Source organism: Eucyclogobius newberryi, unplaced genomic scaffold, assembly GCF_026437365.1.
Source record: "Eucyclogobius newberryi isolate DKJ021-1_F unplaced genomic scaffold, fEucNew1.0.hap1 SCAF_11, whole genome shotgun sequence".
NCBI classification, from domain to species: Eukaryota; Metazoa; Chordata; class Actinopteri; order Gobiiformes; family Gobiidae; genus Eucyclogobius; species Eucyclogobius newberryi.
In genome coordinates this window covers 19210987-19280581 of record NW_027315735.1, presented here as the reverse complement: position 1 = coordinate 19280581, position 69595 = coordinate 19210987, and the positions used below count along the sequence as shown (strand labels likewise).

Sequence of the window (69595 nt, the reverse complement as noted above, 5' to 3'; positions counted from 1 at the left end):
CTAAAGTATATTGTGATGCACCGGTGTATCTCAATGAACAGATTACCCATCACAGAGCTATTAATGAGAGCAAATGTCAGAGTAAACATAAAAGCTTGGCTGGCAGAGGCTTCAATGATCCCTTTCACGAATGACACACCCCTCAACAACCCCAACGCTGAAATTAACCTTTTATGGCATTTGTTTGTTCTTCAGTTTGATTTTCTGAACCCAAAATTTGGATGCTTTCATGTGTCAAACTGGTTCTGAAACAACACATGAATTCACCAGGATACCTTCACCTTCAACAATGGAAATATGTCTGTGTAATCCCTCATTCGTCCAGGCGTGTTCCATAGTAGAAAACGCTTCAGTTGTAGTCATCTGGACTCAGTTTGGAAAAAATAGACGTTTCGACTCTCATCCAAGAGTCATTGTCAATAAAAGAATTTAGATCGAGAACTCCGATATTAATACTGTTCTGTGGTAAGACCCACCCATTGGGCGGAGCCTTCCTGAAGTAGAAAGAGTTGTTTGTTTCAACAGAAACTCCCCCCTTGTATCTACCGAGCTAGCCTATTCAGAATCTTAATGGGCTATTAGAATCCTCTTTGTCTTTGTGAGACCCTGGCTCAACCACCCTGAGTACCTGATTAGCATCTAAATGTCCTGGTCCTGGTCCTCTACCTTTCCAGGGGTTCAGTATTCCATTATAGATACCAGGAAGATTGAATCTGAGCCCTCCATTTCTGTTTAAAGAAGGTCTTTCTTTTTTAACAAAAATAGCTTCCTTGACTCCTCTTTCAAACCATCTTTTCTCCCTGCTTAAAACCTTCACCTCACCGTCTTCAAACGAGTGATTAGAGGCTTCAAGATGGAGATGCACGGCACTCTGAGGTCCTGAACTTGTATTTCTTCTGTGCTGATAAAGCCTCTTGTGTAGAGGCTGTTTTGTCTCACCTATGTACCGTTCTTTACAGCTTTCTTCACTGCATTGGATCGAATAAACTACATTGCTCTGTTTTTGAGTCGGCAACTTGTCCTTAGGGTGAACCAGTTTTTGTCTTAAAGTGTTTCCTGGTTTAAAATAAACAGGGACTTTGTGTTGTCTAAAAATTCTCTGCAGAGAGGCCAGACACATAAGGGATAGAAACACCCTTCCTTCTCTGTTCAGTTTCCCTTTTGTCCTGCTTCTTGGTTCTCTTCACTCTGTTGAGAGCCCAAGCGGGGTAACCACAGGCTGAGAGGGCATTTCGGACATGTTTTTCCTCTTTCTTCTTGCCCTCTGAGCTGGTGGGCACACCTTGAGCTCTGTGTTGTAAGGTTCTGATCACACCCAGCTTGTGCTGCAGTGGGTGGTTGGAACCAAAGAGCAGATACTGGTCCGTGTGTGTAGGTTTCCTATATACTTCTATTTGGAGTTTCCCGTCCTCTCCTCTGATCGTGGAACAATCAAGAAAAGGAGAATCGCTTGGCCTTTCTTGATTGTTCCACGATCAGAGGAGAGGACGGGAAACTCCAAATAGAAGTATATAGGAAACCTACACACACGGACCAGTATCTGCTCTTTGGTTCCAACCACCCACTACAGCACAAGCTGGATGTGATCAGAACCTTACAACACAGAGCTCAAGGTGTGCCCACCAGCTCAGAGGGCAAGAAGAAAGAGGAAAAACATGTCCGAAATGCCCTCTCAGCCTGTGGTTACCCCGCTTGGGCTCTCAACAGAGTGAAGAGAACCAAGAAGCAGGACAAAAGGGAAACTGAACAGAGAAGGAAGGGTGTTTCTATCCCTTATGTGTCTGGCCTGTCGGAAAAACTGCAGAGAATTTTTAGACAACACGAAGTCCCTGTTTATTTTAAACCAGGAAACACTTTAAGACAAAAACTGGTTCACCCTAAGGACAAGTTGCCGACTCAAAAACAGAGCAATGTAGTTTATTCGATCCAATGCAGTGAAGAAAGCTGTAAAGAACGTTACATAGGTGAGACGAAACAGCCTCTACACAAGAGGCTTTATCAGCACAGAAGAAATACAAGTTCAGGACCACAGAGTGCCGTGCATCTCCATCTTGAAGCCTCTAATCACTCGTTTGAAGACGGTGAGGTGAAGGTTTTAAGCAGGGAGAAAAGATGGTTTGAAAGAGGAGTCAAGGAAGCTATTTTTGTTAAAAAAGAAAGACCTTCTTTAAACAGAAATGGAGGGCTCAGATTCAATCTTCCTGGTATCTATAATGGAATACTGAACCCCTGGAAAGGTAGAGGACCAGGACCAGGACATTTAGATGCTAATCAGGTACTCAGGGTGGTTGAGCCAGGGTCTCACAAAGACAAAGAGGATTCTAATAGCCCATTAAAATTCTGAATAGGCTAGCTCGGTAGATACAAGGGGGGAGTTTCTGTTGAAACAAACAACTCTTTCTACTTCAGGAAGGCTCCTCCCAATGGGCGGGTCTTACCACAGAACAGTATTAATATCGGAGTTCTCGATCTAAATTCTTTTATTGACAATGACTCTTGGATGAGAGTCGAAACATCTATTTTTTCAAACTGAGTCCAGATGACTACAACTGAAGCTTTTTCTACCTTCAACAATGGAGCATTAAATAAAAATGAGCATTCACAGAGAACAATTTGATCTGTTAGTGTTAGTAAAAACAAAGAAAGAGTTAAAAAAATAAAAACTTAAATAAAAAAATCCAGTATATTATAATGCAAAATATAATACACCGAACTGGCCTCTAGAATGTGAGAGTGAAGAATAGTAATGTGTCAACAAATGCCTCCAAGTCTGCACCTCTGCAACTCTGCAAACAAATTATACAGAATTTAGATGAAAATAGTCACTAACCCGATATTTCTTTGAGCAGATCAAATATGACTTTGGTGGTCTCCTGTTCCCAGTTTGCTTGACCTTTAAGACAGGAGGACTCCTCTCCTCTCGGTAAAGTGCCTTGATCCTTTCCTTTAGCCTTGGTCAATCCATTAGACACTTTGAAATTATTTTTTTCCTTTTTATTTGACCATGCAAAGATGGAATACTGAGTTGAAGCCTCTGCAGCCTCTAGCTCTCCGTTTTGACTGCACTGAATTATGCCGTCCAATTTCCCCTGCTCCCCGTCATCTGTGCTTTTTGTTTGGGATAGCGACTCCTGTGATCTGGAGAGGCTCAATCCTTTGAACAGCATTTTAAAGTGAGAGGTAATAGGATTATCAGAGTCCTCAGTTCTCTCTGGACCAGAGGTGGGAGTAGACAGGGGCTCATTTTCTGCTTCATTCCCTTTTTGTTGCTCTTCAGGAGTGTCACAAGAGGAGATGACAAAAGTAGGCACGGAAGGGCAAGAAATATCGCTTTCAGATGAAATGCTTGGTCTGTCTGCAGGACACTTAAGCGGCATTGTGACCTCTTTGGGGAATTCATTTTGAGGGCTACCCGTCTGTGAAGAAAAGAAAACGCAGCTCAAAAGGAGAAATTATACAATATTGTACAATTCACTTGTATAAAAGGACAGAAATACCCCCAAATCTGTTATTATCATTTCACAAGATTAAGTCGTCAAATCAAGAGTGAAAAGAAGTACAAAAAAGTTTTACAGTCTTGAATTGTATATTCATTTAGTTGGCGTGCTCTGAATGCTGCTAAAGTACATTTATTTTTCCGCCCGACTTTGTGTCAAAATCATTATTGTGTATTTTATTGATGAGAAAACCAGCAGAGCAAATTTTGAGTGTGGATTGACAGTGCGTTTCCAGTGCATCAATTTACTGTCTGAAAAAGCAGTTCTAAAGCTATTAAAAAATAAAAATAATCCTGTATGTGAATAGATTGAATACCTACTTTATCTTTCAGTGGGTGAAAAATTGGGTAATGCATCTGTGATGTTATAAAAGAAATGGTCTGGGATTTCTCAGATCTAACGTTACGTTGACTTGACTTGATTTCTCGTTGATCAAGTCACGTTCCAAATGTCATATCCAATGTTCTCCCCAGGCTCATCTCCACCTGGCAAGTGAAGTGAAGTGCAGTGCAATCAAAGATTTCAGTGGTTCTTCTCTAGGGTAAAATCTTCTATTAGGCAAAATGGGCCTTTTGATTAAAAAGGATGGCACTGGTTTGTAGTACTCACACATCACTAAAGTGCAGGGAGAGATTTGATAAACACTTTTAGTGTGATTTTACCTCATCTTCTTCTTGCCCAGGTGTAAGGAAGTATGCCAAGCCACTGAGAAGACCCCACACTCCTCCATATTGGACCTCCTCATTAAGCAATTTATCAAGTGGACACAGAAACTGGAACACGGGTTGAGAGCGGCCAATTATTTCATCAGAAACGACCTCCTACAAAACAAAGATAGTATAGGGTGAAAAGGTGTATTATTTAACAGTATAAAAGCTGTATTCACCTGCAGAAAGTTCTCTGCAGATAGTCGAGTTTCTTCTTTAACTTCATCCATTTCTTGGTTTTCCTCTAGAATTAAGATGGTTGGTAGACTGTTTGAGTCCTGAAAATATATAAGCAAGCAATTATTTACATAAATTTTAAACTGAAAAGAAAAAAAATGCATTCACGTGTATTACATTTTCAATTACATCAGTGTTCTTACATTCTTATACACTGGCTCCTTAGGGATTATAATTTTAGAGCTGCTCATAAAAGAAATTAATTAAATTCTTTTTTTTTTTTTTTTTAAATGGAAAACAGAGAAAGGAAAAGCGTTTGGACAAGAAAAGGACTCTTAATTCTCTCATTTGTTAAATGAAAACTGTAGATGCTTTTGCCTCATGATACGCAGGGGAAATGTGAGCGAGCTCTTTAAAATGAAAAAAAGCTGTAAGCATTTTTCCAATTATTGCTTACACTTGATATAGCAACAGCACAAGGGTGGAGAACATATGGACTAACTCTGATTTCTAAGCCTCTGGCAAAAGCTCAATAAGAAATCCGTCTTGCCTCCCATTTAGTCTTATGGTGAATGCCAGCTCTTTCCCCCAGATATAATCTTTTTCCTCCATCCGCGCAGGTCCTTATCGACGCTACAATATTTCATTTTTCTGCCAGCATGTTGTAAAAACATTAATGAATAAATAAATTAATTATGTAAATTAAACAAAATGTAAAAGTCCACCATTTCAGTTGTAGTTCTGTCAATTGAAGCAGACTAAAACATTTTCATTTTATATGATAAATGTTACCAGAAATCCCTTGAAACAATGAACTAAAGAACATTCTAGACCCAGATGGTGTTATCGGCCCATGTTCAGCTCGCTCTAGCTGCAGTTTGCAGACAACTGACAGCTGCCCGATCACATCCAGGGAGACAGATAAAAGTTTTAATCAGCTGCCTGCCACTGTACTTCCATCACCAATGGCAGGAGGCTCTCAGGGACCCTCATTCCATTTCCCATTTACACAGAAGGTTTAATGAAGACATTTTACACAAGGAAAAGGTCTCGACTGTGGCCAGACTGGTGCTATTAAACAGCCACTAGTAAAGTAAAACATTCAGCTATTTAGGTAGTCTGTGCTTAATGGAGTTCTTTATAATGGGCACCATTTTTTTTTGTAAAGATGAAATTATTCCCTCCGAAAGTCAATTTCAAACTAAGGAGCTGGTCTGAGAAGCTAGACTTTATACTGCTCGGGGCCAACTTAGCATTCCCCTCAGGGAGGAGTTTCCCCTGAAATTCAAGATAACTGCAACTATCTCTGCATCACCTGCACCTGTTTTAGGTTGGAACAGATAGGCTCACATTGAAATACATCATAACCAGACTACTTACCTGCCATCTGTTGTGGAAGTGTATGATGTCAAGGTAAGACTTCCGGAGGTCCCATTGCAGGTTCTCCGGGCTGCCTTTTTCCTCTAAATGAACTGTGAAGAAGAGCTCTTCATTCTCAACGTCAGCCTATAATACACAAACTTCAGCATCAACCAAATATAAGGACAGCAGGAGGCATAAGACAAGCCTCCTGGAGAGAGTACTCTGGCACTGATCTGCAGAACTCACCTGAGGGATGCTGACAGCCCACTGGCCAACACGCCACATCTCATACGACAGTTTGAATTCCATCATATCTTCTTGGACACTTGACAAGTAGTTTTCCAGATCACTGTCCTCCTAAACGTGTTTGGTCACATCTGACATTGAATCCGTCTCATCTCACAAATTGTCATCTTACATCTGCTGGATGTACAAGTGTGTGCCTCACCTTGTCAGAGTCCTGCTGGCTGTGAACCGAGCCCTCACGGCTGCTGACCTCCTCCTCATTGGACACGTCACCCTGAATCGCCATGAGCCTCCTCACCAGTGCCTGCTCCATTTGCTTCATCTGCTTCTTCTTGTCTTTTTTTAACTTCATCTTGTCCACAAATCTGTTCCATCCTTTTTTTAACTTGTCTAAACAGGACATCACACGAATTACGACAAATAATGTTTTACAAAGCTATGTTTGTATATGTTCAACAGATAGACAGAATTAAATGTGTTATATTATCAATGCCGTAACAGTGGTCAGAGTCAGCAGTTTTTCTTTGAAAATGTTTCAAATTAAAAAGGTTTTGTCAAAGGGCAAGTATGAAGAGGTATAAAGTAAGAATGTTGATCATTAGCATGATAACCTCTTAATAATAAGAACAAGCACTTAATGAGCGCATTAGTCCAATTTCAACAAAATATACATACATTTATGCATGCATATATGCACAACAAAGAAAACAGTTATTTGGAAGCTGTAAACAAAAGGTGAAATAACAAATATCTTAAACACCAGATTAAAAATGTTATGCAGACAAACCTCTCTTTTTGCCTTTATTGCCGTTGCTGAACTCAAGTCCTGCTCCTTCCAGGCCCCTAGAAAACCCAAAAGCATGCGCCACACAATACCAGTCAGTTCCAATTTCAAACCCAGAAGCAGGCTGTTACAGTGGATGCTTTGAGGGAGTCAAATCAGTGGGATGCAGAAGCTGACAGCCACTCACACTTCACTGCCTTCTCCCTCGTGCTCCACATCGTAGTCCAGAGATGTCTGAGAGGTTTGCTCAGGGTCGAATCCACGCGGCTCATCCACTGAGCCTTTGGAGGAGGCACTATCCAACTGACTAACCACCAGATAGTTTAGGTTGTCTGGGTCAGACAGCCATGTCACCAGCAGACCCAGCCCTGAGGAAAACAAATGTTTGATTCATGAAGTGCCCTCTATCTAAATCCTTAACTGTTAAAACTAGGTGCATCCCAATGACATTTGTAGGGCTGCGGATCAATTAGCTGACTGAAAAGGGGCAAAATAGTAAGTCTCTCCATGCAGCTATTCTGACCCAAAGTGCACTCACATGAATACACCGGCATCACGGTTCATGACAAAGAACTAATTATATAGAAAAGTACAAGGAAATAGTATTTATAAGTATTTATATGTAAAATGGCGGATTAAAGTCACCCAAATCCCACTCCATGTCTTCCCTTTTAAGTGGTTGTCCCATATAAATCCTTGAAAACTAAATACATTAGTCTACTAGAATTCAGTTGCCTCTTAAATATTTGCATACAAAGGGAAGTGAAAAGCACGATAATATAAAACAGATAAGAAATAAGATGTTTTCATAAGAATTCCCTACGGTTTGCAATAGCCAGTGATCACACAGTTCAGCACGCATTTGAAAGCTGCCCTTGATTTTTCTCTGGCTTCTGGTTTGCACTGAAAACGTACGGTTCATACACTTTTGACCCAAGCTAGATGCATTATTCAAATCATTGGGGGCTGGAGATCTGCCAAAAGCTGTAGTGAGAGGATACTAAAACAAAGAAAAGAATGAGTGCCTTTCTGATGCCATCTATCAAAGGGACATTTACAGAACATTACATTTCCAAACAAAGACAAATGGAAAGATTGAAGTAGATAAAACACTTTGGACATTTTTAATAATAGATTGTTGCATCTATCATTGAGATATGTCTTTTTTAGGTGAATTTCAAAGTGATAGTAGCACACAATCCTGACCTAAGCTGTGTAATGGCATTGACAACAGGGGATTATGAAGTAAAAGTTGTCACAGAGTCTTAGCCTTTGTGTAAGCGTCGGTGTTGCAGCAGAAGGGGAAATGTAATGGCTTCTTACCCTTTAGAGCAACAATCTCATTTAAGGCACAATGGCTGACTTCTTGGTCCCAGAGGGTCTTGGGAAAAAGGTTACGAACGAGTGCATCAGAAACTTCACGTAGGACTGCAACCTCCTCAGCTCTGGAGCTGAACAAGAGTTCCCTTGAATGAAATAGAACAAGTATTATTTAGTATTTATTTTCAAATATGTCAACACATTGCATTTATTGTTTATTATGCAAGGGATTTCCATAAAGCCATTAACAGCAGGTCACTAAAGGTGAAAGTCTATAAAGTAATGGTGACTTATTGCAGTAACATTATTGAGAGCAAAGGCCAACAGGTCGAATAAGAAGAAAGCCTCACCTGTCACTCTGCTTGGCGTTGTGCAAGTGCTGGGTCAAAATGCGGACTGAGCCGACCACAGCCTGGCATAAATCAAAGTCTTTGGCTTGATCAATGACGCGATCAATTACAAACTCAAACTCTCTGCTAAGCACCTGGTGCAGGGGTTGGTCTTCACACTGCTCCGGGACAATGTACCAGGGCAGAACAAGCTGAGCGTAGGCACATTCAAACGCTGAAAAAGCAGCCAAAGTTAGTCATCAATCAGCTGTTCAACACAATTACAGAGAGAAAATCAACCAAAGAAGAATTGATGCCTTTAAAACAGTTTTGTAACAAAGAAAGGTGTGAATAAGACTTCCATCAGCTTTCATCACACATTAAAAGACTAAAAGAAATGGTCTTTTATGGCTCATGGTATGCAAAGTATGGACTCTGTAGCATACTTTATTCATTACCTCTACAACAATCACTCAGTGAATGGAAGAGGTTTAAATAAATATTCTGCTAGTTTATACTGTTGACGTTTAAACGAGACGAGACAACATTTTTACCTAAATTTATAATACATAAATGGGACAGTTCAGTTGACAACTAGCCTAATTAGCTTAATTTTGCATTTATTAATTTATTGTAATTGTATTAAATTATATATGATGTTATTATTGAACAGTTTTTTTTTTTTTTAATTATTTAGTTTCTCAAAAAGAGGTAAATCATCAGTGCTTAATGTTTTGTTTTTTTCTGGGCTAGATGCAAACACATGGAGGAAAATCTCACAAATCTCCCTCATTCTCATGTTTGCTCAATCTTGAGACAATCTTATCTCGCGAGATCTTGCCCCAACCCTGCCATTTCTTTGTTCATGTGCAACTCTATCATTGAAATTCATTTTGGGCATGATTTAGACACTCAATATTTTGAATGCAAATCAATTAGGAAAAAGTACATGAATGTAACAATCTGTAGGCACATGTTTGTATATTCCTGTGACTGTACAATATCTTTAGAGCTTAAAAGTATGTGAAGTTAACAAATACAGGACTGTTCTTACACATTAGAAGTACACACACGACTTCCAATGGTAAAAAGAAAGCGGTCACATATGATATCTCAAAACACAAGCCACCAATAGGATGAGTTTCTTCTTCCAAAAGTCCCTCCTATAGCACCATGTAATATGAGCCCTGGCCACAGCTGTGTCCATGCAAAACCCTTCTTTGTGTCAAGTAAAAACAACTAAGTAGTTTTTCGCTGAAGATGCACATTCACAACAAAATAAGGTCAAGACTTACACAATACAAGAAACACATTTACAGTCATTTTTCTCTTTTTCAAAACATGCCTCACCTTGCTGCAGAGAGACTTTGACTTGTGGATACTGAGACTCCAGTGTCTCTGGTTTACTGCCACTGGCTCCATCGGTCAAGTCCCCAAAGAGCTGCTCCCCAATAGTTTCCTGGAATGATAACACAACAGAATATATTAGGACAGACGTGACAAAACAAGCCATTGCTGAACTCCCCGTCACCTGCACTGGAATGAGTTACAACCTAAGGCTATTCATACTGACACAACTTAATCTAAACATGTGTGAAGTTTAGACAGCCCTGGGTTGTGCATGTAGAATTAAACCCTGGTGGTGTGGAAACATACCATTGCCTGAATCTCCACAGACAACAATTGCAGTGTGACATAGGTTTATAGGCTAGAAAGCAGAAGCTGCGAGCACATGACCAGTTCAGTGATAACAGTGGAACCATCAGAAAAGAACAACAAAGGTAATCATTACCAGGAGACCTTTCTGCTGGGTCTCCTCGTCGGTCTGAGTGCTGCTCTCTTGTCCTTTGTTACCCCACAACAGAGGGGTGGTAAAACAGAAGAGGAAGCATAAAAAGTATTGCGCAACAGTGCGACCGTAGTCTGAAAAATACCAAACTGAGCCGAGTGTTATGGCGATGGAGAGGCGCCATAGATACATGTTCGTTTCCTGCGGGCGCCTTGGTTTGCGGGAGACTTACGCTGAGCCCGTGTCACATGCCAAAATGCAACCATAGTTTAGCCTCATCTTAAACCGAAAATCTGGTCAGTTTCCTCGGTGCGCGAAATAAATTTAGATAAAGACGGAAAAAGGGTCAAGAAACTTCATCAAAGTGGCTCGTGCCTGCGGTGATTGGCTCCGAGACTTTCCGGGTGTGTGCTCCTAATTATTATCAGAGTTGTGGCGCCATCTATGGGCCAAAACGTAGATTACAGGATGCTGCTGACTGTATCCATGCTGACAGCTTTTGGAAAGGTATCAACACAAATATCCTGGTCTCTGTATGAAGACCAGGCTGGACATTTTGTGACTCTTAATTTTGGTTTCTGAGTAAATAAGAGTCATCCTTAGCTGGCTACATGAGATGTGTTGTCTATAGGCAATTATAGGCAATAAATTACACATAGAATAAGAAATATCTGGCTTTAACTGGTTTGTAGAGGTGGGCAGTTTTGCAAAAATCCAAAAACATTGTAAATGTTCACCGTAGAAAAGGACACGGTTTAGAAAATCAAAATCAGTCCAGGAGATTACACTTGACGAATGAGGGATCACACAGACTATTGTGAATGTTGTTTTGAAGATAAAATCTATGTTCAAAATGCTGCAAATTGATTATACATTCATGATAAAAAGGAGCAGATAAAAAAAAACAAAAAAAAACACTGTAAGACATTTTTAAACACACATCTGTGAGATATATATTGTCTGGATACCGTTATCAGGAGACTATCTCCCATATCTACTGGCAAGGGCTTTGCCAGCTTTTGAATCCCAATTTTCAATTCAATACATTTTTGTAACACCCCAAATCCCACCAGCAGTTGCCTCGAAGGGTGACAGTGAAAAACAGTTTAAACAATGTTCCACGTTGTAATATAAACAGATTTATACCAAAAATACAACATTTGAAACGATCCAAAATGAAGCAAAGGAATAAACCACTTAATTAGGCCTGCATGATACAAGTTGCTTTCTTTTTAGTCCCTTTGCTAATGAGTATCATGCTTATGAGATCTGAGTCCAACATTGTAGTGTTAAAGTCTCCTGACCTTTCTTTAACCCTTGAAATGTTAAATTCTTCAGTCTGTGTCAGTCAGGTTTTTTTTATTTATTTAAATGCAGCACAATAAAGGTGGCAGAGCCAATGACATTTTACTTGAAAAGCATAAATAGGCTTTTCAAACAGCCTTGACCAGATAAATAAGAGAAGTACTTTGCTTTAGACTTCAGCTTTAAAGCTATATTTCTTTTTAATTAAAATTATTTTGGCAGTTGTTTCTCAGAGTTGCAAGAGGTGCTTAGTCCCTACCATAAACATTTTTAGCAAATTTTGGCTCAGTTAGTTACAACTGTCAGGTTACATTTTAGAGAGGAGGCTGTGAAATATTTACACTCCCATTCTGACATGAACAACAAGGCGACTGCACAACTTAGTATCTTCACACACATTACTGTATTTCAATAACAAACAAAGCATTCTCTCATAAGGTTTCCTTTATTTCTCAAAACCGGCAACATTCCTGTGTTCAGGGATCAAAAATATGATGTGGGGCAAAACAAGCGAAAAGAAATGGAAATGGCCAGGGGAAACTTGCATAACAGATTCCCTCCATTCAACTAGTAGCGTACCACTAGCTGGTCCCAATAAATACAATCATACCATTTAAGTCCTTCCAAATGTACAAGATATGTTACAACTGCTAAAATGAATCTTTAGAATAGAACAGTGATGAAAACATTTAGAGAACTTTCTTGAGCTCATCATACAAGACAAGTACAAAAGCACCACCCATGCCTCTGATGACATTAGACCACGCTCCCTTGAAGAAAGCCTTGCCACCTTCATCACGGGCGATCTTCTTCCAGCAGTCAATAGTGCCGGTGTACATGATGTCAGCTGCAAAACAGTGGATTTTAGATTATTGGAGGCAAAATTAACATGCATCACAGACAGAACTCATCACCAGATTTGACTAGCGCTTTGCTGTGTCAACTACCTCCTTTGCGTCCAGACTGCATCATCATACGACGACGAACAGTGTCAAAAGGATAAGACACAACACCAGAAACAGCCGTTACACTTTGAGCAATCATCCAGCTCACAAAAATGGATGTATTCTTTGAGTCCGGAAGCATTCCTGCAAAAGAAAAAAATAACCATGAAAAATACAATTATTCACATTTCGTTGACCAACCAGAAACGTAAAGTATCTTTTGCACTTACCCTTTGCAGTATCGTAGATGCCAAAGTAGGCAGCTCTGTAGATGATAATGCCCTGCACTGAGACACCAAAGCCCTGATACAGACCCTTGATGCCATCAGACTTTGAGATCTTCACCAAGCAGTCTCCTAAACCTTTGAACTCACGCCCAGCTCCCGCTTTACCGACATCTGCTGCGAGACGCGTTCTGGCAAAGTCCAGGGGGTAAACAAAACATAGAGACGTGGCTCCAGCTGCTCCACCAGAGGCCAGATTCCCTGCGAAGTATCTCCAGAACTGTTTGCGCTTGTCAACGCCATCAAGGAAAATCTTCTTGTATTTGTCCTTGAAAGCAAAGTTAAGGGCCTGAGTTGGGAAGTATCTGATGACATTAGCCAGGTTGCCCCTCCAAAACGAGAGGAAGCCTTGCTCCTTGGGGATACGGACCACACAGTCAATTATACCTTTGTACTGCTGATCAACTGCGATCTGTTTGCTGGCATATTGCACCTGAAAAAAATAAATAAAGAAATGCAATGGATTACGTGAGGCACCGTTGAGATATTAGAGCACAGATTACAGCAGATTAAACAGTGAAATCATTTGCCTGTGACGTCATCCACTCAACAATGTCCCCCCGCCCTCGCCCCCTTACGCTGCTGCTGGGACCCGGCCCATAGACCAGGCGAGGCGCAGGGAAAGCATGGCGTAAACCTTGTTGTGACCTTGGATGTTTTTATTGTCACTCCAGAATAAACTAAAAAAGTGAAAGGTGTGAACGTCTGGAGAAAGTGAACCCAGTGTTTTTGGCCTTTTACGGATTAGAGAGCGCAATAGAGATGACCAATCCGACACGTGCATTACGTAACAGGTTTGATACGCCACAATTACGCTTCTGTGCACACACCATCTTTTGACGTGCATATTCCGTCTATATTTAGAGACACATAGACTCATAATATTTTCCACTCATCACTCATCACTCATCACTGTGCCCCAAACAGAGCAAATGGGTGTGAACTCTTCCTTTTGGTGCAGTGGTTGGCCCCAAACACAGATGTGAGTCCGAACAGTGCCGTTACCTGAAGGAGCAGCTTCACTCTCTCGATTGGAGCTACAGCGGTTTTTGAAATAGCCGCGGAGATTCCACCAGCCATGAAGTCCTTGAGGAAAGACATAGCCTGGTCACCCATGTTGAGGTGTTGTCTGCGGGGTGGTTCAGGTGGTCTGCGGGGGTTGCTGGTGGGGTCGAACTGGACGAGTGCAAGTTGGAAGAGAGCGGATTTAACGGGACCGAGCGCGAGAACTTCAACTCCCGCTCCTGATTGGTCCGCGGCGGGGCGAGTGGGCGGGGCTAAACGATGTCCTTGGATTCAGATTTGACGCGCGTCTCATCACTCACATATATTATAAAGTTTTACCACTATCATCCCGACTTATAAGAAACTTATTATTTTGAGAAAGCAGCTTGTGGAGTCTTTTGACAGTTCGGTGCAGTGGTTGACTTTGAAGGCGTTTTGACAGGCCCAAGGTCGTTGTAAATGTCAGCGCAAACAGCTGAGGTGATTGACTTGGACTATGGCGGCTAAAGGTCACCACTTTAGTGAATGTCCTTTGGTGTCACGAGTCACAACTGTGTGGAGGAAGGAAAAGTGATTGAATTATCTGACTGGCTAGACTATTATCATAGTCAATGACTAAGTATCAAACTTGCACAATTTTATTTAAAAGAAACTTTCAAATCAAATCAGGATCACTATTGTATTTCAAAAATAGTTTAATAAAACATTGATGTTATAATTTTTAATAAATAACCAAAGTTTGCTCATATTAAATGAAAATAATGGCAATTTATGGCAACAAGAGGCCTATACATTAGGCCTTCATAAAACACTACCGTATTTTGTTGAAATAAATACCAGGTTACATCAAATAAGAAAATTGCTTAGTATGAGTGTGAGAGGTCTTGTGGTTATGGTTAAAGTCTTGTATAGGCATCCCGTGTAAGTGAAAATTCACCAACATTTTCGTAAAGAAGTTTCTTCTGATCCAAAGTTTCTGTTTTTCAAGTAACGCTTCACCTCCTCAAGCTCATTAGGTCCAAGGCTCTGGTCAACTCCCGGAGCAGGTTTATAGCTCAGGGGAGAGATAATGTAGCCATTGCGGTAAAGGAAAACTTGCTTGCACATCTCAAAGCAGGTAAATAGAAGACAAAAGTAGGGAACGATCTGCAAAAACAATGGTATTATGTTATTATTTAATTCAGTGCAATTTTTATTTAATAATAACATAATAATTATTATGTTATTATTCTTTCGCATTTAGATCCTATGTTGACCCAACAGAGTCTTTAGACATTTTTCTTATTTACAATTTACCTTCTTGAATATTAAAATTGCACTCATGACATTTGCACCATGTTGTGTGTAATCGTGTTTGCTGTACCCCTGCCACCCGTCCCTTCTCAAAGACACCAGTGTGGGTCACAGGCTACATTTTGTTCTCCGTCATAAAGTCACTCGTGTTTCCAAGCATGTCCAGTGGAGTTATTTTGGTTGTCATCATAGTTTCTACTACTCTGGTCAAATAATGTAATGGTGTTATAAAACACGTAGACCTACCTTTACTGTATTTGCTGTGAGGCCATTCCACAGTGAAAAGACACCTTTGTTTTTTACAATCTGGACAAAACAGTTAATCATCCCATTGAAATGGACATCAACACCACCGAAATGGGGAAGCCGGGAACTCTGTGCCTACAGTGAAACAAAAAGATTCAGAACTAGCAACAGAACATAATGTCAACTTTTTACCTTGTTTAGCCTAAAAAGGTTTTAAAGGTTCTATATATGTTTGAGCTTGCCCTATGTGCTTGCACTAACTTTATTTGTGCATGTTTGAGTAATCTTCTTTCCAGAGCCCAACATTTAACCTGAGATACCAATGCAGGAGCGCTAAAGTTGTTTAAAAGTCACAATAATGTAGAGGCTGAAAAAAAAAAAAATATGTTGACAATTTAATTATTAATTTAATATCAAGATTAAACATTCTACATACATATGTAGGTCATGCATCTGCTGCTAAAACAACTTCACTGATTAACAAGTGGAAGTGAAACTGCATGTTCTTCCTCTGAGTCTAAGGAAACATTACTCTGCATAGTTAAAACATCTAAAACACTCTAGTCCCAGACTAATGTAAACAACAAGCTTTATGTTTGTTAATTATCTTCACAAAATGCTTTTATTTTATAAAGCAAAATGAAGCCAGCCCGTTTTCTAACAGTTACTTGCTATCTTTAGAGAACTTATCTATAGTTTCTGCAGACACGGGGCACATTCACATTCCCAGCTGCTGTTAAACCTTGTGCTTGCTAATAATAGGCTGATAAACCGGATGTAGTATTCTGCCCTTTGCAGAGCCATTGTTGCTTTAGTCATTTACAGAGTCAGATGGTACAGAAAGTACAGATGTACATTTTAAAACTATGAACATCTTGAAACTAAGGTTTATGAACAAATAAAAATATATACTATGGTTATAAACCAGTGACAATAATCTGAGAACTTGGGTCAGTTGTAGTGACCCAAGGGTACTGACTGAGTGTGGTCTCTTATTATACTGCCCTCTTAAGGCAAGACACTAACACTACAGGTGAACAGGAAAAAAAAGAAAATCATTATGTAATGTTTTGATATATAAAATGTTTTATATAATTGTACTTGTAGAAAATGAAAATATAAATATTAAAATATTAAACACTTCCTTCATATTCATACAATATTGTTAAAGGTGGAATGGACGATTTTTTGGCCCAAATCTGAATCTCATTTCCTCGTGGCGTGGACTTCTGATATGTCCTGCCACGTATCAATCATAGAACACACCTATCGCTCACCTGCAGCCTCGTCGGCTCGTCCCCAGGAGAGCAGCTTGTTTCCCTGTGTCTAAGCCAGTGGTTCTTAAGTTTCATAAGCGCATTCACCGAACTCTTCTTAATTGGAAAAATAAAATATGATGATAGGTATATATTTTATTGGTGCACAAAATGAACCGTGCATCCACATCCCTGTGTTCAAAGAACAAAATCATCAAAACATGATTTTCACAGAAAAAAACAACAACATAATACTGAATATTTACTGCAAATAAGTGTGACTTCTGCTGTTGCCTTTCAGAGACCAGTTCAGAAATGCAAGTGCCACTCTCATGTCATTTTTGCAACAAAGTCTGTTCCTTTTCTTCATTTTTATGTCCAGCATCCTCAAAAAGGATTGCTCGCAAAGATATTATATTAGTTATAGAAAAGGACAAGGGAAATGGCCCCAGAGGCTGTCCTTTTGGCCCTTTTGGGACCAGGCCGGTACCTAGACTTTGCCCAGAAAAGTGAGCTTTTATTCAGTGTAAAATATTAAGAAAGAAATCACAAGACGTACCATCAGTCACTAGTCGACTACTGAGCGCACCAAATTCCCTGCAGGACAGATAAACCAAGCGGGGCGTGTCATCACGAATCATATGAGTGGGATGTGTGTCTTGACCTTCGCCGAACCCCTGAGATTGACTCACTGAACCCGTGGGGTTCGATCGAACCCAGGTTAAGAATCACTGGTCTAAGCGCATGGATCTATCATAATATAGTTCCCTTAGTGTACAGGACAGAATTAAGACAGAGAAAGACAGTTCGAGCTGGCTCAGAAGAGATGGAAATCTATGGAGACGAGAGATGCGATGCGATATGTTGCGCTAATAAACAAACGCACGTGTAGCAGCGAGGCTTTTGTGTGCCCTCACACGGGGGCGATTGCACATGCGCACTTCTCAAATCTGCGAAAAATCGTCCATTACGTCTTTAAGTACAAGAGTGTAAGGTTTGTGTGTAGCTGCCACTTTAAAGGGTGATCTTTGTGAGAAAAAAATATTTTGAGAAAACGGCCATTAAATTTACAATGTTCCATATAAATCTAAACACCATGAGGATGGGACAATATTTCCTATGTTGAGAGGGCAAACTGACCAAAAAAACAAAAACTGAAATAAAATAAATAAATAATACATTTTGAAAAAAGAGTTTTGCCTGTAGTGTCTTGTTAACACTGTAAAACAGCTCCCGGAAAGTGACCGGAAAAAAACTAATTATAATAGATTCAAGTAATGTCTTGAAGTTTGATATTGACAAAGAAAGTCTAGGTGCAATATGTTTGCAGGGTTAATATGTATTTCACCAGATAGTTTTTTTTTATTTTTTTTATCTTACCTGCATCTTACGCTTTACAGTTTCAAATGGATAAGAAAGGGTTTGAGCCACACCGGCTGCAACACAGCCGTTCACTAAGTTCTGAAGAGGGGTAAAGCGAAACTGTGGCTCCTGCCAGAGTTGATCCAGATTCATGTAAACAGCATAGCAGCCAACAGAGAACGGAAATGCTCCTAACAAACAAGAAAGACAATTCATTTCAGACATTTATTGTAAAATATTAAATAATAATAATGATCATTTAAGTTCACATTACTATTAACTCAGATATTTATATACAGTATTAATAATAACATGTAATATATTGTTTACTGTCATTGTCACACCCTTAAAAATATCAACTATAGTATGGATCATTATATGATTCCTGTTTATTGTGCATACACACCTAGAACAGTCAGGGAGAATCCTCGATAGAGAGAAAAAAGGCCCTCATTTCTGTACATCTTCGAGATTGTGTGAACTATGCCGATATATGTAGGTTCTCTGCAGTTCTGCACAATAAGCCTGGTCTCTGCCACCTCAAGGGGGTAAGTGGTTAGGGCAGCTGTAACACCCGCCAGGCCACCAGCGAATATGGCCCTCCACTGTGAAATAAAGCCTGCTTCATCCATGTGAAGATGAACTATCCTTAAAACAAAGACAATTTTAAAACATACTATTAATGAATCAGTTCCTCTTTATATTATATTGTATAATACAATTATATATTCTATTATATGCGTGTGTGTATATAATAGAATATATCCTAACCAACTCAATATACAGTAGCAGTGCTATGGTATGTAGATTCACTGAGGACCATCTAGTACTTGTGTAATTTACACACAGTGTAATAGTTTAATAGTTGACAAAGATTATTTATTTGTGATGGGTGTCTACAACATGGTCATACACAACAATCTTGTACTACTCGCTCTCTCACACACACACACACACACACACACACACACACACACACACACACACACACACACACACACACACACACACACACACACACACACACACACACACACACACACACACACACACACACACACACACACACACACACACACACACACACACACACACACACACACACACACACACACACACACACACACACACACACCAAAATCACAACAACAGTTGCCTCTGAGGGCCACAGGGAGAAATGAATCAACAATGTCTGTGGTGGCGATGGAGTCAGACAATGTCTGTGGTGTCGAGGGACGATGTCCCAGGGTCCTCTGTCCTTAGACTCTCCTAAGGACACACACATTTTGACATACAGAGCGAGTGCATGTATTATTTCTGTTACGGTTTGGAAACTAAATCACTCGAAGATTTATCAAGATACAAAAAAGCATCCCACAGTACTTGGTATTGCGGTTCATTGTGTTACGTTTTAGCCTGAGAGGTAAAACTGTGGGAATAATGAAAGAGAACATCGCATGAGCAAATGCCTCTTCCTGGTTGGCTGAAAATAAAGGAAGTAAGCCATACCAAATAAACTCGAGGAAAAATAGTGCAAATTATTTACCTAACGACTCTTTAGAAAGACCACCACACTTATTTGCTTGAGCATATCACATTGTTATTTATATTGTAATAAACTGTGATAAAGTATTTCCACGGCACAATTTACCAGCAAAGTACTTAGCACCAACCAAGTATACCAACAAACAAACTCAGATATGATAAACTATAGTGATAAATTCAATGCTTACTGTTTGTATGCAGTGATGTGAACTGCCGTGTAGGGAAACAACCGCAGACAAGAGACAAGGTTTCCTTTCCAAAACGCCCGGAGTCCCTCATTCTGATAGATCAGAAGAAAACTTTGCCAGAAGCCTTTTTTGCAGTGGAAAGTCCCCACTTGACTTTTAACTTTCACTACTTCTAACGGAGAAGTTAAAGTTTTACTAAATATTCCTGCAAATCCAACACACAGAAAGCTTTGGGAGCTCGTCAGTCTGTTATCCGTTTTCACTGCGGCCATAATCTTAGGCCCTTCGACAAAAAGACACGTCTTATGTGACGATTTTAGTGCTGTCGCCCAAAAAAAATGTTACTATCTTTTAGTATCTAAATATAGAGACGCAAACGGATGGACGCCTTGTCCGGTGCAGCAGTGTCCGGTGACAAACAAACTCCTGCAACCTTTTCCTGAAGAGAAACTGACATGGCACATCCTGACAAGTAGAGGACGCTACTGTCGATGGTGTGGATTAACATCTGTTTTTTTCATGGATCTATTAAAAATATTGGGTTTCATCGCTTTATTTAAACACTTTTTTATGACTCCTTTTTTCCTTATTTTTTAAAGCACAAACGCGACTAATTTTTCACTGTGACATGTAATAACGTGCAAATAATAAAGGCTAGCTAGAGAGACTGTGAACTCTGTTGCTGTGGCAATTACGGTGGCCATATTGTATTTGTAGGAAGTTCAAACATCTACAGGAAAATAATGTGAAAACAGAGACAAAATATAACATATATAAGATACCTCTGAATTATGAAAATGAATATTCACTTGCAGTGGTCTATATTTTGTGACTATATACCATATGGACGCAACCATTGATAATTATTCGGTTTACTTCAAACTGCTGCCTCACTGACTGTAAAATATTACCTAAACTTAAAACAGACAAATCATCAGTATTTAAGACGAAGTGATAATAGGCTGTGACGTCGCATTTCCCTATAGTTTGAGCTGGATGGCCGGTCACACGTCTATAGGGGAATTTTCTGTTAAATTGTTAGATTACAGATTTGTTGACCAGGTTCATGGTTCATATTGCTGTACTTACTGGGACTTTCCACGTTAAATAAAAATGGGCACAAAGTTTAACATCTTCCCTGTCAACAAAACTCAAATGTTTTTCAAACTGGAGCCATTATTCAACTCCAAAAGACGTGTTTGTCAAATGAAAGGACTTTAAGCGATGAGATTACTAATGCAGGCTTGCGGAGTCAGTTAAACAAATAGTGTTCACTCATCATATTATTTTCAGTTCTTGTCCACCATCTGAGGCACTCTCATCATCAAATTCCACAACGTGAACGCACCGTTTCAACCTATCAAAAAGTTCAGCTTCCGATTAGTTTGAACTTTACAGTCACAACATGCTTGCTGGAACTGGACGTTGGTTACTATACGTTTTGAACGACGTCTTTAGCGTTTATATACCACATTTGAAGTGAAGAATGAAGTCTAAAGAATGAAGTCAGAAGAGTGAAGTCTAAAGATAAAAGTCTAAAGCCTAAAGTTAATAGGGCGTTCACACCAAGGCGTGGGTGTACAACTACAGTAGGTGGCGGTAATGTAATGGAACACTGGGATACCAACCGCCATAAAACACCAAAGAAGAAGAACACATTTCCAGAGTGACATCTAGTGGTATGTTTTAGTACTACCACATCTACAATGGTTCGAACCACTATGTGCTATGGTTGCCAATAAAATAACTTTCCATTTTAGTCGTGTGTATTATTGATGCAACTGTGTTTCTAGAATAATATGAATATAAAAAAATGTATTTGATAAACGCAAGGGTGTTTTTAAAAACATGTTTTAACTCACTTACTTTACTGATCTCGCTTTTCACAAACAATAAAAACGGTTCCGACGAGCAAACACCTTTTTAAAACTTTGTGCAGTCATAGGTTTGAGACAGACCGTTCTGTGGTTCGTTTAAAGCCCCCAATAAAGTCAGGTTTTTGGGGTTTGAGGCGAACGCCCCCGTGAAACACCCGCGAAACAACAGCGGTTCACGAACCGTCACGTGATCAGTGCTTTGAACAGCTTTGAAAGCGGTGTATTGCTGCGCATGCGCTTCGGAGCTTCGAAGCTGTGCCGAACTGTCTGGTATCAACACGGCCATCACTACCAGACAGCGTTTAAGTTCTTCTGCTTCAAGTTAGGTAAGTATTAGCCTTCAACACACGTAAAATACCAATACTGAACTCATATAGTAGTAAAATAATCAACGATCGTCTTGTATTGCATTTAGACAAGCGTTTCACTGCTCAGCTTTCCTGTTGCTAAGGTTTAACGTCACTGTACTTTTCTGAAAATGTCATGTGTAAGATAAGTTATGTGTTTGGCTGTGAACGATTTAATGCCTCTTTTTGGGGCATTGTTTTGTTCCCTGTGCAGGCTGTGGTCGCTGTAGAAAATGTCCAAACGACGGAACAGCTCTCAAAATGACACCCCCAGTAGCAAACGAGTCAAACCTGCTGAAGAAGAAGAAGAAGAGGAGGGAGATGAAAATGTGGACGACAGTGGAATGGATGACCCCCTGCTCAGTACACAGGTGCCGTGTGCATGGACATGTTCCTAACAGTGTGTGAACGTGTGAAACGGTCAAACATGAAGTCCCCTCTTTGTTTTGTCCATGTTCTTAGCTGCTGTCTGCCAGTGATGTGGTGAGTGATGCAGGGATCGTGGAGAGCATCACCCTGAAGAACTTCATGTGCCACTCGCTCTTGGGTCCTTTTTCTTTTGGCTCTAATGTAAACTTTATGGTTGGAAATAATGGAAGTAAGTTCAATATGACTACTGGGTTTTAATACAGTTTTAAGTTGCACAAAGATGATAAAAGTATGCTAATTCAAGAAAGACCAAAATTACCCATATATTTATATTCAAATATTTGTCAAAACATACAGTTCCAGAACCAGATCCAATGCTGTTCACATTTTACATCACATAATCATTCAAATAATTAAGTTCTGACAAAGTAAATCACTTCAGCTACAGCTTGATTTTGAAAATCTATGGATATTTTGTTTTGCACTAAGATTTAAGGTACACTTTTAAAGACTTGTTTCCTTGACAGGTGGGAAAAGTGCCATTCTTACAGCTCTTATCGTTGCTCTGGGAGGAAACGCACAAGCTACAAACAGAGGCATGGCCCTGAAGAGCTTTGTCAAAGAAGGTGAAAGGTAAAGCGCTGTTTTTCACTTTTTATCTGAAGGTTTTGTTCAGTTTTCTTATGGTTTGCTTTGTTTTAGCTCTGCAGATGTGTCCATTACCATTCGTAACAAAGGAAGAGATGCTTATAAACCTGAAGTATATGGCTCATCAATCACAATAGATATGAGAATATCACACGATGGGATGAGAACGTACAAATTGAAAAGTAAAACGGGTAGGTTTGTTTTAGCTATAGCAGAAGAATACATCAACACTGGTTTATCAGACACTGAGATTTTTTTCTTTTTAAAAGGTCAAGTTGTTACCAACAAAAAGGATGAACTTTTGTGCATCTTGGATAACTTTAACATCCAGGTAAGCCATTTGAATCTTTTTTGTGGCTTGATATTCTGCAGGTCTCACTGGGTGTCATTAAAAGCATCCACGAGGCCCTGGAGGAGGACAGATGTTGACATGAGTGCGACGTATTACACGGCAGATGCATAGTTTGTCCTTCCATTGTAAACATTCGGTCTAGTTTTCTGAGCAGCACCAAAAAGTCTATTGTGTGATGCGCTTACTTAGGCTTTTTTTTTTTATTTGCCCTGGTCCTGGTTTAGTCCTGGGCTTAGTTACAGTTTGGATGTAGTTTCTGGCCCTGCTGGTTTTCAAATAAATTGTGTAAGAAGCTACATAATAGTCTTGTGAGCTATTCTGAACACATGCTGGGCTCAGTGCCAGCCTCGGCGCTCCTTTATCTACTGCTAATGGTTATATTCCATTCGCACTTTGGTCTTGTTTAATAAAGGCATAAGACATTTAATACTGTGTAGTTTGAGATAAACATCATTCAAAACTATTGTTGTGTCAGTGTTTTCAACAGTAGGTGTGAAAGCGCAGTTATGGTAAATTAATGTCATGCTTTTAATTTAAACTAAATCTCATTCATTTGTCACAGAAATGCCAACTTTGTGCTTATTTTTTCTGCTTTTTCTTTTAAAAGGTTAACAACCCTGTGTCTATTCTCACACAAGAAATGAGCAAATACTTCCTTCATTCCAAAGGAGAAGGAGATAAATACAGGGTTTGATTTTTAACTCTTGTCAGTTTTCTTTTATCTCTGCTCTAATAGTGGAAAACAAAAACTTTCTTTCTCTTTGTAGTTTTTCATGAAAGCTACCCAACTGGAGCAGATGAGAGAAGACTTTGTCCACATCAAATCAGCAAAGAGCATTACAGAAGATAAAGTGGAGCAGCACTGTGAAGTAAACGCCTGCATTTTTGTCTTGAGGAAGATTATTTTTGAATGGTTGTTTAGATATTATTTACTATAAGCAGAATCTTGCGTTTTTCACAGATACTGAAGGATCTAAAGCGCAAATATCTTGAAAAAGAGGACTGCTACAAAAGTCTGGGATCGATTGACGAAATGCATACCAAATTGGAAGAGTTGCAGAAACAAATGGCCTGGGCTTTGGTGAGAAAACATGTCCAGTCCTCCCAGGTTTTAAGTCTAGCCACTTCAATCGGGGGCAGTAATAATGTGCTTTCCTCGTGTGGCAGGTGCTGGAGATGGAGAAAGAGCTGGAACCATTGAAGGAGAAGATCGGGGCTGACAAAAACTCTACAAAGAAATATGATGAGAAAGTAGAAGAATGTAGGGTAGGTTTAATCTTTTGGATTCAAAAGTAAGACTCACCATTAGGCCATTGCAATCTAATCATTTTCTATAATTGCATAGCTTAAGATTGAGGAGGCAGAGAAAAGGTACATGCAGACCCAAGAACAGCTGGAGAAGATCACACAGCAAGTCCAAGAGCTTCAGCCTAAATGTGTAGAGTTGAAAGCAGAAGCTCATAGACGCAATGCTCTCCTGAAGTCCAGTGAGGTCAGAAATGCATAATTATGCAAACGATACTTATTTTTACTATATGTTTTTCATTATTTCTTCCACAGCTCACTGTTCACAGATGCAGGGCAACCCTAAGGGATCTGGAAAAGGACAAAGTTCAACTCTCAACAAGAATTAATGATTTGAAACTGAGGTTATGATCCTCCTCATACTGACCATTTTATATAATTATGCCTATTTCCTCTAACTGTATTGTTTGCTTGTAGCATTAGTCAGACTTCAGGAGCTGAGAGCCAGGCCAGGATGGAACAGATGCAACAGATCCAGACGGAGCTTGAAAACCTGAAGCACCATGTCCCCACTCTGGCCCAGCAGATTGATCAGTACCAACACGCTTGTAACCGGGCCAAAGAAGAGAAGGCGAAGATGAGGTAGGCTAACGGTACACTCTTAAATACAATGTAGCAGTTACAGGGCCTAAACGCTCATAAAAATACTAACTATTGAATTGAATGCTGTCAAAATCAAAGATTCGTATTTGTGAGCATGAATTGATTCTCCTTGAATTAGATGATTTGTCTACTTTAAACATACTTCATTTTTTCATGCACTTTATTTTACTTATGCAGTTACCTCTTTACAGGCGAGAGCATGACTGTCTTCTCAAGTCCATGACGGCCAACACAAGAACCCTTCAAACACTTGAGAGTAGTCGTTCCAATCGTCTGCGTCGCTTTGGAGAACACGTGCCTTCACTTCTTAATGCCATTCAAGAGGCTCACCGCCGAGGCCAGTTCAGACACGTTCCTCGTGGACCTTTAGGTACTTTTCAAAACAAACCATGGCTATTATAGAAAAAAATACTTTGACTCAATCCTCAATGACTTCTTTTGTAGGTTATTTGATCAGTCTAAAGGACCCAGAGCACGCTCTAGCGGTAGAGTTGTGTCTCAAAAGCCATTTGCAGGCCTTCACATGTGATAACTATGAGGATGAGAGAGTACTACAGGGGCTCATGGCTAAAGCTTTCCAATCAGGACGAAGACCCGGGATTATAACCAGCGCCTTTTTGCCTCAGGTCCATGACACACGGAGGAGGTGTGTTTCTTCACTAGTATTTAAAAAAGAAGAAAAGTGCATGTATTAGGACTGTAATTCTTTAGTCGATTAATCAGTCGATGGTTCTTAGTTGACAAAAAAATGTATTGGTCGACTTATTCTTTATTTGTATTTAAATTATTTATTTGTTTATTAGCAAAAACACGTCTGTATAAGTTAGCTAATATTTAGCTTACTAAGTAAGATCTTGGAGTGAAACATGAGTTTAATAGCAAACATATACATAAATTACATTTACAGGTATGTTTCTGCAAAAAATGTTTGGCACAAACTTCTACAGCCCTAGTACTTTACTTCTACAGCCCTAGTACTTTACTTCTACAGCCCTAGTACTTTACTTTTACAGCCCTAGTACTTTACTTTTACAGCCCTAGTATTTTACTTCTACAGCCCTAGTACTTTACTTTTACAGCCCTAGTACTTTACTTTTACAGCCCTAGTACTTTACTTTTACAGCCCTAGTATTTTACTTCTACAGCCCTAGTACTTTACTATTATATGAAAGACTAACTCCCATCTGTTCTGTTTCAGAGGTGTGAACCATCCTGACTATCCCTCTGTGCTTCAAGCACTGGATATTGAGGACCCAGTTGTAGCCAACTGCCTTATTGATCAAAGAGGCATCGAAAGCATTCTTCTTATAAAGGTAATAATAAATATAGCCGCAAGCGGCAATGATCGGCCCTCGCCACGCCGCAAGAGGAGGGGGCGCTAACGTGCCCCAATTGTCCTTTTATTACGCCTACTGCTGAATCTGTGACGCTGTCACATCTTCTCCCCTTTGTTTTACCATCAAAAAGCTTTTTTATTTTGAATTCTTGGCAAAATGTGCGGCTTTGCCGCACAGACACCGTGACTCTTTGAATAAAAATGTGAATAACTTTTGATGGTACACCCCTGAAGATGAGTCTCACCAAATTTCAGGTTAATATGTCTAACGCCCTGGGTGGAGTTTGTGAAAGTCTAAAGTGTAAACATGTTCTGGCGATTTCCCCATTGGAATAACATGGGGATAGCAACGCCATAACAATTATGACATGGGTCTCATTGACTTTTTTGATGGGGATGCCAAAATTGAGTTGTGTGTCAAATTTCATAAAATTTCGCAAAACTAAACATTTAACCTCCATATAAAATCTGTAGGGGGCGCTGTGGTGCCAAATTAATTTATTTCACTTCAAGTAGGTTTATCGCAAAGAGTTTAACAACTGATTCTAATTTGACGCAATTCGGACTTTATCTGCGCAAACAGCAGAAATATTAAATTTGGGAGATTTCTGAAATTCTAGCTAAAGTTTGCGGCTTCGCCGCACAGAGACCGTGAGAGGTATCAATGTAATTTGAATAACTTTTGATGTCCCACTCCTCAGTAGCATTTTCACCAAATTTCAGCTTTTTAGAGCCAACGCCCTGGGAGGAGTTCGTAAAAGTACGACGTTTGGAAAAACTCCCGAGTCCTGCTTAGCCATTTTTGAACCAATATGGCCGACATTTGGTTGGGTGGACGGCGTTGCCGTAATAATATTTTTTACTTCTCTTGTCACCATCTACCTCTGCGCCAAATTTCATAATTCTACGATCAGATTTTTTTGGGTCATTTCCTATCTCTCAATGCATTTTTGGTACATTTGGGGGCGCTGACGCGCCATTTTTTTTTAATTTTAGAAAAGGGAAATAGCCAGAATGTAGAGAGGCACGATATTTAGAGGTGTGCAAATTTTTTTGACTTTTTGTCAATGTTCACTGGGTGAAAAATAGGGGGGTTGGTCCCGAAAAGAAAGAAAGAAAGAAAGAAAGAAAGAAAGAATTAAAGCCGCAAACGGCATCCAACGGCCCTCGCGGGCCGCCGGCCTTCCGACTCTGCGCTTTCGACTTGATAAAGATGGCGCCCTTATTGTGTGTTGAATTAAAAAAGAACTTGACAGACGGCGACACATTGGACATGGCCAATCCAGTGCAAATCAACACAAGTGTCAGTCAAATTTGCTGCTCCGCCGCACAGAGACCGTAGCACTTGGAATAAAAATATGGATAACTTTTGATGCCGCGCTTGTGTAGATGATATTTCCCAAAGTAAAGCTTGATCGAGCTATTGCCCACGGAGGAGTTTGTTAAAGTGTGAAGCGTAAATGTGAACATTTCAAGGATTTGGCGTTTTTCCCATTTGTGACAGTATATTTGCAGCTCCACGGCAAAGAGACCGTACCACTTAAAATCAAAATATGACTAACTTTTGATGCCCCGTTTGTGTAGATGATTCTCCCCAAATATGAGCTTGATCGGGCAATCGGCCTAGGAGGAGTTTGTTTAAGTGTGAAGCGTAAAAATGTGGTCATTTTAGAGATTTCGCTGTTTTCCCATTTCTGACATATATTTGCGGGTCCGCCACACAGAGACCGTAGCACTTAGAATCAAAATATGGGTAAGTTTTGATGCCCCGCTTGTGTAGATGATATTCCCCAAATATGAGTTTGATCGGGCAATCGCCCTAGAAGGAGTTTGTTAAAGTGTGAAGCGTAAAAATGTGGTGATTTGAGCGATTCTACGATTTTCCCATAAGGATAACATGGGATGTTTCTGTCAACGCTACGGTTACGCCGTACAAAATATGACTTTGGCTCTCATACTTTTATGATTTGGATGGCAAATTAGAATTTTGTTCAAAATATCATGTCATTTGGAAAAACTCTAATGTTTATAGGCCACTCTGAAGGCCAAATAGTCAGAATTCTGGGAAACGTTTGCGGCTCCGTCGCACAGAGACCGTAAAAGTTATCCTTAAAATTTGGATAACTTTAGATGCCCCACTTGTCTAGAGGACGTACACCGATTTTGAGGTTGGTGGGCAAAACGCACTAGGAGGAGTTTGTTAAAGTGTAAAACATAAAAATGTGGTAATTTGAGAGATTTTGCGGTTTTCCCATAGGGATAACATGGGAGGTTTCTGTCATCGCTACGACTACGCCGTAAAAATTTAGGCATTTTTGTGATTGGCTTTTGTGATCGGGACGGCAAAATAGAATTTTGGGTAAAGTTTAGACAATTTTGGTAAAACTAATTTTTGACCTTCAATGTTAATTTAAAGGTCACTCTGTACGGGGCGCTATCGCGGCCATTTCAATTTTGTCAGCCTAAACTGGTCCAAACTAGAAAGTTTAACAACTGATTAAAATTTGGTCCTAATCGGACTGGTTTTGATCAAATGGGAGCAATTTTTAGATCTGCAATATTCCAAAATAAGTTGTCCAACTTTGCGGCTGCGCCGCACACAGACCGTTAAAGGTATCTCAAAAAATTGAATAACTTTAGATGCCCCACTTGTCCAGAGGACATACGCCGATTTTGAAGTCGGTGGGCAAAACGCCCTAGGAGGAGTTCGTCAAAGTTTGACGTGAACAAAATGACTAACACAGCGTATTTTCATTTTCAAAGGAAGATGGCGGCCATAGGGTAAGTCTGGGGGCGTGGCCACAATGATTTTTTTTGTTCGTCCTCACAAGAGGAATGCGTGTCCCGAATTTCGTAGCTTTACGCCAAAGTTGACCTCGGGGCGTCTCCCATAGGCGCAATGTATTTTGACTTTAGTCGGTGGCGCTGTCGCGCCATTTTTTAACGCAAAAAAAAATGGCCCAGAAAAAATAAAATTTTTCGCGCTGCTGTTGTCAACAATTTGTGAATGGGCTACGCCCATTCACAAATTGTTGACTATTTCTGTCATAGCAGGAGTAAGTATGCATGATCCATGCCTTCGGCATGGGCTAGTTCACTGTACTTGCCAGGGGCGACGGGGTACCAAACATGCGGGCTGCGCCCGCATGTTTGGTCAGACAGTTGCAACGCTGCCTTCGGCAGCGTTGCGGGAGCAATAGGCCCTCCGCCCTGCTGGGGCTCGGGCCTAATAATAATAAAAATAATAATAATATTTTTAGCAAAAACAATATAGCCGTTTCCACTATAACAACAAATGATACATCGTTTGAAAGCTCTAAGCCTTCCCGATGCCGCCATGGGGTGGAATCATCATTACGAGCGCTTACGCGCTCGTCACTCCCTATTCCGTCGGGATGCCCCGCCCACTCCCCATAGACTTCCATTGATTTGAGCAGATACAAGCATGGCCCATGCCTTCGGCATGGATTCTCGCATACGGGACGATGCCAGGAGGGTTTTTGAAGGAATGCAGCGCTTCGCGCTACTGTTGACTATTTCTGTCATAGCAGGAGTAAGTATGCATGATCCATGCCTTCGGCATGGGCTAGTTCACTGTACTTGCCAGGGGCGACGGGGCACCAAACATGCGGGCGCAGCCCGCATGTTTGGTAAGACAGTTGCAACGCTGCCTTCGGCAGCGTTGCGGGAGCAATAGGCCCTCCGCCCTGCTGGGGCTCGGGCCTAATAATATTCCGATGCGAAAACAATGTTTCCCATTTTTCAAATATCATAAACTATACATTTTCGGAAAGCGCTCGCGCTTTCCTACCTCATGGTGTGGGTCCCTGGTCACTGACGGGTACTTTCGTTAATTTTGAGTGGGCTCCGCCCACTTTGTGTATTTGGCCCTCTATACAGTAATAATGTTCAATTTTTGCATTACATGCTTATATGCACGGAACATGCAAGAGATGGGGAACGTATTCGTGACCTACTTAGGGCAAATGAGTGCTTTATATGGGGAATGTAAAGTGCTCGTTTAGTGCGCACTTTTGCACGGGCTTCGCCCGTTTACAACGGTAATGTTCCATTTTCCTACTACTAATTAGTATGCACGGGGCGTGCGTGAGTGAAGGAGTGCGTTATTGAGTGTTTGGAAGTGGGCGAGCGCTTTGCGCTCGATTTCGTGCGCACTACGTGCGCACTTTCGCAGCCGTGCTTCGCACGGCCTTACGAGATTAATAGGCCTCTCGCCAGCTTGTGGCGCTCGGGCCTAATAATTTTGATAATAATTTTATTACTTGGTTTACGGATCCGCTGCACTTAGATGATTGATTTCTACAATATCAATAAAATAATTTTTTTTTATTTTTTTTATATAAAGTACCGCCGACAAGGCAAAATAGCATTAAATGAAATATAAAAAGCGGTATTAAGTCAAAAGATAAGAGCGCGTGAAGCAATTTTTCGTCAAAATCCTGCGTGAGTCTGGGACGAAGCGGCTCCGTCCCTGTGCGCGGTTTCCTTGTCTGCGACGCACAGTGCTAACTCCTTTTTATATCGCAAATACACATTTTACACATTACCACATTTTCTCCAGCACGTTTTGCCGTGACTAAGGCTGCACACTTCTGCGTCTGTTCTGCCGATGCAAAACACGCTAAATCTACTGTTACACGCTCCTGCGCGCTGCGTCTCCCCCCCCCCCCCCCCCCCCTCCCCCCCCCCCCTCCTGTGGTGCGTTTTGGGTAAATAAGGAAGAAAAAATCTTTTGAAATTATATTTATATTTTGCCCGCCTGTTCAATTTATTTCATTTAAAAATCCGTAAACCAAGTAATAAAATAACTGCGGCTTAATCAATACACAGGCTAACCAGACAATAAAGATGTTTTTTTTTTTCCCTTTCTTTATTTCTAATGTCTTGCTTTTCGTTTGCATTGCGTTGGTGATGTGTCTTCACACAGAATCGTACAGAAGCACGACGAGTGATGCAGGGCCGAAGCCCTCCACAAAACTGCTCTCAGGCCTTTTCTAAAGATGGTGATCAGATCTTCCCTAACCGCAGTTATGCAGCAGACCAGACCAGGGCCAACTACTTGTCTGGAGATGTGGAGGAGGAGATTAGGTATGTAGATCAAATGGTTACCCTACCAGAATCCTATAGAAAGTTTATTTTGGGAAATAAATAATTATTTCTGTCAGACACCTGCAGAAAGAGCTGGAAAACCAGAGAGGCCAGGTGTCTCGCTTTAACCAGCAGTTGGGGAAGATGGATGATGATATAAAACAAAACGAGTCTTTGTTGAGAAGAGCACATGCAGAGCATAGAAATGCCAAAGTAAACCTTTTCTATTCAAGTTAATATATTTATGTTTCATACTATTGCACTAATATTCTAACTATTTGTGAAAGGACAAGTTAACCAAGTTGCAGCTTGAGCTGACTGACCTGCAAAATGTGGAAGAGCCCCAATCTGAAGATCTTAGTCCTTTGGTAAAATGTCAATTTTATTTATAGCAGCAATGTGTACATGTTTGTACAATTTAAGAAAAATATCTTTACTCTACGTGTTGTGTACAGGAAGAAGATCTTCAGGACATTGTGTCAAAAATTACCTCAAAACTGGCAGAGAATGAAGAAGCAAAGGTTCAGATGGCTGACCTGAAGGCATCTTATGACAAGGCAGACCGGGAGTACAACCAGCACAAAGACCAGATCAACACAATTAATGAAGAAGTTGATTCCATCAAAGTAAGGATTTGTATTCATGAGCATAATTATAATCACAATTTATTAGTATTTTATATTAAAATGCATAAAAAATGCTATTTTACAGGATGAGCTGAGTAAAACTGATCAGGAAGTGTTGAAGTGCAAACATCATAAAAAACACTATGATGAAAAACGTGCTGCTCATCTAAGCAACATCCAAACTCAAGAAAATAATCTCAACAGCAAAGAGGGAGCGCTACAGGTGTGATCAGTTATTTTTTGTATACGTCATATATAATGGACACACTTATTTGAGCTTTTTCTGTGTTCAGACTTCAATTGCCAAAGCCACAGGGATCTGTGCAGAGCGTCTGGAGGTGCGTCGCACGGCTCGCAGTCTGGACAGTGAGATCAACCGCCTCAAAGTCAAGATCAGCACGCAACAAGAGCAACAAGGGGACCGCGAGGAAGTGGTCAGGTATGGACCCTGTTCTGTCATATACACGTTTAACATTGGCTCACTAACAGAGGCCATACTCTCTCATGCTGTACAGGCAGTACCAAGAGGCTCTGAAGAACTATAAGAACATGACTCAGCAGATGAAGAACCTCAACAGCTTCATCAAAAGCCTCGATAATGTAATGAACCGCAGACTGCAGGTGTACGCTGAACTCAGAAGGTATGTTGAAGTTAAACTGGTTATCAGAGGTTTCACTAACTATAATTCCAATTTGTTATTATGACAGACAGGGTCCCAAAAATCCATCATAGCTGTTTTTACTGCAAATGTGCCAGAGGTGGGGACTGGGGCTTTTTAAAAGCAAAAACAAATCACTCTCACTATAGAGTCATATTGTTGTTACAGATGTAAAATAGGAATTAATTTGCATTTCCTCTTTTAAACTGAGTGGGTGCAGCTCAGAAACAGGACTGTATTCAGCACATGTCCAGCTGTGTGACAAATGCACACCCGCTCATCCAACTCCTCTGCCACACTGTACTACATCTTTCATAAACCAGCGGTTAAGTAACAATGCAGGACAATTTTTAGCACTTTTATTCATCTTTTCTTCTTCATTTCTTCTTCATATCTGCAAACGCGCAGTGACATGCGTACAGGAACCTGCGTACTCTGTGTCCTTCACACCCGCTGCAGCTGCACTCCTCACTGGTCTTTGTGTTTTTATGATCTAAATGTACTTTTTGCCCATTATGCTGCATATTTATTGTGTCAGAACAACCACACCAGTAAAACGCTGAATTCTGGAGAGAAAAAAATCTGATGGAGCATTCTTGGTTAGTGTAACGTTTGCATTTTTATTTTTTGTCCTTCACAGATTTCTTTCAGCTCGTTGTAAATACTACTTTGATAGCATGCTGGCTCAGCGAGGCTACACAGGATCCATGACCTTTGACCACAAGAACGAAACTCTCTCCATCTCGGTAAGCACAGCCTCTTTTCCATGGGGGTGGATCAGTATGGTCTGAAAGTGTCCAGTGCAGAAAGAATGCATAAAACCGCTTGAAGTTGAGACAAACTGAATAATTGTTTCTCACCAAACACTGACCTTGTGCTCTTGTTGCAGTGACGGTAACTTGTATTGTTCAGCCGATGCACAAAAAAACACAGCTAGAGCACGTTAGCAACATTTGTTTCCTTTTCATCAGAGCAGGGCACTTGCTCCAATCTTAAAAAACGTTATATTTCCAGTGTAGATGGCATCTACCACTTGCCAAAATCACTGCAAAGAGACGTTAAAATGTGGTGCAGAGGCACATACATTAAAATGGAGAGAAAAAAATTACCATAAAATCAGACATAGATTTTGGTTGACTCTAGCTTTAGCCACATCTCACAGCGCCAATAATAATTCACAATTTAGATTGTATTTTTTAAGAAAACCTTTGTTTGGATTACGTTGGTTACTCGCGTAGCAGAGTCCTGGACCAGAGCATGGAATACCACTCCTCCATTACCCTAACCGTGCCAGACGGCTTCTAGGAGAACAGGAAACACCAACTGCCCTTTTTAAAACTATAGGGTAAAATTAGTAGCATCTGGTGACTTTCATGGCTGGGCAAGCAGAATCATGCTTGCTGCGCAGCACTGCTCAGCGCCCTGTAGAGGCCGCTAAACGACACTGTGACTTCAGCCAAGCTTCAGCAGCAGGAGTGAGGGGAAAACAGGCTTATTTGAATATATTTCGGAACAATTTAAATATAGTTGTGAAACACGGTCATGTTTGATTTTATTGGTCAATCACTGCTTTCCTTGATTGCCCTGACCGCACTAGCTATGAGGTTATAATGATCTTACAGTTTTATACGAAAGGGCCAAGCTTTTGTTTGAAATGTCAGTTGTGTGTTTTTGTAGGTGCAGCCGGGCTCAGGGAACAAGGCTGACCTGAGTGACATGCGCTCACTGTCTGGAGGAGAGCGCTCCTTCTCCACCGTCTGCTTCGTTCTGTCCCTCTGGGCCATCACTGAGGCGCCTTTCCGCTGTCTCGATGAGTTTGATGTCTATATGGTAATGAGTTTAGTTTGTTTGGTAAACTTATTTGTTCTTTGTTTCAGGGATATTCCTTACCATCTGCCTCAGTATTGATTTGTTTGTATATTGTTTAGGACATGGTGAATAGGAGAATTTCTATGGACATGATGCTGAAGGTGGCTGCTGGTCAGCTTTACCGACAGTTCATTTTCCTCACGCCACAGAACATGGGGTAAGAGTCCATTCTTAGATTCTATTATACAAAACTACAATTGTTGTTTTAGTTTTTATGTAACACAACAAGAAATTACTGACTTACTACTGGCAGTTGAGGTCTTGTAAATATATATATATACTTTAGATTTTGTGTAAATAGCCTGTTAATGGTGACATTTATGTTTGTTTTTGTCCCAGATCTCTTCCCGTGAGTAAAATCATTCGCATCCTGCGTCTCAAAGACCCAGATCGTGGCCAGAACGCTGCCTTGGGACCCGCCAACCATGAAAACCAGTAGCACTTGGCAATGTTGTAATGTTCAGCTTCACATAAAGTTGTTTATGTTTCTTTTACTTTGTTTATGTTTCTTTTACTTTGTTTTGTGTTCGAGGATTTGTTAAACATTTTCAATTCATTATGTGATAAGATACTCGGAAAGAGTTATCGTGGGAAAAAGTTATTCCAAGAGTTACACTTTCATTAAAAAAAAAAATTGGTTTTATTTATCACGTTATTTGGTCATTCTTTTCTATCTTTCTTTGCAGTTGATTATATGGGAGTCCTTTTGATTAGTTTTGATATAAAATAATCCATCATTAAACCCTTGTGAGAAGAGAGGATACATGTGTCTGCCAAATCCTTATACAAGGCAGTCCACTGAAATGCACTTCTACTTGACACAAAAGACAATCTACCAGAATACTTTAAGAAAATAAGTTTTACCAATTTTCTCGCCCTACAACTATTTGAAAGAAATGCAGTGTGAGTACAGTACACAATACATGTGGGGTCTTAGTGTGTGCACAGCAGAGCGAGCAAAAAAGTCAGAAAGGCCAGTTGTGTTCCACAAATACTCCCATATGGACTTTTATTTTATCTTTGTGAAATAATACAATTAATTTATTATAAAACTAAGCCTAAAACTTGTTTTATGGTCTATTGAACTTTTCTTTTTATTGGGAACAAATAAAAAAACATTTACGCATAGATTTCATATATTTTGAGAATTTCATGTATGTATATGAAATTCTCAGCCCATTTCCTCCTTACTTTAAGTCCAGACAATTTACTTAAGAGTTTTGGAGTCAATTCTGAATTTGCAAAAGCAAACCCATGTAAAGTGAGTGCCTTTAGGTTCTGTTTCATCCCTATTAGACGGCAGAGGCTGTAGCTACAGAACTGTAGTGTAGAGGCAAAAAAAGATGTTAGGCCTCGAATAGGAGTGGCTTATTTTTATTAAGGCTATATGTTTATTGGTCAGATATACAGTGAAGTGATTAATGCCTCTTCCTTTGTCTGTGCGTAATTTTATGCACAACTCTCTCATACAAAGCTACTAATTTACTAAATTCTAGCTAAATCACGTGGGACCTTAATGTTTTGTTAACTGAAGAAGAAGAAGCGAAGAGGCACGTGGCTTTGACGCGAAATAAGCTACGTCCATTATTTTCTATGAAGTCGCGCGCGCCTGTGGAAGCTGTTGAACTGTGACGCGGCGCCACGACTGAAAACATGTTTTTGACACTTCTGCGGTAAGAACAGCACGTTCTCTGCTCTGTGACCATGTGACCTCATATCTGTGACCCCATGTCTATGACCATGTGACCACATGTCTGTGACCATGTGACCTCTGTCTGTGACCCCATGTCTGTGACCATGTGACCACATGTCTGTGACCATGTGACCTCTGTCTGTGACCCCATGTCTGTGACCATGTGACCCCATGTCTATGACCATGTGACCACATGTCTGTGACCATGTGACCCCATGTCTGTGACCATGTGACCTCATGTCTGTGACCCCATGTCTGTGACCATGTGACCCCATGTCTATGACCATGTGACCACATGTCTGTGACCATGTGACCTCATGTCTGTGACCCCATGTCTGTGACCATGTGACCCCATGTCTGTGACCATGTGACCTCATGTCTGTGACCCCATGTCTGTGACCATGTGACCACATGTCTGTGACCATGTGACCTCATGTCTGTGACCCCATGTCTGTGACCATGTGACCACATGTCTGTGACCATGTGACCTCATGTCTGTGACCCATGTCTGTGACCCCATGTCTGTGACCCCATGTCTGTGACCATGTGACCACATGTCTGTGACCATGTGACCTCATGTCTGTGACCCCATGTCTGTGACCATGTGACCTCATGTCTGTGACCATGTGACCTCATGTCTGTGACCCCATGTCTGTGACCATGTGACCTCATGTCTGTGACCCATGTCTGTGACCCCATGTCTGTGACCCCATGTCTGTGACCATGTGACCTCATGTCTGTGACCCCATGTCTGTGACCACATGTCTGTGACCACATGTCTGTGACCATGTGACCTCATGTCTGTGACCCCATGTCTGTGACCACATGTCTGTGACCATGTGACCTCATGTCTGTGACCCCATGTCTGTGACCCCATGTCTGTGACCATGTGACCTCATGTCTGTGACCCCATGTCTGTGACCACATGTCTGTGACCACATGTCTTTGACCATGTGACCTCATGTCTGTGACCCCATGTCTGTGACCACATGTCTGTGACCATGTGACCTCATGTCTGTGACCCCATGTCTGTGACCCCATGTCTGTGACCATGTGACCTCATGTCTGTGACCCCATGTCTGTGACCACATGTCTGTGACCATGTGACCTCATGTCTGTGACCCCATGTCTGTGACCCCATGTACCCCATTTCTGTGACCATGTGACCCCATGTCTGTGACCACATGTCTGTGACCATGTGACCCCATGTCTGTGACCCCATGTCTGTGACCACATGTCTGTGACCACATGTCTGTGACCATGTGACCCCATGTCTGTGACCCCATGTCTGTGACCTCATGTCTGTGACCACATGTCTGTGACCCCATGTCTGTGACCTCATGTCTGTGACCACATGTCTGTGACCACGTCTGTGACCATGTGACCACATGTCTGTGACCCCATGTCTGTAACCTCATGTCTGTAACCACATGTCTGTGACCCCATGTCTGTGACCTCATGTCTGTGACCACATGTCTGTGACCACATGTCTGTGACCATGTGACCACATGTCTGTGACCCCATGTCTGTGACCTCATGTCTGTGACCACATGTCTGTGACCCCATGTCTGTGACCATGTGACCCCATGTCTGTGACCCCATGTCTGTGACCTCATGTCTGTGACCACATGTCTGTGACCACATGTCTGTGACCCCATGTCTGTGACCATGTGACCCCATGTCTGTGACCCCATGTCTATGACCATGTGACCACATGTCTGTGACCATGTGACCTCATGTCTGTGACCCCATGTCTGTGACCATGTGACCACATGTCTGTGACCATGTGACCTCATGTCTGTGACCCCATGTCTGTGACCATGTGACCACATGTCTGTGACCATGTGACCTCATGTCTGTGACCCCATGTCTGTGACCATGTGACCACATGTCTGTGACCATGTGACCTCATGTCTGTGACCCATGTCTGTGACCCCATGTCTGTGACCCCATGTCTGTGACCATGTGACCACATGTCTGTGACCATGTGACCTCATGTCTGTGACCCCATGTCGGTGACCATGTGACCTCATGTCTGTGACCATGTGACCTCATATCTGTGACCCATGTCTGTGACCCCATGTCTGTGACCATGTGACCCATGTCTGTGACCCCATGTCTGTGACCATGTGACCTCATGTCTGTGACCATGTGACCTCATGTCTGTGACCCCATGTCTGTGACCATGTGACCTCATGTCTGTGACCCATGTCTGTGACCATGTAACCTCATGTCTGTGACCCCATGTCTGTGACCATGTGACCTCATGTCTGTGACCACATGTCTGTGACCACATGTCTGTGACCACATGTCTGTGACCATGTGACCTCATGTCTGTGACCCCATGTCTGTGACCACATGTCTGTGACCATGTGACCTCATGTCTGTGACCCCATGTCTGTGACCCCATGTCTGTGACCATGTGACCTCATGTCTGTGACCCCATGTCTGTGACCACATGTCTGTGACCACATGTCTGTGACCATGTGACCTAATGTCTGTGACCCCATGTCTGTGACCACATGTCTGTGACCATGTGACCTCATGTCTGTGACCCCATGTCTGTGACCCCATGTCTGTGACCATGTGACCTCATGTCTGTGACCCCATGTCTGTGACCCCATGTACCCCATTTCTGTGACCATGTGACCCCATGTCTGTGACCACATGTCTGTGACCATGTGACCCCATGTCTGTGACCACATGTCTGTGACCTCATGTCTGTGACCACATGTCTGTGACCACATGTCTGTGACCATGTGATCTCATGTCTGTGACCACATGTCTGTGACCACATGTCTGTGACCATGTGACCACATGTCTGTGACCCCATGTCTGTGACCTCATGTCTGTGACCACATGTCTGTGACCCCATGTCTGTGACCTCATGTCTGTGACCACATGTCTGTGACCACATGTCTGTGACCCCATGTCTGTGACCTCATGTCTGTGACCACATGTCTGTGACCCCATGTCTGTGACCATGTGACCCCATGTCTGTGACCCCATGTCTGTGACCTCATGTCTGTGACCACATGTCTGTGACCACATGTCTGTGACCCCATGTCTGTGACCATGTGACCCCATGTCTGTGACCCCATGTCTATGACCACATGTGTCTGACCATGTGACCACATGTCTGTGACCACATGTCTGTGACCATGTGACCCCATGTCTGTGACCACATGTCTGTGACCATGTGACCTCATGTCTGTGACCCACAGAAGGATTTGAGTAAAGATGAAGAGGCACGCAGCTGCAGGAGGCAGAGAAAGCTCCGCCTCCTCTCCTGCTCCTGTAATGCAGTTCAGTTCATCGTATCAACAAAACACATGACATATTTACATTTATATGTAATTGTTCATAATCTGTTTTAACGTGTTAACGAGTTTTAACATGATTTATATTCAGATCGCGATTTCTGAAAGGTTTTCCGAGTCCATGCTAAAAGAAAATGAAAGGGTCAGTCATATTATGTCATTTTGTCACCATTGTTAAAGATTATTTAGATTATAATATATCCTATACAAATAAACTTAAGAAATGTTGGTCCATCACCATACTTTATATCCATAACAGTATTGTACATTGTATTATATATTTCAGTATTTATCATTTACACATGTAAGAGCAGACTTAATACACGACTACTGCTTCTCAGCATGGATCAGTTGTTTTTCTCTTATAGTGGCTCACCAGGCTGACTCCCTCTCCAGCTGGGATGACAACATACATGGTGGGTCTGTGAGACGCCCTTCACTTAATGACATTTAACCAGGCCTGACTCTGTTCTAAACTATGTTTTCAGCAGGTTCCTGTTCTGCAGGACAGAAAAAAATCAAAAGCCAACACCTTCCGCTCTTATGTCCACCCTGGCATGGTAAGGCTGTGTGTTTGCATGTGGACTCTAATGTGATCTTTAGGTCCATGTAGCTATGGATCTTGAGAGATTGTGGTTATTAGGCCCGAGCGCCACAAGCTGGCGAGAGGCCTATTAATCTCGTAAGGCCGTGCGAAGCACGGCTGCGAAAGTGCGCACGTAGTGCGCACGAAATCGAGCGCGAAGCGCTCGCCCACTTCCAAACACTCACTAACGCACTCCTTCACTCATGCACGCCCCGTGCATACTAATTAGTAGTAGGAAAATGGAACATTACCGTTGTAAACGGGCGAAGCCCGTGCAAAAGTGCGCACTAAACGAGCACTTTACATTGAGATGACGACCGCTTCGCGGTCGTCATCCCCATATAAAGCACTCATTTGCGCTAAGTAGCTCACGAATACGTTCCCCATCTCTTGCATGTTCCGTGCATATAAGCATGTAATGCAAAAATTGAACATTATTACTGTATAGAGGGCCAAAAACACAAAGTGGGCGGAGCCCACTCAAAATTAACGAAAGTACCCGTCAGTGACCAGGGACCCACACCATGAGGTAGGAAAGCGCGAGCGCTTTCCGAAAATGTATAGTTTATGATATTTGAAAAATGGGAAACATTGTTTTTGCATCGGAATATTATTCTTTCTTCTTCTTCTTCTTCTTCTTCTTCTTCTTCTTCTTCTTCTTCTTCTTCTTCTCGGGACCAACCCCCCTATTTTTCACCCAGTGAACATTGACGAAAAGTCACAAAAATGTTCACACCTCTAAAAATCGTGCCTCTCTACATTCTGGCTATTTCCCTTTTCTAAAATAAAAAAAATTGGCACGTCAGCGCCCCCAAATGTACCAAAAATGCATTGAGAGATGGGAAATGACCCAAAAAAAATCTGATCGTAGAATCATGAAATTTGGCGCAGAGGTAGATGGTGACAAGAGAAGTAAAAAATATTATTACGGCAACGCCGTCCGCCCAACCAAATGTCGGCCATATTGCTTCAAAAATGGCTAAACATGACTTCGGAGTTTTTCCAAACGTCGTACTTTTACGAACTCCTCCCAGGGCGTTGGCCCTAAAAAGCTGAAATTTGGTGAAAATGCTACTGAGGAGTGGGACATCAAAAGTTATCCAAATTACATTGATACCTCTCACGGTCTCGGTGCGGCGAAGCCGCAAACTGTAGCTAGAATTTCAGAAATCTCCCATATTTAAAATTTCTGCCGTTTGCGCAGATAAAGTCCGAATTGCGTCAAATTAGAATCAGTTGTTAAACTCTTTGCCCTAAACCTACTTGAAGTGAAATAAATTCATTTGGCGCCACAGCGCCCTCTACAGATTTTATATGGAGGTTAAATGTTTAGTTTTGCGAAATTATATGAAATTTGACACACAACTCAATTTTAGCATCCCCATCAAAAAAGTCAATGAGACCCATGTCATAATTGTTATGGCGTTGCCGTAACGATGACCGAAACCTTTCATGTTATTCCAATGGGGAAATCGCCAGAACATGTTTACACTTTAGACTTTCACAAACTCCTCCCAGGGCGTCAGCCCTATTAACCTGAAATTTGGTGAGACTCATCTTCAGGACCATCAAAAGTTATCCACATTTTCATTCAAAGAGTCACGGTGTCTGTGCGGCAAAGCTGCACATTTTGCCAAGAATTCAAAATAAAATAGCTTTTTGATGGTAAAACAAAGGGGAGAAGATGTGACAGCGTCACAGATTCAGCAGTAGGCGTAATAAAAGGACAATTGGGGCGCGTTAGCGCCCCCTCCTCTTGCGGCGTGGCGGCGGTGTGGCAGCGGCGTGGCGAGGGCCGATCATTGCCGCTTGCGGCTATATTTTTATGTTATGTTTAAATATATCATCATGAAAAAGGGATTTGCAAGTCTTTATAACACTAATATTATCATCAATGATTATATTACACATAAAAAATACTGCAGTGATGATTTAGTACAAGAACCTTAAGTGATAACGGCTCTAAGAGATGTGACATGTGGATTCTCTCTGCGTCTCATTATCTTATCAATATGCTTCAGTAATCAAACAAGATGTCTTTGAAACTGTGGTCACTCCGTCTCCTCTGTTGCTTTTCCTTTGGCTCCTAATCTGACCTTTTACCAATCCTCTATTTAATTCAGATAGAGCGCTACCTTCTTCCTGTCTGTACTCCCCCGCCCCCCTGCATGTGGACTTCCTCTAAAGTGGTGCGAGAGCTGCCTGCGTGCCTTTGTGCCTTTGGGATGAGCATGTAACAGTAAGTGTAGTCTGGCTGAGGCATTGTCATGCTCTGCCTGTCATGCGCAAGTCACTCCTTGATCTCTCACTTTGAAGTGCTTCTTGGCGAACCGAGAAACAGCCCACAGCGGTCAACAGAGGGCGCCCATGACCAGCTCTGGGGTGTCTGTGGCCTGGGTCCCGGCCCTCACAGGCTGGTGCCAAGGTGCAATAAAATTCTCACCTCATTATCCGAGACAGTCACATCAGAGGCTCGGAAGAAAGAAAAGAAAGGGTCGGGGGAGGGAGGAGGAACAGACCTGAGCCGACACCACGGTCTGTCTCTGTTAGTTTCTCTCAAAGTGTGGGGGTGCACAAGTGAGAAAAATAAGACAAGGTATTAGTCATCCTGGCAACATGTTCACACTTCCGCATACAGAGCCCTGACCAACTGCTGGCCTTCTCCGGCTCACTTCACAGCACTGAACGACTTGTTATGCAGAAGAGCCTAATTCTGAATTAATGGTTTCTGTGATAGGTTTCACTGTGAATGCTAAGCGGAATAGAGAATGTCATTTTTCACCTCATTACCAGGGACAATCTATTACAGCTAACATTCAGGGCACTGGTATCTCACCTTGGAGGACAATACATATGAGCTAACAAAAAGTGTGTAAGATCACTGATACTTCTTTGTATAATGGGGTTGATAATGCAATTGCACTTTTTTCTATCCCAATGTCTGTCAGAGAGTATATTATTTTTAGGTGTATTTTAAAACTAAAGCAACAATACGTCAAGTAATTTATAAAATGTTGTATAATGCTGAAGTATTTGCAATAGTTACCACGCATTTGAAGAATTTGAACAAAGGAGATAGACAAAACTAAGCACACTTCTGACAGCTGGTGTGCCCTTATCTTCCAATGTACATCCAATAAATCAATACAAAATCTAAGAAACAGGAAGCCAGATGGCCTATTCTCCAAGCAGTCGGCACAGGGGCCTAGGACCTCCTTGGCTACTGTACCACCGCAGTAAGCAGCCCCTCTTTGAAGGCATACACATTAAACAATGAGCCCCATGAATGACTAAAGGGAACAAATAAGCTGTTACGACTCTTCTCAGATCAGTGTTTGTGTTTCCATCCACTTCAAAGGGCCTTGTGTGTTTGATATGCAGCCCCCACACCTTGATGCAGGCCCTGTACAGGTAACAGGGAGGAGAAGTCCTTTAGCCACAGAAAGGGTCATGTGCTTGTTTCCTTCAGCCCTGGCTTGAGGGGAGTTGACCCAGACGAAGGGTCTGCTGAGGTCTCCTTTTCCCCAGGGAGTTATTGGGCCGTGCAATTATCACAAGAAAGATTATTTATTGTGTCTTTAAGCTTCTTTATTCTGTAAAGTAAGATGCAAGTAAGTTTTGTGGAGTTATAGTGAGAGATGCTATAGAAGGTCGCTAAGGTCAGTTACCTAAAACCTAAAATTTCTGTGTAGGCCAGGGGTCAGGTTAAACAGTAGTTTGATTGAATGGCTGTTCACAGGCCAGTGTGAAATGCCAGTTCTATTACAATGTAGCAATGGGAATTGGGGGTTTCTCTGGCCTTTGTGTGGCTATTGGTCTTAGAGCGTGGATCCATTGTTCTACGCTGACCAGCCAGCCTCTCAGACTCTCCCTGGCACTGCTTTGTCTGAAGCAGCGTGACCATTTCCTTCGACCAGGTCAGGGCAGGGTCATGACTTTGGACACCAGTCCTCTGTCTGTCTGCCCTCGCTGAAAATCTGCACACTCATGCTCTTTTGCAATAATATTAAATGGCTTCAATTGCCCCAGTCAATTTACTAGCATTTCAATTATTAATGTAATAACTTCAAATTGCACTTAAATTTGATCAAACACTATGGGAAATATAATATTTAAAGCACAATAAAATGGTTTCATATTGTGCATATCTGCGTTATGGAGGTGACGTGGTCAGAGACGTCCCGAGGCAGGAGCTGACTTATCACAGCCCGGTCATCACAGTGATAAGACGAGGAAAGGCCAAAGGGCAAGAGCACAGTGTACATGGTCCAGGTCAACAGTCTAAGAGATGCACTCAAAGGGGAGACAAGAATATTATCTGATAAGAATCACTGCAGCCTTTTGATGTTGGAGAGGCTAATCCTGGGATACAAGGTGTCCTGCTGGGAGGACGAGTGGGACAACAGCAAGTGAGCCAATGAAGATCATGTAGTAACACACATTTACACTGGAAACAAACCTCACATAGTCACGGGAGACAGATAACAGAAGATGGCTTGCTATTCTCAATTCATTACGGTAGTACATATATATTTAAGGCCAAGCTCGTACCTTTAATTATGCAAAAAATAACTAGTGGATAATTCATCGTTACAGTGTCAAGAATTAAGTTGTTGTGGGGTTGAGAACTCCTAAAGTTGTGTATGGAGTACAAGCAGAACCTGGGGCTGCATTACAAGCTGTAGCTTGAACCAAATGCCTTGATGTCTTGCTTAAAGCAAGATCCTGGATTTTGCCTGTGGCTGCAGGGGGTGGGTTTGTGAGTTACTGCAGATGTTCGCTTCCCCTGTCTCTCTTTAGCAACGTGTAAACAAAAATGCCCACAATTACCTTTGATGTTTTACGCACAAACTCTACACATTAAATTGGCTTTGCAGATCAATGATAATAATGAGCTAAAAAGAGTAGTACACAAATACTGGCAATTCACCCTTAAGAGTGTTTTCACTTTTACTTGTACAGAACCATTAAGAAGCTCCATTCACTTTGCACCACCGTTCTGCGACTATAAGAGAGAGGTGTGCGTGGCATCATTATCAGTGGTCTCAGAGGCAGATCAAAGCTGTGGCAGAGTGAGAGTGCAGCTGCCGGTGCTGTGTGTGGTGTAAGATTGTGAGCACATGTTTGTGTAGAGGATGTTGACTGATCCCAGGAAAGACAAACGTGCCGCCTTCGTTGGTCGCTGTGTGTGTGTGTGTGTGTGTGTCTGTGTGTGTGTGTGTGTGTGTGTGTGTGTGTGTGTGTGTGTGTGTGTGTGTGTGCGTGCGTGCGTGTGTGTGTGTGTCTGTCTCAGGATGTGTTGTATGTTTGTTCACTGTTTATGTTGTCTCTTCACCCCAGCTTCCCGTCAGATACAAATACAATTAAAACAACTGTTAACAAAAGGGACTAAACTAGTTCCACTTTTATATTACTTTAAAGACCAACACTGAAGTCATGACTTTATTTTCTATAAGAGTTAACTCAAAAGAAGAAATTGTATAATAATTTGACTAGTTTTCCACATGGTGTCGCCACTGTACACTTGAATTATAGAACATGCCTGTTATGTACATTATGTTTAATATTTGTGTCCTTCATTGGACAGTCTGTTGTTGATGAACATGTAAATGGTTTGATTAAACTAAACTGGATGAACAAATGGTCAAGCTACTGAACACAGAGTGGGATGAATTTAATTATTGGATGCTTATGGGCAGAAGACCCTCAAATATCTCCTCCTGAGGTTTTTCTGTGCAAAAGCGTGACATATTGAGTGATTGGCGCATGTTAACACTGTGAAGTGTCTGATTCAGTGACTGGAATCAGCAAATGCCACTTCGTTCCTTCCAGAGCCATAAATCTAGGTGGAAACAGAGGTTTTATGGCACACAGACTTCCCCTCCTTTCTGTGGGGTTAGTGTGCCTTATACCACCCTCAGACACTGTCCCTTAATAACTCTACACCAGCTTTTGGAAAAAATCTCAATACCAAACATCGGACAGTAGAACAATTTGCATAAGCAGTTCTGAGTTAGGAGACATCTGCACTACAACTACAACAACAAATATTAAAAACATTACAGTTATAGAAATACAATTTCATACAGTTACTGTTTCATTTCAAATGGCTTAAAACCTCTGAATGTTACAATTTCTTTCTTCGATGATTCCTATTTGTCAATCGTGTGACAAAAAGGAACAATCAAACTATGGGCACGTAAAACATCATTGGAAAGCTACTTATTTACTGTCAAATCAGCCATTCTGGAAACAATGTGTGCACCATATCCACACACAATTTATTGTTCTTTTAATATGCATTTCGCCTGAACGTTTTTCATTTATTTAAATTCAAGTCCAGAAATGTCATCTTTAGTTAAACTGGCTTCAACTATAAAATTGGAATTGTCAAGACTCAACAAATATTCAATAAAATGTCAGTGTATATCACAGCAGCTTTACTCATCTTTATATTTACCCAACAAATCTGAGCAAGATTTGAACTCTGATTGAATAAATGTGTTACCATTTTACAATTAGAATAAATCTGCAGAGGCAAATACACCGTGTTCAGAAAAGGTTCAGAAACATTTTATTTGGGAGAATTTTAGTCACGCATTATAGGAAAACTCAGCTGTAATTATATGAGGTTTAAGCTTTTACCTGCACCATAACCTGGATGACAAAGAGTCCCAGTAGCTAAAGATAAGATAAGATAATCCTTTAATATCCACACAAGGGGAAATTTCGTTGTTACAACGCAGTAGAAACAGGAGGAAAGGACAGATTATAGGAAGTTTCAAAAACACATTCTTAATAGAACTCTTATGAACAAAACAAAAAACTCTTTTGTTTTGTTCATAAGAGAGCATTACATTAAGAATGATATAAGACTTATAATGATATAATCCTCATCTTTTCCTCGCAGTGTCGTGTTTGAGTGATTCTGGCTCCTGGAGCTCATCTCAGTGATGTTAACAGCTCCAGTTCCTTTGACACCCTGAGCTCTCAGTCATTTCTAAAGCTGTATCATAAATTTGGGCAAATTAACCTCCTCAAAACCCAGATAGACCCTCTCTGTGGCCCATTAGGCAAGTGACTGAAGCTTTCATTGAAACCCATCAATGAAATGTGGTTGTATTTCAAAACGAATGTCCTGGCTCATCTAAACTCAATTCCACTGATTTGATTGTGAATAGGAGTCTCCTTTTGAGCATAAAGTCAACCCTGCAACACATTTTCACTGACCAGGTGCATGTCCAATCCCAAATATTGAATACTATCAGCACTGAACTTAGCACTGTCTCTGGTGTTTTATTTGGTTGACATGAAGTGTGCATTTGAAATCTGTATTTTTTCTGTAAAGTACGTATGTTCATGTGGCCCAAACTAAAGGGTGATAACTCAGGTCTTGCTGCATAATAACATTTGATTTGTCCCATACCTGTTTTAAATTAAGTGTTTCCCCTGAGAATTATGAATTGTCGTTGTTGACATCTAAAGGGGCCAGGATGACAATTCTGTTTTATTGTGATACATTTTAGTTTATCTCTAAAATACATATAGTGTATTTGCTGAAGTCCCAACAGACCAATCAAAACAGCTGAATCAGATCATGTGATGCTGTGGCTACAATTTTAGCCTAATTGATTTACAGTGAATACCTGTTATTGCTATAGGAGCTCTCCGATATTATACACCTGACTTTCCCCAAACCTGTCACTCTTTTGTTGCATACACACATGTTGGTTTTCTCGTGTATATATTACAAATTCAATTAGCTGCTAACTTTTAGACCTATACACAAGGAACCGTGTTATTTGAGATGTGTTAAGATGCGTTTACAATTACATTATTATTGTCTTTAAATGATGTGTCGGGTCAGTGTGGATTAATGAGTCTTCATCCCCAGACGCGGCATCACTGCAGGCTCCGGGCTGGTCCTGGTCCTGGTCCCGGTTCCGGTCCCGGTCCTGGTCCTGGTCCCGGTCCAGGACAGCGCGCGCGGGGGGCACGACTCTACCTGCGCGCGCTCTTCCTGTGGTGCTCGGGACGATTGCTCGAAACTGTGAAACTCGCCTCAGTCTTTTTTTTGTCCTTTTGACCCAGCGAGCTTCACCTGAGACGAAAGCTCAAGGTGACACGGTCCGGGGAGGTCACGCAGAGCCGCGCGTGTGTCGAGGGTTTGCGGATCTATGTTTTAATGGCGTTTTCTCGACAGATTTGACAGTATTTTAGCAGCTAGCCATAGTTAGCTGCTTCCGGAAAAGACCTCCTCCTCCACACAGGTAAGAGACAGGAGTTTCGCTTCAAAGTGGGACAATATTACACGAAACTATAAAGCATTGAAGCCATTTTGTACTTTTAAACTTGTTATAAGTATTAGTAATGCTGATCCAAAATGTTTGATGATTGTATATAGATATTATGTTACCCTGTTTAATGTTACGTGAACAAGGTGAGCTTGTGTTGTGTTCACGGTGTCGCCTTGGGAGTCACATTTGACTTTAAGGGCCATTTTAATGTCGACTCGACTGTCAAAAAAAGTATACGACCCACGTTTACCACCTTTGTGGTCGTTTGCATCTGTCACATCGCTGTGGGGATTGAGACAAACCAACATGGACTGACAAGGGCAGTGAGTTATTTATGGTGCGTGACGGACAAAGGATTTCAACAACTTTTTGTTGGGTTTATACTTGTGGTAATTCTAATTCAACCAACATGTTTACAAATGTCTATTTTAAATTCGACTGATATTATACTGAAATAAGAAACCTAGGACTTGGATCAATTATTAAAAAAGACTTTTGGACTGTCCTGTTGGAGCAAGATTTGTTAATCTGTCACCAAGATTTGTTAATCTGTTAACATTGACAGGTTCTCTTGGTTTTCTAATGATTACCTCGTTTGTTGGGTAAATATTTATCATAGTTTTACATCAGTCTAATGGCAATTTGTGAAGACAATTTGAATAAATAAAAGTTGAAATTTACAGGAAGTAGAGCTGAGTTTTTAAATAGAATCCCTTTTGTTGTTGTTGTTGTTGTTGTTGTTGTTGTTGTTGTATAGGTACCATACCATAATGGTTACCTATGCCAGAATTGCTGCGCATGTCCAACCAGGAAGTAACATAAACTTCACCAAAAGTGTCAAACTCAGGGAAAATACAGTTTTAGTAAAATTGTAAATATAATCGTGTATTATGTTTTAGTGAAATGTGTAGTCTAAACTTTAAAGGAAGTTTGGATAACACATTGGCTTTGATCAACTTCAAGTGCAAATACTTTGGGAACATCCACTAAACTCCATAATATGTTGTCACTGAATTAGTCTTGTGAACTGAAGAGCCTTCTACTCTTTTTGCTGTCACTGAACTATTGTCTCTTGAAAATGTTTGTGTTTGTCATGCAGATCAGCCGCCCTCTAGAAACGTGAGCGTGCCAGGTAAAGGGCTCACTAGTAAACACGTAGTAGTTAGATGTTTAGAATGCCCCTTTACTATCTCAGAGCAAAGTGTAAATGATGAAATACAAGCAGCTGTGTAGTTTATGTGAAATGTCCTGTTGTCCACATGGTTGAAATCCTGTGGCTCTGGGAGTTTCGCCCGTTTGCAAATATTGGCTTTACATGTTGTTGATGGTGGTTACATCATTGGTCAATGAACCCTGCTAGTTTTAGTTCTGTAGAATTAAGAGTTATATAAGTTATAAATAGAGTTAACTATTTTACTGACGCAGAAGTGAAGTAATTGTCTGTGTCTCTCATGGCCTCACCTGTATTAGCTGAGGGCGTGTGTTGTGACACGTGACTCACTCATATGAGCCATCAAAGCGAGTGACTTGGCTCAGTGGTGAAGGAGCACCTCTGTTAGTAATCCTTAAGACGACCAGAGGACAGACCACAGGCCTGGGACATTTCCCATAGCTTAACATGTCACATGATAAATGAGCGTTTTAAAGGAGCAAGCAAATGTCCTCGCTCCGATGTGGTCTATGGCAACAAAATCTGAAAAGAAAAGGTTTTTTGCCATTGCCAATGAACAGAATTCACAAACATAGGAACTTGCTTTGGTGATTCGGTGCAACAAAAAACAATGAACAATGATAAAACAAAATAAAAAAGAAAAACAATTTCAATCTGATATAGGATCAAAGATAAAATAAAAATTGGCTTTCTATATACACAAAATTGACAGTTGAATTTACTGATGTAGTGTGGAAAGTGAACAGTGCAGCAAGTGATTTAATTATAGTTAAAGCAACTGTTCTTGTGACGGGAGGTTCTGGTCCGGATGGACCGTAGCCTCCTGCCTGAGGGGAGTGGCCACCTGCCTGAGGGGAGTGGCCACCTGCCTGAGGGGAGTGGCCACCTGCCTGAGGGGTTGTGATTACTACTTTATTAGATGATTGTGTTCCATTATATATTGCCCATGCAGTTAAATTAAGGTTATGAAACATACTGTCTTAGTTCGACGATTATTTTTCAAACAGAAGTCACAATTTGTCACACAACTTTGACAATTATTGTCAGTGACCAAAAATGTTGTTATAAATGTATCATTATCACTCCTAATCCACAATTAATATGTTAATCAAATCGAGATTAGAGGTGGGCAGGGGGGAAATGTATATGTAAATATTTATTTGGGACTATTACAATAGTTATATTCAGACTTATTATTAGTTTATTTGGTGAGGATAGTGCATGTTAATTAACACACATGACACACACGTTGTAAACACGTCAGATTGTTGCCATGGACTAATTTCCAGGTGGTAAAGTTTCTCGCCCAAGGACACAATGGCTGTGTGCACTACTGCCCCCCTGTGGCACCTGGTATTCCAGTCATGGCTCATCACTGCTTAGCTGACGAGATCTGACGAGATTTTGAAGTTTGTGTGGCCATTAGGTCAAACATGTCGTTAAACTTATCCGTTGAGCTTTAATTATCCGTCAAATCTACAATGTCTGTGTAAATACTAACAAAATGCCAATAAATAAATAACCATATAATACAATATACTTGATATTCAGATTTTGCACATCTTCAAAACATCCACGATATTAACTACATTTTGATATATTGGCCACTTATAATCAAGCTGCAGTTGTTTCAATCATCAGTGATCAGTTTAGAAGAAAATAATATGTGAAATGTAAAATCGTGAACATTTAATATAAGTCTTCAACCTGGAAAACCACAGTAAAATGAGTAACTAATTTATAGATTTTCTGCATCCTTGAGGAGTTGTGTGTTATCAGTCTGTTCTACTGGACACAGCCCTCCTCCAGAGACCGTAAACTGGGAGCACAAATCAAGTGGGAGGTCGCAGCTTGCCCTCTGTCAAAGCAGTGACTAATGGAGATGGGCTACTTCCTCTGGGAAATCCTGCCGGTCCTATCTAACCTTTATTAAAAAAGAATTGGAATAAGAGTGAATGAGTTATTGACGAGAAATACTGTGTCTGTGGGTGCGTCTTGGTCTACCCCATTGGCTCTGTCACAGTCAGGATGCCTGGCTCCTATCTGTTACAGGAATGAATGGGTATCAATTTTGCAAAGTAAAAGCCTGAGAGAAAGAACGAAGAGGCCCGGATGACATCACAGTGTATGTTTGTGCGTTTCAAGTGCATGTTTGGTGGTTTTAGTCCCACCTGGAGGGCTGCACCAGCATCTCAAACCGCTGCCCAAAACTAAAACCTTACTCCAGTATGTCTCCACTCGGCCTCGTTAGAACCATTTCCCTCCTGATTTTCCCACAGCAGAGCGGCCGGGGCTCACACACAAACACAACTGTGCGCACAAAAGTATCACACACACATTATTGTGGCGCTGAGCGGCTCTGGTTTCACCAAGGCTTCAGGCGGCCAACTTTTGCTTTTGTTATAGTCTAGTGTTCTGGTGCAAGATATCATCATCGTAGGTTAGCTCCCCGAAGGTATCGTGGTCTGTGTCTGAAAACTGTTTGTAACAACAGAATAAGCCTATTCTATTATTCTAGAATATTCTAGATAGAATAGAATATTCTAATATTCTATTAAATTTTGATTATTAAATGTAAACGTGTATTTTTCTGCATACAAGCAGGTATTGTATGTTTTAATTTTGTGGTATAACGATTAAAATCTTTTGGATTGTGCTGCTAAAAGTTATCTAAAGAATGCCGTCCTAATCAGCACTGCTCTCATGAAATGGACTTACTGAAGATTAGGAACTGCACTGTGGTTATGGGACAGAGGGTCATTACTGATGGGATTGTATTTCTGACCACAATTTTCAGCACTCATACCAAGGCTTTGTTCCCTCCTTTAACTGGAGGCTTGACTTCAGACTTCTTATTAGACGCCTCCCCCATCCTCTGTTTTCACAGTTTAGCTCTTTTCAATTAAAACGCACCATAGAGTTTTGCTGAGATGAGAATTCCTTTTGTCCCTCAGGAAACTTGCTGAGAGGAAGCAGCTGCGGCTGGCTGCCATATTGCTGCTGCTGCTGCTGCTGCTGCTGTGTGGATTTGTCATTTCCTGTGAACGAAGAGAACGAGTCCAACGTTGATATTCACCCAATACTGTTTTTCTTTTTCTCAACAGACAAAAGCTGGATGAAGACTTGGAGATAACACTTTGGGAAATGATGGACTATTTTTCCGCTTTTACTCATAGACTGTACAAATTGTACATATTTTGAGGAGTTTTACACACAAGTTTAGAAGTTATTTGGACTGAAAAAACAATGGCTGCCACTGAGACTAAAGCTGCAGGCGGCGGCAGCTCAGGTCTGTCGTGGGCACGTGTGTGTAAAGAGTGCGGCCAGCAGCACGACTGCCAGGACAGCCACCTGTACGAGTACCAGGACGATGTGGACGATGAGCTGGTGTGTCACATCTGTCTCCAGCCGCTGCTCAGGCCCATGGACACCCCGTGTGGGCACACCTACTGCTTTCACTGCCTCAGTAACTTCCTGAAGGAGCAGGACTTTTGCCCAGTGGACCGACAGCGGCTGCAGCTGCAGCAGTGTCGTCCCTCCAGTCTGCTGGTGAGGAACCTGCTGGACAAACTGTCTGTGGCCTGTCCTCACTACGCAGAGTGCCAGATGCAGATGCAGCGCTGTGAACTGCAGCCTCACCTCCACAACAGGTACGACCACTCGGGAGCGTAACAGGTTAGGGACTGCTAATAAATGAAAACCATCTAACCCCTTTTAAAAAGAGGAATACCACATTAATTGTTGTGAGAACATGTTTGTTATAGAGATACATAAAGTCTGCAGGTCAGCTTGTTTTCCTCTGAGGTGCTTATCATCTCTTTGGTAAGAATGAAGTGGACTGCTGGTCAGCCGATGTCACTTTACACACAACAGGGAGCAAAGTTCAGGGTTCAGGAAATTGCAATAGTCACTGTTTTCTGTCATGTTTCATGAAAACCTGTTCAACCCCGCACTAACGCTCTTTTCATAGAACATATGATGTAACGCTGCTTCCTAATACACTGTTTACATAAAAGTATTGGTGGTCACTGTAATGATTATAGTTTTGTGGTGATTCTCTTCTGTTGTAGATGTCCTGTTTTTCAAAGATTGCGAGAGGAAGCTGAAAAAAGGAAGAGGCCTTCATGGAATGAGTTAAAGGGGCGAAAGGGGGATGTAGACATTTCTGGTGATGCTAAACAGACCTCTTTACCACGGACGTCCAGTAGAGACCCTGACCCTGGACTTGTCAACCCTGCCTATGAAGAATGTGAGGAAGGTATGGTTTGAATAGAATACATGGGTCAATCCAAATGACAAATTAATTTATGTGCATGTTTCCCCCAACTTGTAGCTACATATTTTATGAGATTTCTAACCACAACATTTCGCACAGGCAATTGCTTACATGTATGGACAAGTTTTTACTGCCGCTATCATTCTGAAAGGCCCTTCACTGTCTACAGTATAAACATAAAGTGTTAAAGTGTGACTATTACTAATACATGACATTGTGCTAGACTGTTTAGTGTTACACTGTATTAAGAACTGGATGCAGTCCTTTTTGTTTTGGAGCTGCAGAGCCAGGTCTCTGCTTCAATCCTCTGTTTTTATTTCAGACAACACTCCTCTCCGGTCAAGCTTGGTGGCAGAGGCCAATGTGGTTGATCTCCTCAGAGAAGAGTCTGATGAGGATCTGGGGCTTCGTATTGTGGGCGGTAAAGACACTCCACTGGGCAACATTGTGATCCAGGAGACAGTTCGAGACTCTGTAGCGGCTCGAGACGGCAGGCTGGCCCCAGGGGATCATATATTGGAGGTAATGACATTAATTATATAGTTATATTTCAGTTGCTTTTGCATAAACAGTTCAACACATGGACGCTTGTCATTATAAACGAGGATTTGCTGTAAAGTTGGAAAAGTGGCTAAACTGGGTAAACAAGTTCTCCATCTCCATGGTAACGAATGCGTAGACAGGCTGTTATGCTTCTCTGAGATCAGTTTCCATGTGCTTTGCTTTAAGAATGTGTGTAAAAGACAGAAACAGTGATGCACAGATCCACTGTAGTTACACACACAGTACCAGGAGTGATGTAAATGAACTCCACTGCCATGATCCTTTCTCTGGGGCTGGAATGTGGATCACTTGTAAACTGAGCTTGTCCCAGTTTTAGACCTGCATTAGTTGGAGTTTTTTCTCCTTTAATGGAAGAGTATGAATCCTGTGCTCTTATTTTGGCAATCCAGGCTCTTCAAATCCTCAGTTCTGTTTCACCAATGTTGCTAACCAAAGTTTGCTCTTAGTTGTCATAGTAACAAACACCCAGGTTTAAACCTGGTCGGGACTAGGCTGTTTAAATGCCTCATCGCCATCTGAGTACTGTACAGGTTTCAGTCGTGTGCTGCTTTTATGACCTCCCCCTTTATGCAGAGGCTGCACTAGTCCAGGTGCTGGGCTTTAGGCAACCTAAATGAGAGACTCATGTGAGGCTCATTCTGCTTTCTGATTGGATAATCGTCTTGAGAACTAAAACACCAAATGAAAACATAATAAGAATAAATCAACATTCCAATTGTGATAAATAAAAACAATATTTGAGTTGAACATGTTTACCTCGTATCTAGGAACACAGACTGGTCATGTTTATGAAATATGAAATAACAATTGTACATACCTTCCCTTTTAATCTGACTGATCCATTACGTGGAAATGAATTTGGGCTTGTTGTATTTAGGAGCCTTTACTTCATCTGCTATTGTCATACGTGTATAAAAATGTGTTTTAGATTTAACGGTTGTTTTTGGATTGCTGTCTCGTACCGTATGTAGGTAAACCGTATACTATCGATTGGTTTGAATTTCCAGGTAAATGACATCAGTTTGGCGTCCGTCCCACATGCCCGGGCCATTGCTCTCCTTCGACAGCCCACACTGCTCAGACTCACTGTGATGCAAGAAAAGGGCTTTAAAACGAGGGATCCCAGGTCTGAGCTCCATGCCAACCACCCATCCACGTCGTCTGCCTCCCAGTCCCAGCCCGCTCACCCCAGCCCGGGCACCGTGCTGCAAGTCACACTGATGAAAAACCACCACTCTGAACCGCTCGGCATCAAACTCATTCGTAAGTCCGACGAGAGCGGAGTCTTCATCCTTGATTTGCTCTCTGGAGGTTTGGCCGCCAAAGATGGGAAACTCGGGAACAATGACAAAGTGTTGGCAATCAATGGACAGGACCTAAGGCATGGCACACCAGAAAGTGCTGCCCAGATCATTCAGGTAACACCAGTGCATTTTACAGACACGCATTAAGTAATATTCATTCAGTTGTCAATTTTAACTCTAGGGTTATTAATGTCACTCAAGACGCAAATGAAAGGATAATCTTGAAAACAAATGCATTGTGACATCCCTTGTATACATGGATTGAAAAAATAATAATAAAAATGTTTGCATGCAGGCCAGTGAGGTGCGTGTGAACTTTGTGGTTATGAGGGCAGCGGAGGATCATGACGAGGGCGGCAGCAGAGAGGGCCATTCTGCCAGAGCAGCCAGGAGAGCCCCAGACCCTCAGTACTTCAGACGGCGGTCCACATACATGAAGGTGAGATAGCACATTTATGTCGTAAAGGTGTTAAAGATGAGTATATCCCTTGTCGTCAGATTTTGCTTTGGTGGCCATAATACACTGGGCTCTGCTTGTCTAATAAACAGTCGACATTTGACTCTTTTCAGAAGCAGGTTATGGTTTGCTGACCAGACAGTGCACTATCTAATGCCGTGTGAATGGTGTAATTGTCCCGTGACTGCTTTGTGTGTCCCAGCACTGTGCACTTACAGTAGAGTGGATGTGTGGGCCTCAGTGTGGGGGGTGAGTGTCTGAGAAGGAGGACACCTGCCCCTGTATGGCCCGGCCTGTGCTGATCAAAAGGCCTGGGGCACTGCTCACTCTGCTGCTACAGGCCACTGTATTGTTGTTTTTCCTTGTTTCTTTGGCTGGAACAGGATCAAAGCTGATAACGGTTAGCTTTCACCTGCTGAGTAGAGCCTTTGCGTCTTGCTGGGGGGGATGGGTTTCCTGCTGAGGGGGAGGAAGAGCATCACCTCCCCCCCGCTTCCCCTTCAGAAACTAACTTGGCACAAGAAGCTCAACTAAAGCTGTCATTTTCAACACGTTTCGGTTACGAGAGCTCAGTGTCTAAGTTCACGCATTAACTGAGAGACTCAGCTGTACCTAAAATGTTTGACATTTGTTTCTACAAGTAGATTTGTATAAATAATCCCTGGTGTACTCCCTTGTGTGACATGATCAATGTAAACATCCCTGACAAACCAAAATGCAAATAACTACTGTATGTCTGACTGATATGTAAGTTTTAGGGCCGTTGCTGATATCATTAGTACTATTTGAATTTATAGTAACCATTATACAGATGTCATTGTTTAAGTTATTATCAATTATATATATATTTATATTATATATTTTTGTTGAGTAACTATTATGGTTGAATAACAAAAATAAAAATGGAAACAAAGGTCAATGAATGACAGGAACAAGAAGAGACTAGATCAAAGTTCTGCTTTCAATCCCAGAGCTCCAGACCATAAACAAACTCAACATCCAAGAAACATGTTTTTATACATCCCATGAAGCAATAAAAACAAGTTTAGTTTTCTAAATACTTTTTGCTACTAATTAATTGGACTACTCTGTCTGTAAATGGATATTGATTATTAAATGTGAAGACTTCAAGCTTTCAAAGAGAAGTAACATTTCCAACTATGATATTAGACAATATTTTGCTCTATTTATAACCTTTGCCTCCAATTGCATGAATATATTTTGTTTAGGACCCTCCAGGTGGGTTTTCTAGCCAGGACAAAACAGTTAGCATGAAGAAAGAGCCACGACTTTCTTTGGGAATCACTATTGCTGGAGGAAGAGACTGCCGAAGCCGCCTGCCGGTCTACATCACCAGTGTACAGCCCGTAGGCTGCCTACACCGAGAGGGCACCATCAAAAGAGGTGCACCAACATCTAACTAATGTCTACAAGGCCCTACATTACACGCAAGACGTATTAAATGACTTGTGTTGTAGGGGATGTCCTGCTCAGCATCAATGGAGCGGACTTGACACAGTTGACGTACAATGAAGCGGTTTCTGTGCTGAAGGCTCAGACGGCCCAGTCCCAGGTGGTTCTGCGGGTCATCCAGACTTTGTCGGAGGATTTTGAAGAGGAGCCAGACACCAGCTGTAATGACAAGATGGACCTGTCTGATGACCCTCGAGAGGACACTCTAAACTGGACCCCGCTTTGGACTCGGTGGCTGGGATTACCAAGGTATCTCCCTCATGTCTGGTGTTGACATTTTAAATGATTAACCCGTAAGCAACTGGAATAAAAGTACTACAAAGATATGTTTCTTTCCAAATCAGCCACATGCACTGGTGCCGAGACATTGTTCTACACAAGACCAACAATGAGAGCTGGGGCTTCAGTATAGTTGGAGGCTATGAGGAAAGTCACGGCCAGCAGCCTTTCTACATTAAAACCATTGTGCCTGGAACGCCTGCTCACTTCGATGGACGTTTGAAGTAAGATTCAGTGCAGTCTAATGAAACCCTACATGGCTGTCCAGTGACATTTACCTCTGCTCTTGTCCTCAGGTGCGGCGATGAGATAGTGGCTGTAAATGGAGCTACCACAGTGGGAATGAACAATAGCTCTCTCATCCCAATGCTGAAGTTGCAGAAGAATAAAGTCACTCTGACTGTCGTGTCGTGGCCTGGGAGTCTCGTCTAGTACCGCCCATTGGCCCCTCACAGGATTCTTTAACCTGTAGTTATATAAGGTATAACTGGGAAATCTACATTTGCACATCACAATGACATTATGGGATACCAGTATAAGATAAAGTAGTGCGTATAGTTACAATCCACAATTATTATTTTGTTATTGAAAGCAAAAGATTGTGTTTGAATGCATTTAGTCCTTATATAAACATTTAGTGAATAAATCTTTCATTTGGTTTCTTTGTTGCTTTTAAAGATTGGGATGTGTAGTTGAAATAAATGATTACATTATTGTAACAAGTTGCATCGGCTTACCAAAGAGTGACGAAACATCTTTTAAACAAATGTTTTACTTGTAATTGATTTGTGATTTTTTTTTTAATTTAAAGATCCTATTTTTTTCTGGATCATTTCCCAGAAACGTAATTGTGTAAATACACTTTGCAAACATAGATTAATTTCAAGTGTTATCACTTTTTTCATTTGAATATTTTTACAATTGAGTGCCTTGTACAATTGTAGGACAAAATTGCCTTAAAAATTGCCTTAAACGATCAAAAATGTGTCCTTGTTTGAGAAATATTGTTCAGTTAATAAAGCCTCGAGCAGCAAGGAATTTGCTTGAAGTTATTCATTTGTAGCTTACCAAATATAATTTAAAATCAAACCTCAACTACTCTCATGTCAACTGTTGGGATTCAATCTGAAATGTGGTTGTTTAGATTTCAGGAAATGCTTGTGTACTTAACATGCACATATGAATAAAACGGATGGTGACAGTAAAGCCTAAAATTGTCTAATAATCTGTTCATGTACCAGACACACCTGACCTCTAGTGGACAACCATATACATTGAAATTGTGCAGTTTAAAAATGTGTGTGTATGTATGTGTATACATACATACATACATATATATATATATATATAATTTTTCATTATTAGAATAACATCTCTTTTCAAGATTGTTGTTTCATTCACATGCCAGAAGGTTTTAGTTCGGTTCACACTAAGTGAATGTTTAAACCTCAAACTAAAGAGACAATGTGAATGTGAAACAACAGCACAAAGGGCCATAAACCCAGGAGCGCTGCCTTTGCTTTGGGGGCTTGTACCAACTTTGAGTAAACTCACTAATTTCATGTACAACTAGATAAGGACCACGCATATCACAGCGTAAGCATTCTGTTAACGATTCATCGCTTTAACAGGACAAATCGCCCAGTTATGTTGTATTGCTACAGGTTACTGAGTTTTGTTTTACTTCAGTCACTCATAAGTTCAGCGATTTTTACATTCATTGTGATTTACAACTGAAAGTGAAAAGAGACAACAAATACTATTTGTTTTTTTCAAAAGTAATTTATTTTCTTTCTCCAAAGGGAGTCTCTGTGGTAAACAGATTTTGTAACATGGATAATGCTCAGAGGAAAGTCTCCTTGGTACAATAGAACTATTTCAATCTTTACGGTTCATAAACTAATCCAGAGGCACTATTAACACAACGCATTGCAGCAGTATCCTAAAATATAGGAAATGATAAAAACACTCAACAGGGTTAAAAATGTAACCATTTGTTCCCCACACACTGTAAATTTAGTGCATGTGCTTTTCAGACTACGAGGGGATATAAAACAAGCAATGGAACTGCACAAATCATAAGAGCAGAGTGAAAAACATTTGAAATTGCTTCAAACTCGACAATCTTCGGCTAAAACAGGTGGTGCGTGATTAAAGGTCTTGGCAAAAATAAGCACAGCTTTTTGTGTTTCTTTGTATCATTTGCTTTATCCTCGACTCGCTGTTCTGAGATCAGACTGGGCTTGAGGGCATCGATCAGTCGAACTCTGGCAATAGTGAAATTATGGCTTACAAGGTAAACGGTCCATATACTTTTATTAATTATACTATGGAAACAGGAATAGATTGGCATAAAAGGGGGGGAACTAAATTTCTACATAACTTAATGTAAACAATAGGTTAACACTGTACAGATGTGTATGGTATTTACAGGTAAAGTCATCTGTTCCAATGTAGTCAAATGTATAGGAAACAGCTGATTAGATACTCTATACAGCATTTTTGCCCTCATCGCAAAACAATACTGCCTCTTTACCCGCAGCACAAAGTAACAAAATTACACATAAGGTAAGGCTTTTTTAGGCTTGAGGGAGTGTCACATTTGTTGCAAGGGTTTATTGATGGATGAGGCGGGGGCAGAGGATTGTTCGTTGGGGTAAATGCACTTCGATGTAGTCTCTTTAGTCTCGTGTAACAAAAACGCTGGAAAGAAACAAGGGAAATGTCTGCTTGTTGAAAAATGTGCAAAATCTGCTCTAAAGCAAAAGTGACGGCGTTGCAAAGTCTGATACACAGACATATTAACAGGGTCCACCCGGGACGCTGGCGCAGATCCTTATTCCAACATATTGTACTGTACAAGGCACTAAGGAGAAAATTCAAGGGCCCCACGTCCACTTCATGGCCGCTTCACATCCGCCTTCTCAGTCCGGTCGAAATATGGGATATTTGGGTAAGAATTCTATAAGAATCACCTGTGAAGGTTAACACAGACAAATCATTAAAAAGAGAGAAAAAAACATAATTTTCGAGAACATTTAGGGGAGAAAATAAACCAATGATAATGAACATACATTTTACCGATTTAATACAGGGATGTGTAGTTATAGGTTTAGATATTAACATTGGATATTGGGTTCTGTATTATTTGTAACTGAATTGTAAATGAAACAAAAGTGTCTGGCTTACATATTCCATCATATTGCTGCCTTCACATTTTCTTTTGCTGAGTTTCCAGTGCAGCCCCAGCTGAAGAAAGGAAAAGACACGGACACAATGAATGAACACCTCCTCTCAATGACAAAGAACAATCTGTCTGAGATCTCCTTGTCAGTGACAGGAGACTTTCGAAACAGGGCTGTCTGGTCTCACAGGGGTCAAACTGTGGCCAGACACTCAACAGCTTCCTTTATTTCTGTCCACAGCTACTAGTTGTAATTTGTTGCAACAGGACGAACCAAAATGAGCACACCATTTTACTGCAGACCTCGCAGCCAGCTCAATCAGTGCGACAGATAAGACTCTCTACCACTGATAGTTTTATGTTTAAGAGTTTACAAAGCAGCACTTATGGGGCTCACATACACACACTTTCACACAGGTGATGACGTGTTCTTTACCTTGTGATATAATCTGTTATTTTCCCATTCTAGCAATTTCTGAATGGATCGTCTGGTCTGTGCAAAGAGGAGAGCAGCATTAACAGAAGCAGTAAAGTCATTAATGAAAGTAATGACAGTGACAGGCGTAATATAGCAGGTATCAGTTAACTGCAGCTGTGTTAGGATTTATAGACTGGACTCCAATTTTACCAGCAAGTCATTTTCACTTTGTTGTCTATAACTCTTACTTTAATACCGGCTTTAAAAGACACGCCCATAGAGCAGGTAGGGATGAACAAGCGCTAAATGCATCATTCCTACACAACCACTAATTGAACACAGTATGTTATTAAACCAAGACTACTCCAGCTGAACCGTCCTTAGAGCCCTTGAGTAATGGGCTGTGATGTGGGAGAGAGTAAAAGTGTCCGGCGCGTGTCAGGAGGTCAGAACTCACTCTCTTATTGAGACAAATAACCGGCCACAGACTGCAGCCGACTGTACAGCAGCAACACAAGCATCCGCAGAGCAGCCACTTCACATTGACAGGCAGGTTTTTCTTCAAACACGCATTTACTCGGCCAATGCTGGTTTTAAATTCCTCTGGAGCTACCTATAAAATAAACACTATATTAAGACAAAGGCTTTAAGGATAGAAAAACAGAAATGGTGTAATTTATATCATCTATGCAGCTCAATCACAAATGTTTCCTAGATATTCAAAATATCTTGTTTGGAAAGATCAAAGGCTTCAATATCACAGCAGGTAGATATTTACAGATGCTGGCCCAAGATGAGATGGGATCTTAAAATACTAAGGCTGACTAGCTAACCACGCTCCAGACTGGTCAAGGCAAGGAGAGCCTATAGGGAGATAAGGCCAGTGCCTGTGGCAGTGCAGGCCAAACAGCTTGAATGGTTGCTCATTCCAGGCCCAGTCTGTACGTCATAAAACCGGGGTCGTAATCTTTTATGACAGGATGCAAAGGTCTCTTTGCAAACAGCCAAAGACCTCAAAATAAAGCCCAGCAGGGCCTGATCTGCACCCTTCAATCATCATAATTGTGAACTCATCCATCACATGTCACCGTTGGTCACAATGCTGAAGCTTCTTTTTATTGCCCCACACTTCCCTCGGCCTGCTCTTACCCCTACAGCCTTTTTGTGTTTAAGCGTTCGACCCAGGAAGCTTTTCTTTCTTGTCTGCAGTGAGTCTCCATTTCATTATTTTATCACCTGGAGTTGGACTCTCCCAAAGCCTGCGTCCCGGCCAACTGCAGCCGTTAGACGGCTTACTCATTTACAGAGCTGGACTGGACATTGTATCTCTTTCTAACTGTGCAGCCCAGTCTCTAGAACAAGTTGTACCAGGATGGTTCCGGGCAATGTTTCCTAAACCTTTCAGGCCGAGACCCCTAAAATAACTACCACTCACAAGCCCCACTGCTGAACAAAATTGAATGCAGTCAAAACATGTTGAATATGATAATACTTTTGTATTGTATTTTTGTGAAGCACTTTGTGACTTCTGACTGTGAAAGCTGCTATACAAATAACATTTACTTACACATTTACTTACTATTACTAGATTACATGTGTTACAAATTGTACTTATTTGCAAAATACAGTGTCATAATTTGATCATCTCACGACCCTCACTTTAGGAACCACTAACCAGTGTTAGTGTAGTCCAAGTTACAACATATGAAAGTACTTAACATACATTTATTTACACAAAGCAAAATACAAAAATAAAGCAGTACCTTTCCTGTGAGAATAGAAGGAAATTCTGTGTCAAAACTGTTGCTCAGTCCAAACCTGAAAACACATGTATATTATTATTATTATCATTATTATTAGATTACTGTTGAGTTTATTAATAATGGTCCCAATCCCATCAACAGTAGTCTATAGCCAAACATTTCTTTTAAGACTGAACGCCAGAAAAAAGGTAAATAAAACAGTGTTTATGAAAACTAACTTGACACTGGTCCTACTGCAACAACTAATTAAAGGTGATGCAATATCTTACCATAAAATCAAGCATACAAATAAAAATAAATCTTTGCATCTTGATATTTGAGAAATCCTTCATCCATACAAAAATGTAGGCATCTTTGGACCAGTCGGAGAAAGTGGGGAAGATTGTAGCTGCATCGTCACAACAACAGACTTTTTTTGCCTAATAATAAACCAATGGAGATGTACATGTTTGAATACTTAGCATAGAGCTCATTCAAAAGCATTCTGACATTATATTGTGATAAATTTATTTAACAGCCTATCGGGTTGTTTTTTTATTTTGCTTAAGTTTTTCTGTATAACTGTATCACTACAGGAGGAAGGTGGAGCGGCTGGTGTCCTGGTGCAGCGGCGAAGACAGTGGAGAAGATCGTGGACTTCAGGAAAGTCACAGCTCCCCAGCCCCCTCTCACTATCACAGACTCCGCCATCACCTCCACTTCCTCGGCATCATCATCACCCAGGACCACAAGTGGGGGTTCACCATCAGCTCCTTCATCAAGAAGGCCCAGCAGAGGATGTACTTCCTGAGGCAGCTGAGGAAAGCCAAGCTGCCAGCGGAGATGATGGTGCAGTTCTACACGACCATCATCGAGTCCATCCTCACCTCCTCCATCACCGTGTGGTACACTGGAGCCACAGTCAGGGACAAATGGAGACTACAGCGCATTGCGCTCTCTGCTGAGAAGGTGATCATCTCTGCAGGACTCAGAGGCTGTGTTCTCACCCTGGACACAGCCTATTCAAGACACTCCCCTCGAGCACAGTCCATTTGGACCAGAACCTCTGGACACAATAATAAGAGTCTTCTCCTCAGGTTGGACTCATGAGTCATTGACATGTTCAGCAAGTCACGTGAAAAATACCTCATATTTGCATATTTTGTATTTTTATTTAGATAAACTTTTATAAAACTTTACTTTTATTGAATACCTTATTTTAGGCATGCATTGTATTTTATGTTATTTTATTCACAGCTTTTGGTTTCTGATTTTAAGGACGTGTTTCACGTTCGGTATGAGAAGGTAAATTGCCCTGTAATCGAGTCTAAACCCGTGTAACTGCACCAGGCCTGGAACAGGAGTGACAGCTGAACTGTTGTAGTTTCCTCTGTGATCACAAAATAACGTTACACTTGACAGTGACGAGACGCTACAAGATAAAACATGCTACATTGACATGCCACACATAAATAAACCGTCGGTAACCACAGAAGTCTGATATTTACAGCTACAAACGCTCGGCAAGAAGTGACCGTTGTGATTTACGTTAGCTAACTGATTAGCCGAAGCTAAAGGCTAAAGGTTCCGACATTAGGTTAACACAACAAGCTGTACATGAGTACAAACACGGCTCTGCTTACACTGTGATGTGCCCTGCCCCGCACATGGCCACGGGCTCCGGGCAGTATCTGGGCAAATGCTCTTCACTCACTACGTGCTCACCCTCTTCGTCTTCTAACTCATAAATTGTATCAAAGTCCGCCATGTTGGGCAGTAAGACGCTGATGACGTCAGCGGCGCGCAAGTCTCTGGTGTCGCGAGCGCCACGAGCGCCACGAGCGCCTCTGAGCATCTGGAGGACACAGTGTGAGCGCTTATGGCCACATGTTTGATGCACAGCAATAGAACACATTACATCCGATCATTTCAATGCTTGTTACCATCACGCACAGGCCTTGTGCATCATGCAGCCTGGGCCGTGACACAGCCAAACTTAGATGATTTTAAGAACAAAATAGACCAAAGCCCATGCACCATTTAGAAATAAACTTGTTTTGAAAATCGTTATGCAAAACGTTTTTATTTACATTTCAATATGGCCAAAAACAATAGGTATAGCGACATAACTGCTCATCCTGGCCACCTTAACTAAAGCTTTTATTTGGCAAAGCACACTCAAAGACTTGATTTGTCAAATCTAAAATAGACTATGTTCATTTCACAATCCAGTTTAAACTTAGGCTATTTAAATGTCGTCGAATTAACATTTTATTCACAAACACATACATTCCATCACATAATAAAAGGATATTTATATTTTAATAAAATTGACGTTTTTTTTTAGTCTTTGTATTCTCCTACATTAATAAACAATTCTGTGAAAATATTTGAAGAGCCTCCAGCGTATCATCGCTTTGTTATAATGTAAGTCCGCAGCTCTGTGCGTCCTGACACACGAATAGAGTTTGTATGCTGCGCGTAAAGTGTCCGTCAGCGGAGTGCTCGGTTATGTTCGAGTCCCAGAGCTCGAGTCTCTCCGTCACTGCGTCACAGTCACTTGCTGTATATTCCTAATTGATGGTAAGGTGTTCATAGGCTGAGGTGGATACAGGGACCCATGGATTTCTGAGGGGCTGAGCGAGCCTGGCACAGGGAGTGGACTCACTGACCCGGGGTCACTGTGCACAGAGCCACTGCTGCCGTCAGACTGACCCATCTTCTTCTTGATAAGTTTCCTCTCTTTGGCCCTGCGGTTCTGAAACCAGATTTTGACCTGCAAATGAGACAAACAGGCGTGAGATGCTGACGGACCAACCCTGCGGGGGAACATGCCTTACAGGTCAAATGTAACAGGTTGCAGGAATATATTGAATTCATAGCTTATGCTACTATAGATTATGAAATCCTGTACATTAATCAATGTAATCACTGACATGGAAAAGCACCATCGTGTATTACCTGTCTTTCGGATAGGCCCAGATTGACCGCGAGCTCAGACTTCCTCCTGATAGTGATGTATCTGTTGAAGTGAAATTCCTTCTCCAACTCCAGCCTCTGGTGGTCCGTGTACACAACCCTGTATTTCTCCTTCGTTCTGGTTTTGCCTGTGAATGTGCAATAAACAAAATGGTAATTATTTTTACCTCACAGTTGAGTTGTTCGACGAGATTTCTTGCCGGATTCCGCGTGCCAGGACCGGTCTATCAATGCACAGGATCTTCATTACTATCTCTGTACATACGCAAATTGTGCCTCTGATCTTTGCTTTGGTGACAAATGGACACTTTGAATTTCAAAGAGATCGTGTCAGTAGAACGTTTAGCAAAAACATCAGACCAGAAACGCTAAGAAATTATTACAAGGCATTTTGATTTATTTCTACCTAAACTATGAAATTGTTAGGTTACTTTCCTATCGTGTGTCCAATGTGGCAAACAATTACATTAAATAAGCCTACATATTTGCATTTAAGTACAGTGGCCGAAGAAATATACAATGTTTCAGCTCATCCTTTAAAATGTTCGATTATGATGTGGTCTGACATGTTTTCACCGCGAAGACTAAACACAAGCTGTGAAAAGTGCCACTTTGTCCGGTAATAAAACAGAGGAACAGAGCAGGGTGCATATCAAAGTGAGGAGGTGTTGAAAACAGAGGCCGTCGTCTGATGACGGAGAGCAACAATGTGACGGGGAAGTCAGGCTCGCATCTCCCACACTCATGGCATTAACATGACAAGGGCCTGGCGCCGCGGCCTTGCACTTTTCCGACTCATTCCCACCGAAACGAGGCGCGCTGTCATTTGTTTCAGGCCATGTAAAATCAAACATCAGCTTCTGAATCAGAAGTCTATCCGTGGACTTGTGTCGCTCACCTGTTGAGGAGGATTGTGCCGTTTTGCTCATCCACTGAAATGAGTTGCGCCTTTCTCTGTCCGGAGACATTTGAGTGGCAGAAACGCTTTCTGGCGGCGGCTGCAGCACGGCGGTGCTGGGTGGATGCATGTGACTGTACTCAGGGGAGCAGTACGACACTTGTCCCGGAGACGAGTTGTTCATTGGTGCAGGGATGCTGTTTGGGGGCCCCAGGCTGTAGGTGCCCCAATCCTCCCTGGGAGCGCCATATGTGGGCCCCCAGCTGCTCGTGGACTGTGCGTGTGTGTCCATGTTTGGCATGTGATGGTATCCGCCAAAGTCGGGGTACTGTGGTGAAGAAACAAAGTTCTGTGGAGGCAGGTTGATGCCTGATCTTCTGACGGGTCCTTGATGGTACATGCTGCTTTCTTTATCCAATAGGTATCCAACATACATGATTTGTGCAAAATAAAAATAAAAGCCTCAATTAAAGCTCAATTAAAACAAGGAAAAATGGACCCCGTGCTCTGATTTTATGGCAACATATTGTCGCACATCTAAAACAATCCTTCTTCTGTATAGCCTATATAGTTGTTGTTGTTGTTGTTGTTTTTAAAGAAAAAAAAAGAATGGTGTAATAGTCCAAAGTGACTCCTCAGTTACAAACGCGACGTAGCTCCTCTCGTGATACCATCTCTCATCATGTGCGTGTGTTGACAAGATGCTAGAGGTATAACCAAGGCCCTCCTGACGTCAGTTCTCCTCCTAGGTCCATTTACATCCAAATGCGCGAGTTTTGCGGCGCGGGCCAGAGGTCCCCCTTCTAAACAGCGTCATCACTTCGCAGCTGGCCTATCCAACCCGGGAGAGGTTGAATACATTAAATGTAATGAATACATTAGCTGCGAGTGTGGACAACTGTAGCCGGATTCCAAATGGAATCGTGCCACAAGACGCATAATTACGCACGCTTCACATCACCACTGATCTTAATTTGATGTAATCTTTTTGATAAATACATTTTTGCTTTGTTTAATTTGAAGTGTTTTGACATTTTTATCGAAATATCAGTGGCAATTTCAGTTCAATCAATGTAGTGAATCCATAATGCTTTCCATGTTACACTGAAAACAAAGGCACATCTTGTATTATTTTAGAAGATATTAAGCTTACTTGCAAATGAGGTGCAAAGTATGAGAGACTTTTTACAAACCAGAGCTTTCGTATTCCATCTTCACACCCCAAGGTCGCACTTCACGGCTAATTCCGGTTTAAAGGAAACTCGCCACAACCCCCTCTGTGACAAACAGCGCCTTTGAACACATCGGCCTGCAGTCCCACCAAACTCACTGTAAAATCATTGAGAAGGCATATCTGTCATCCAAGGAAATGGTTTCTAAAGCTATTTGCCATTAACAATTTACACGGCCAGTGCCGAAAGTTGAATTTTATTTATTTAATAAGTTGAAACAAGCTTTCACTCACCGGGATAACAGAAAATGCACTATAACATAAACATTTAATTGTATTTCCAGCCAGCACGTATCCTTCATTGTGTGCTCTGTTACAGGTGTCCTTGTGCGTTATATGGTGCACTAATTGGTTTGTCAAAAGTTTGACTAGGTAAATAAATGTGTAGTGTTTGTTGCCCACACAATTTACTGATCAGTCTAATCGAGTCAGATGCCTCATCTAGAAAAAAACATTGAGAATATAACAGAAGGATGTAAGGTTTAGGGCCTAAAGTCACAATAGTGTACATAATATAGGCCCATGGGCCTTTCATGAGAGAGAAGGTGTGTTAGTGTGTGAAAGTATTTGATGAGTTGGCAAAAAAATAAAATAGAAAAAGGTATTTCAGTTATTTAATGTGTCATAAAAGTACAGTGAAGGCCCAAACCTGCTTCATCAGATAAGACGTCCCTTTCATCTGTCCAAGACGTGGGTCACACAGGGAGAGCTCACGCCTCTGGGTCTCTGTGCCCTGATCATAGACCACTCCTGCTCCCTTTTGGACTCAACCGGAACAGACAGAAAATTCAGCCTAAAAGGCCAGTTCAGGTCTCAGTTTGGCGACAATAGTTTGCGTTCACGTTCTGATGTCATATTTCAGATGGAGAGCAACTCCAATATGCTGTTTTTGAAAGGAATAGACACATATGATCAACACATTTAGATTTATTTTGATTTGTTACGGCCTGGCTCAAAAGACTAACCATTTTAATCCTTTGTCTT

At 41.3% G+C, this 69595-nt stretch overlaps 7 protein-coding genes across 7 annotated transcripts in view; 2 read left to right on the top strand and 5 right to left on the bottom strand.

Annotated features, from left to right (window-relative positions):
* The window catches only part of LOC140351500 (uncharacterized), an 11670-nt gene extending 1142 nt beyond the window's left edge, over nt 1-10528 (bottom strand). The window contains exons 1-12 of the mRNA XM_072437354.1: nt 10215-10528; nt 9773-9881; nt 8444-8657; nt 8097-8239; nt 6961-7141; nt 6777-6832; nt 6192-6379; nt 5990-6100; nt 5762-5887; nt 4384-4482; nt 4160-4318; nt 2831-3416 (exon numbers count right to left, since the gene is read on the bottom strand). Of these exons, the coding sequence (XP_072293455.1) occupies nt 2831-3416; nt 4160-4318; nt 4384-4482; nt 5762-5887; nt 5990-6100; nt 6192-6379; nt 6777-6832; nt 6961-7141; nt 8097-8239; nt 8444-8657; nt 9773-9881; nt 10215-10403 (2161 nt within the window). The 5' untranslated portion in view covers nt 10404-10528. The remainder of the gene's footprint in view (nt 1-2830; nt 3417-4159; nt 4319-4383; nt 4483-5761; nt 5888-5989; nt 6101-6191; nt 6380-6776; nt 6833-6960; nt 7142-8096; nt 8240-8443; nt 8658-9772; nt 9882-10214) is intronic.
* A 1414-nt stretch (nt 10529-11942) lies between these two features.
* Nucleotides 11943-13974, bottom strand: slc25a5 (solute carrier family 25 member 5). The gene is made up of 4 exons (XM_072437344.1): nt 13750-13974; nt 12691-13177; nt 12464-12604; nt 11943-12363 (listed from the first exon to the last, which is right to left on the bottom strand). Exons 1-4 carry the CDS (start codon nt 13858-13860, stop codon nt 12206-12208), a joined length of 897 nt encoding a protein of 298 aa, XP_072293445.1. The 5' UTR covers nt 13861-13974; the 3' UTR covers nt 11943-12205.
* A 578-nt stretch (nt 13975-14552) lies between these two features.
* Nucleotides 14553-20098, bottom strand: slc25a43 (solute carrier family 25 member 43). Its single transcript, XM_072437334.1, has 5 exons — nt 19640-20098; nt 18313-18554; nt 17925-18097; nt 15289-15423; nt 14553-14895 (listed from the first exon to the last, which is right to left on the bottom strand). The coding sequence occupies exons 1-5, from the start codon at nt 19909-19911 to the stop codon at nt 14683-14685; spliced, it is 1035 nt and encodes a 344-aa protein (XP_072293435.1). The 5' UTR covers nt 19912-20098; the 3' UTR covers nt 14553-14682.
* A 1664-nt stretch (nt 20099-21762) lies between these two features.
* On the top strand, nt 21763-35316 carry LOC140351470 (structural maintenance of chromosomes protein 6). Its single transcript, XM_072437322.1, has 27 exons — nt 21763-21842; nt 22078-22234; nt 22326-22461; nt 22760-22865; nt 22935-23071; nt 23150-23211; nt 23840-23920; nt 24000-24101; nt 24194-24313; nt 24400-24498; nt 24578-24724; nt 24793-24881; nt 24955-25119; nt 25332-25510; nt 25585-25786; nt 26339-26453; nt 31425-31585; nt 31663-31798; nt 31873-31953; nt 32041-32211; nt 32297-32434; nt 32505-32650; nt 32727-32852; nt 33511-33616; nt 34548-34700; nt 34799-34896; nt 35079-35316. The coding sequence occupies exons 2-27, from the start codon at nt 22097-22099 to the stop codon at nt 35176-35178; spliced, it is 3294 nt and encodes a 1097-aa protein (XP_072293423.1). The 5' UTR covers nt 21763-21842; nt 22078-22096; the 3' UTR covers nt 35179-35316.
* Nucleotides 35317-52833: 17517 nt separating this feature from the next.
* On the top strand, nt 52834-59083 carry lnx2b (ligand of numb-protein X 2b). Its single transcript, XM_072437310.1, has 9 exons — nt 52834-53456; nt 53877-54064; nt 54405-54604; nt 55654-56064; nt 56246-56389; nt 57637-57811; nt 57886-58129; nt 58225-58383; nt 58456-59083. The coding sequence occupies exons 1-9, from the start codon at nt 53053-53055 to the stop codon at nt 58589-58591; spliced, it is 2061 nt and encodes a 686-aa protein (XP_072293411.1). The 5' UTR covers nt 52834-53052; the 3' UTR covers nt 58592-59083.
* Nucleotides 59084-60369: 1286 nt separating this feature from the next.
* On the bottom strand, nt 60370-65306 carry chic1 (cysteine-rich hydrophobic domain 1). The gene is made up of 6 exons (XM_072437299.1): nt 65147-65306; nt 63525-63579; nt 62219-62374; nt 61780-61836; nt 61349-61408; nt 60370-61134 (listed from the first exon to the last, which is right to left on the bottom strand). The coding sequence occupies exons 1-6, from the start codon at nt 65269-65271 to the stop codon at nt 61084-61086; spliced, it is 504 nt and encodes a 167-aa protein (XP_072293400.1). The 5' UTR covers nt 65272-65306; the 3' UTR covers nt 60370-61083.
* A 448-nt stretch (nt 65307-65754) lies between these two features.
* cdx4 (caudal type homeobox 4) lies at nt 65755-67816 on the bottom strand. Its single transcript, XM_072433303.1, has 3 exons — nt 67381-67816; nt 66465-66610; nt 65755-66279 (listed from the first exon to the last, which is right to left on the bottom strand). The coding sequence occupies exons 1-3, from the start codon at nt 67814-67816 to the stop codon at nt 66046-66048; spliced, it is 816 nt and encodes a 271-aa protein (XP_072289404.1). The 3' UTR covers nt 65755-66045.
* Nucleotides 67817-69595: the final 1779 nt, after the last annotated feature.

Coding starts and splice junctions, on each gene's coding strand:
- slc25a5 (XM_072437344.1), bottom strand. CDS start 13,860: ATGGGTGACCAGGCTATGTCTTTCCTCAAGGACTTCATGGCTGGTGGA. Junction 13,178..13,749: donor GAGTGAAGCTGCTCCTTCAG/GTAACGGCACTG, acceptor TATTTTTTTCAG/GTGCAATATGCCAGCAAACA. Junction 12,364..12,463: donor GCAGTCTGGACGCAAAGGAG/GTAGTTGACACA, acceptor ACTGTTTTGCAG/CTGACATCATGTACACCGGC.
- slc25a43 (XM_072437334.1), bottom strand. CDS start 19,911: ATGGCCGCAGTGAAAACGGATAACAGACTGACGAGCTCCCAAAGCTTT. Junction 18,555..19,639: donor CACATCACTGCATACAAACA/GTAAGCATTGAA, acceptor CTTTGTTTTAAG/GATAGTTCATCTTCACATGG. Junction 15,424..17,924: donor CTGTAAAGCGTAAGATGCAG/GTAAGATAAAAA, acceptor GTTTCACTGTAG/GCACAGAGTTCCCGGCTTCC.
- LOC140351470 (XM_072437322.1), top strand. CDS start 22,097: ATGTCCAAACGACGGAACAGCTCTCAAAATGACACCCCCAGTAGCAAA. Junction 24,499..24,577: donor AGAAAGTAGAAGAATGTAGG/GTAGGTTTAATC, acceptor ATAATTGCATAG/CTTAAGATTGAGGAGGCAGA. Junction 34,897..35,078: donor CTCACGCCACAGAACATGGG/GTAAGAGTCCAT, acceptor TTTTTGTCCCAG/ATCTCTTCCCGTGAGTAAAA.
- lnx2b (XM_072437310.1), top strand. CDS start 53,053: ATGGCTGCCACTGAGACTAAAGCTGCAGGCGGCGGCAGCTCAGGTCTG. Junction 54,605..55,653: donor CAGGGGATCATATATTGGAG/GTAATGACATTA, acceptor TTGAATTTCCAG/GTAAATGACATCAGTTTGGC. Junction 57,812..57,885: donor AGAGGGCACCATCAAAAGAG/GTGCACCAACAT, acceptor CTTGTGTTGTAG/GGGATGTCCTGCTCAGCATC.
- chic1 (XM_072437299.1), bottom strand. CDS start 65,271: ATGGCGGACTTTGATACAATTTATGAGTTAGAAGACGAAGAGGGTGAG. Junction 62,375..63,524: donor CTTCTATTCTCACAGGAAAG/GTACTGCTTTAT, acceptor TTTATTTTATAG/GTAGCTCCAGAGGAATTTAA. Junction 61,135..61,348: donor GCAGCAATATGATGGAATAT/GTAAGCCAGACA, acceptor TAACCTTCACAG/GTGATTCTTATAGAATTCTT.
- cdx4 (XM_072433303.1), bottom strand. CDS start 67,816: ATGTATGTTGGATACCTATTGGATAAAGAAAGCAGCATGTACCATCAA. Junction 66,611..67,380: donor GGCACAATCCTCCTCAACAG/GTGAGCGACACA, acceptor GCACATTCACAG/GCAAAACCAGAACGAAGGAG. Junction 66,280..66,464: donor TGGGCCTATCCGAAAGACAG/GTAATACACGAT, acceptor TCTCATTTGCAG/GTCAAAATCTGGTTTCAGAA.